The 69,240-nt window shown below is 39.9% G+C and overlaps 1 protein-coding gene and 1 long non-coding RNA gene across 3 annotated transcripts in view; both read left to right on the forward strand.

Annotated features, from left to right (window-relative positions):
* Nucleotides 1–37,960: 37,960 nt before the first annotated feature.
* Nucleotides 37,961–44,984, forward strand: TMEM200C (transmembrane protein 200C). Its single transcript, XM_051773572.1, has 2 exons — nucleotides 37,961–38,102; nucleotides 40,230–44,984. The coding sequence occupies exon 2, from the start codon at nucleotides 40,272–40,274 to the stop codon at nucleotides 41,919–41,921; it is 1,650 nt and encodes a 549-aa protein (XP_051629532.1). The 5' UTR covers nucleotides 37,961–38,102; nucleotides 40,230–40,271; the 3' UTR covers nucleotides 41,922–44,984.
* A 22,522-nt stretch (nucleotides 44,985–67,506) lies between these two features.
* The window catches only part of LOC127464048 (uncharacterized), a 19,264-nt gene continuing 17,530 nt past the window's right edge, over nucleotides 67,507–69,240 (forward strand). For both annotated transcript variants that reach the window (XR_007901121.1, XR_007901122.1), the window contains exon 1: nucleotides 67,507–67,597. This is a non-coding gene — a long non-coding RNA (uncharacterized LOC127464048). The remainder of the gene's footprint in view (nucleotides 67,598–69,240) is intronic.

Below are 69,240 nucleotides of genomic sequence, written 5' to 3' on the forward strand. Positions count from 1 at the left end.
AGACATAACAAGGAAAATAGAGTAAAGGGGAAGTGTTCTGTGCCCAGCAGTGAGATTGCCTCTCCTGCTGCTGACAAGAGGGTGAAAAATTGGGTACAAGGACTCATGTTTCTGGGATAATCACAAAACCCTGAATAACAGCCACCTCACTCTTCACACACACACACACACACACACACACACACACACATGCACACACACACACATCTTCTCTCAGCATGTACTAGTAATTCAGAATTTGCAGGGCTGCTTCAGAAGGCTTCCTCAGACTTCTAAGGAATGGTAAAAGGGCCATGGCCCTCTTACGCTGTCTGGGCTGTACTTCAGTGCTGTAGATGCCCCTCGTGGAGAGCACAGTGCAGATTTTTGGCTGAGTTCTGTAGTGACTGTGCCAGTGTGAGTGAACCTTAGGAAATACCAGATGCATCCAACGGGGTTGAAAGCTTGAGAGCCAAAGAGATCACTAAGACCCTGTGTACTCCAGCAGCTAAAATAAAGCATCAGTGTTTTAGTCTCTGACTAAATTATTTCTCACTAAATGCCTGTGATACATATCTCTCCCTCTATACAAGGAATCCAGAGGACTCTGTGCAAGTTGGTTAAAACTGCAAGGGATATTCTCACAGGCCAAAATGAAACACAGCCTGCCAAAAATCTTCCTAGCAATTGGTTGGAAACGTCCTGAGGGAAATTCAGCACAGTGTCCCCATCGTAGTCAGTATGGGGTGTCTGTGCACACTAAGTAATTTAGAGTTTCTGGATGCTATGGCCCCTGACTTTTTTAATTCCCCACCTCTACCACTCTATTAAATTATTGGGTTTTCAGTCACCTCCCCATAATACTGTTGTGAACTTTAGTGACCATGAATCACAACAGACTTCAAACCTGTAACATCAATTACAAGTACAGCTAATTGGAGCACAGCCAGGGCTGCTTGACCTGACAGACATTCCCACCATTAGTTTCACCATGTATCATGGGGATTTCAAATGACTCACTTTCACTGTTCTGAAGGGTCTTGGTGCCTGAATGCTATTAGGCCAGTGCCATGTGTTCCAGTGTTACCAGCTCATAGAAGAGTCTGTACTTGCATGAACGCTTAGTGCCTAAAAAACTACTGCAGACTTTTAGATAGGAAAAATCATCACACTCTGAGAACTGGGGAAAAGGAGGTTGAACTCTTCCCCTGCTTTCTCTTGAACTTCTCCTTCTTGACACTTTCATCACAGTGCTACTTTCTTGGTCTATCACAATTTGTACCAATCAACATAAACTGTAAAATCTAATCTTCCTAAGTTATGCTTGAATTCTTCATTTGTTCAATGAAGAATCAATGAAATCATCTGATGAGATCTTGTCCTTGATGGCAAAGGCATAATTTGAACTCAGTCTTTACCATGCAATATGCAATGTGATGCAATTATTACACTTATTTTCTGTAAATCTATGTACAGAAGGTACACTCGAAATGATGCAAATACCACCACTGTTCCCAATGCAACTCATGTGCATTCATGCACCTTGTGATGATATCCTTTCAATGCACATTAAGCTTAAGCATTTGGGATAAATCTGACTGAAGTAAGTGTCATTCCCTATAAAAGCAAATTGAGAGGAGAAATACAAAACACATGAAACCATGCCAATGAGGGAAGCAAGTACCAATTTTGGCCCAAGCATGTAATCTAATCAAAACTTAAGTAAGTATGAAAAAAGACATTTAGCAAGGTCCTTTTGCAAGAAACTCAATAACTAAATTCTGTGGCTGATCTAACTCAGAGATTTACCTTGTCACAGGAACCAGGGTATTTAACACAAACTGTGGTGACTCAAGGAAACCCATTGCGAATCACTGCTGTATTCAGAAGACAGGTTCTGTGATGGAGGACATACAGTAAGGTTTCCCTTTGATACATATAGACCTTTACAATGACAAGTATTTGATCATCTCATTTATAACTGGAATATCATGGCCTAAGCCAAGGCTGGGATGTTATGCAGGACAGCACAAACTCTACTATTACCTTCAGCAAGTGAGGTGATGTTCATGAGTTTGTCTTGAAATGAGTCTTGAGTGTGCTTACATTGACACTTTTTCAGGTTGCCAACATCTGCCACAGGTAAGCCAGGTCTACTGATACTGCTGAGGTGCAGGGACACCAAGGAACACAACAAAAATTCAGTAGATGCAGGACTGGCATGCAAACCATTTCTTAGCACCTTCTCCTCCAGACTCTGCTCCTGCAAAGACACCAGAAACAACAGCGTCACATACTACTCTTGGTTCTGTCTCCAAGGTCCTTCCACACAAGTTGCTTTTCCATGTTTGATTCCTCTCACAACTGTCAGTGGCTCATCCTACCTCTGCTAAAATGCTTTATCAACCCTGTCATGAACTAGCCATTTCTAAATCCTAAACATTAAATCAAAACTTGGCCCTAAACAAATTAACTTAAAATGTTCTAATTTAATCCAGTTTAGAGTGTCAGCGACTGGCTCCCTTCCAAACTTCTGTCTCATAACACTTACCCTTTTACTCCAATTAGACACTCCCCCTCCTAAGTAAGTTTTCTACAGGCACCAGTCTATGTCACCCACGTATGAAATATGTGATAAATTAGGGAGAGTTGAAGGTCCTCAGTTGGCTGACAATAACTGGAATGAAAGTTAAGTGTCCAGAATTGTATTTGTATTCATGAATGAACTACATACATGCCTATAACAATCTGATCAGCCGGGTCTTTTAGTACCCTTAATTTTCCCTGGACAAGGTTTAGATCCAGTGACTGTAATAGCCAAGACAAAACACAGTTATTTTTAATGACAAATCGCCTGACCGAACCTCTGCTTTAGCCATCTGTGCATATTTCACTTAATCTCTCTTCCAGAATTAAACTATTTAGAGACACTAGAAGCCATAGGAAGGTGCCCCAAAAAGCTATAGAACTCAAAACACATAAAAAGTGAGAGAACAGGCATCTTCAGCTCTTTGGCAAATGTTTAAAGAGTTTGAAAAATACTAAAGCTAAAGCTTGCAGTAGAGAAAAATTCTCATTCTTCTTGGGCTCAAGGCCAAAACAATCATGTGTATTTAATGTGAAAGTAATACATTTACCATTTTAAGTTCTATTCCCATCTTAATTCAAAACCACCTATGAGAAAATAAATTTTATCAGTGAAGGCATAAAATCCACAATAGCCCACTTAGAAGATATAATAGTTATTAGAAGAAATATTCCCTATATACTTTGGTGATTAGCTCCATTGATTCTCCTCAGCTTTTCGAATTATGAAGATGTTACTGTGAAATTTACTCTTGAAAACTGTTGAGGAACTACACAAGAGAGTTGTGTGAGTTAAAATGGTGAGGACAGCACAAACTTGTAGCAAACACTAGTTCATTCAGTGGTGAAGTGAGGTGAGCTGAAGTGAACTGTTTGGAAAGTCCTATTAGTCATACAACTATACCAAGAAATAGCTAATACCATAATTTTTTAAGGAATTGAGAATTTCTTAAAAGATCAGGTCTACTAGCCAAGCCTGTAGAGTTTGTTTTAAAATTCCTACTTTCACCAAAATGTACCTATATACCTGAATGTATATGACTTATTTGCCTGAAGCTTGACTAACTTTTCCAGATACAACAGGTGGCCTTGTCTCTCTCTCTCCTCTAGAAGTCAATGTGGAGTGACATCATCAGATCATTACAGCTACAGCCCTTCTCATTTTTAGCCAACTAAACAGTGTTTAAGTATTCTAAAAAATGGGAACACTCTATTAGTTTAGGGTATTTTTACTCTGTAGAGAGTGGTGAGGTCCCTGAGGGCTTTTGCCTACACTCACCCTTGCTCTGGGAGGTCCCAGGAGCACTATGCAGAAACCACTGCTTCCTCTGGGTCTCAACAGCATAGGTCTGAGACTGTATGGTAGCACACACAAGCCACTACACCCTGCACAACCCTAATTTGTTTAGTCTTCTCAGCCCCTTGGGAAACACTGCACATACAGATGTTTGGTAGCATGCACTAGCTGGTGTGGCATCTCAGTAGGACTCCACTGAGCAGAATTACCATTACTCTCAGCAAGGTCATGTGTCATCTACACATGTAATTCACTTGTAACCATATGCTAAAACACGCTACCATTCTATTACAGGCCAGAGTGTGTGTTCATGAAAGAGTAAGAACAGATATCCCTATAAACATAAATGAGTTTTACCCTCGATCTTCTAAAATCTGCTCCTCAAGCCTTCAATATATACCCATTCAGGAACTCTACTTACAACCCAGTACATTTTTGGGATGATTTTATTTTGCACAGCTGAAATAAAATTCACAGACCGTTTTTCATGCATGAAAAGAACACAGGTAGAGTTTTTCCACCATTAATATAAACACTATCTTTTTGTATGTTCAGCCTTAAAGTATTTTGATAGGCAGATAAATAAGGACTTTTACTACAGTCTCTTATTCCTAGGTGGGTGGTATTTTCTGTAGTGCTATTATCACCTGTATAAATAGCAGCACTACTGCTGGTGTAATTTGGACTGCTGTGGATGTATACACTCAAAGCACAACTAGATAGTTCTAGTTTTTCACCTATAAAATGATAAGTGCAGTCATCTGGCATTTGGTAAACAGATTCAGCAACTCGGTGCTGCAGAATGTCTCCTTAATTTGCCGCAAATAAAGAACACTGCACAAAGCCTGGCATCCCTTGTGAAGCATCCTGTAATTGCAAGCAGAAGGAGGAATACAGCACATTCAGATGCCAAGGGATTTCATCTGCAGATATTCACTAACAATGGAAGCTTTTAGGCTTGAATAAGAGCAATCCTATACCACCACGTTTCTCTGATGAAATCAGGGAGGAATGTGCCCTAGCATATATACCAGTCCAGGATAAAAATATGTTTACAGTGCTTTAGCATTCTTTAGATTGAATATCCACTAGGAAAGTAAAAATTAGGTTTGGCTTGGTTTGGCTGGTGCCCTTTGTTACATAATTAATGGTTTATACTCTCATGTCAATATTTGTAAGAAAAATCATTCCAGAATAACTAATGTTGTAGTCCACAGATATCAGCACTGAAGACTATAAAGGGAAACATATTCTTACCTAGAGGTATATTCTTAAAAGACTTGTGTGATGTTTCACAAAGGTCAACATATACAAAGAGGTGGGTCTTTAAACCTCTGAAAAGCAACACTGCATTCCTAATAACCTGTGATGCAGTAGCATTACAGTAGTCTTTAGCTATATAATGTTGTTAAGGAGCGGAGTTGTTGATTTTTTATTTTCCCTCACATCCGTTTACAGGCAGCAAGATCTTTCTTTCATGAAAACATTAGGAGCAGCTAAGAGCAACTCATTAAACTCATTAAAATTCAATTTAATAATTAACTCATTAAAAACAGCTAACTTTCAGTCCTTCATTTAGGGTATCCAAATGATATGTTATGGGACATATTCCCTTTATATGTCAACTCTCAACTTCTGTTTTTCCCTCCTCTTTCAAGATTATTGATTTATCACCACAGAATATGATAATTTCTTATGAGGCAGTGCCTTCCCTGATGGCTCTTTTCTTCATCAACTGTAGTCGAATACTTGAGATGCAATTCCAGTGTGCTGTTGAAAAGGGTAATTTGTTTCTGAGATTCAAATAGTATTTTCTCAGTCATCAATTTTTCTGTGTTATAACCAGTCTATAAATTCCCCCAAAAGTGAATTTCAACTGATTACAACCCTATGATCTCTACGTCATTGTGGATATTAACAGTTAAAATTAAGAAACTTGATTTCCATCTCTTCATCGTACTTACAAGTTTACTGAACTAATTAAAAATATATTAAAATTAATGTAATTTTTGAAGTGAATAAAGGGGTTTCACACCAGGAGAAAGACACTTGAAACATCAATTCTGCCTGTGTGTTTACATCTACTATGATTGAGAGTGTTTATAATTCAGCATTTTTATTAAGGAACAATAATTCTTTTTCTCCTTTTTAGAAATGCAAGTCTTAAATTTATAGTATTTTACTTTCGGTTCTAATTGCAAAGATAAATGTAGTGCAGATTTTACAAAATACAATTTATCAAAGGGCACGTATACAAACAGGAGCTTTTCCATTACCTTTAGTGAATTGAATTGCACTCTATGACCTTAGCAGGTAGGAGTAAAGAAATAAAAGGTAAAACCGATTTTTCTTCTTTTAGTTAGCCCTGGAAAAGTGACAGTATTCTAAGTATCTATTGTGACTCCTATTTTTACATTGTTTACAAATATTATAGTTGGAATAGAAAATATTTAATGCATATAAGAAGTTTGATTTAATGCTGTGCTTAAATATGGAAGTAGAAATTAATAAACAGATAATTTAAGTCAGGGAATTCCTTTTTGTCCCTACTGTCTGGTTAGACTACTCATTATGTCACATTGTTATTTTCCAATGGAACTGATTTCTAAAGTAGTTACTTGGAGAAATATTTACAATATTGCCAAGGAAGGAAGTTTACACAAATGACATGTTTTATCTGTCCTGCTCTGATTTAAAATATCTGGTTTTATTCATAGGTAGCAAATGCCCTCTTTTTATGAGAAACAAGACATTTCTGTACCAACACCAAAATTCTTCAAATGAAATTATAAATGCATTACTGTACTGCCTGTGTGTATATGTATATATATTTTAAAAGATTAAATCCTAGACAGTATTTCCTTCTGTACCTAAATGAATGCTGTTGTCACACCATATAGAAATCATAGAATCATAATAGGGTTTGGGTTGGAAGGGACTTGAAAGATTATCTAGTTCCAACACCCCTGCTGTGGGCAGGGACACCTTCCACTATGGCTCAGAGCCCTATCCAACCTGGTATGTAACAAGGAGGAATTTGATAACAGAATATTATAGGAAAATACAATTCAGATGAAGGGAGGAAAACTCCATTTTACAAAGCCAGAATAATTTTCTTAAAAGTCACAGCAAGAATCAAAGAACACGTAGATGCAGTAACTCCTGAGTGCACTTGGAGAAGTCTTGCTTAATCCAATGAGAGGATTTAGGAGGTAGAGAGGCAATTAGGGAGGAGTCAGTGAGACAAGGCATGCAGGCTTTCCTTCAGTATCATGCCCTCAGGTGATGCTTGAGAAAATGTTTGTTGGAGTTGAATTTTGACCAGTTTTTATTTTTTTCCGCTTCGTAAGAATAAATACCTTTAAAATACCTAAATACATAGAGCGGCCAGCTATTATTTATATGGACACAGGCATGGATTGGAACTATGCAGAAGAGAATTACAAAGATATTTTTTGGTCATGATCATCTACAGCAAGACCTAGCTTAACTAAAATATATATTATTCAAGAAACCCAAGGTAATGAAGGTTTCAGTTTATAATCCAGTCCATCCTAATAATTGAGTACGAACAAGCCCAACGTTATGTAATTTGAAGCTCGTTTAGCTGCGAAAGCCAGTTCTTGCACTCTGCTTTGAATTACAAGACCAGTTTCTAAAAAGTGATTGACCCATGCCGATTCTTTATAATATAAGTTTTGCAACATAATGTATCTACTAAAAGGTTCTTTGCTATTTTTCTGCCAAGTGTATTGCTACATGTATACCTTAACATGGAAATTTACGGAGAATTGTCCTTCATAGTAAATTGTTAAGATCCACTTATTTTAATAAAATTTCTTAGCTACTTAATGGGAAAATATCCTCTCTGTTGACTTAAATATATGCTAAAGGTAATATTTATTAATGTTTATTAAAGGTATTGACTCATCACACAGACAATGAGGAAAAAGCAGAGAAATGCACTCAGTAGAAGGGAAATCTCCCCAGGAAGTATATTAATATCATTATCACATATTAAAAACTGAGAATGTTGTGTTAACAAATATACAAGCTGATTCAAGAATCACAGCAGGAGGAAGAGTGCCTTCTTTCTCCTTGCAGTTTTTGAATTGGCACAGGCTGGGCAACGAAAAAAAATGGTGGATGAAAGTGTTTTAAATAACTCCACAGTCTGTTTGCATATAAAGCATCACTAGTAGCACATGCTTAAACCCTGTGATAATGGAGTCAAGCATAGTATTTACTAAATCACTTTATCTAGAGATTTGGTCATCATCAGGAAATAGAGATATGAAGAGTAGCCTTCAGAAGAACGATATTGGATAATGAAGAAACCAAGACACTAAAAAGGAAAAAGAAAAGCAGCTCATAATTATTTATTACTAATGTTTTTAAAAGATTATAATAAAACTGACAAAAGAGTTGAAAAAAAAAGAAAAAAAAAAAGAAAAATAGATATGGATTTGATCTTCAGAGTCCTATAGGAAAGATGCTTGAAATCATACAGTATTATATTCAGAAAAAATCAAACCTAAAGAAGACTTCTCATCAAATCTGAAAATCAAGGAAAAAAAAAGAAATAAAGAGGGTTTGAGTTGACAATTAGGTGGGGAAGACAAAACATCAGAAAATATTAGGAGGAATTTGTATCTGGAGCCTATAGTCATCTAAGCTTATATCTAAGCTCCCATAATCAGTGAATTGTATTCAACTTTAAATCTGACTCACCTGATGAAAAGGTCTCTGTAATTAGATTGTGTATATTACTAGGTTTGTATTGAGAGAACTCCAAAATTAGATTGTCTATGTCACAAGATTTGTATTGGAAAAACAGACACACAGGTGTATTTATTAGTCAAATCATCTACATTATTTCAGGTGAAAGATGAAATCTTTCAGAAAGAGTTTTGTAATATACTACAAGGTAGATATGCGCTGGGAATAGTTATGGCCCAGCACACAGGTCCAATGGTATGGTGAAACAAGCCATGTTCAAACTGATCCGGCATCAAAAAAAACCTAAAATTAGTTTTATATACAAGAGCATCAGGCATACAAGACCTGAATATATGTGTGTGCTTGTGTATATATTTTGGTAATCATCTGAACTTCGGGAATATGTCAGATTTTATCTTTCAAGTTGGGTCACCTATATTAACTAAGCAAAAATTTTATACTCCTAAAAGTTTCTGATCAGCATGAGCTAAAAACAATTTAGGCACACCAACATAAATGCTCGTGTTCTTTAATGAACACTTCTAAATTTTGAAGCACTGTTACGAAAAGCAGCAGATCTACCAGAAAATTATTTCAAATACTTGTGAGAAAATCCTCAGCTTGTTGACAGTAAAAAGTATTCATAAATATGTTTTAAATGTTTTTGTCAGCAAAACAGAGCAATACTCAGATGTTTTTCCATCTGGACTGTAAAGAGTTTCACTTAGACACTGTAAGAGGATAACTCAGCCCTTTAAAATAATTGAAGTGAGATTTGTCTGTGCTCAGAAAAGTGTAAAGGTTTTATTTTATTTTATATGTCATAAATAAAGTACATAATCTCATGGTTTCTTAATTCCCCTCTTTCTTTCTTCCAGTTAACCTTTTTGCCACACAAGAACAGTCCAACCTGGAAGTTAGATGGAAAGCCTGACACCTCCAAATGCAAAACCATGTAGATGTTTTTCACTGAAGACTAAGACTCAACCAGGATCATTTGCATGCAATAGGCATATTCAGATTGCATTGAACAAACTGACAGCCATAGAGAAATATATCTTCTTTGAATAATATCTTTTAATTTTTTTTATTATTTTAGTGTAGAATCTTGGAGATCAGAGGTAGATTCCCAAGAGTCATTCCCAGAGTATAAACATAATTTTAAATTACTTCCTTCTCTCTCGTTGCCCCCCCCCCAAAAAAACCCTTATCCAAATGCATCCACTACAAGATAGTGCCAAAGACTGCCTGTTGGGTCTTTCAGCTTACAACTATCCTACCTTGATAGATTTCTTACACCCCATCTCTGTCCCTCCACACAACTTACTCCTTCGAGCTACTCTGGAGTTGTCCTGAGAGCAATCCGACTGAAACAGCTAAATCAAAAGGTTTAAGTTAACACAATAGAGAACACTATCTATCTCCACACTTAGTCCAAATGGCTCTTACCTAGGGGCGCCCCTTTGGAAGGAGCTTTGTATCACATCCCTACATCCCAGCTTCCATACCTCATGCAGACCTCAACAGCTTAAGCATCCCCTGCTCCCACTTCACAACAGACCCACCCACCCCAAAGGAAGCTTCCCCCATTCACATGATAGATCTTATTTAGGTTTAGAAGAAGTGTTTGAATACCAGCACCTGTGCAGATTTTTTTTTAATTTTTTTTCTTCAGAACCCTACTTGCTCTTCTGCCAAGGTTTTGAAAGAGCCCATCTGTTTAATCACACAGAAGGATTTCTGTCAGTTATCAGGAAGGGCCACACCACACCACCACAAACATCCACTGCAAAGAAGAGTACTCAAACACTTATTACAATGATCCAGCTAGGACTTCCTTTCACTTTAGATAAGTTATGGGAAAATCAGGGCCTGCTACTACCCTCAGTCATAGCAGCAATTCTGAGAAGTTGTAAACAGTCATTTGGAAGCATTTCACCAGCATTTCAAAGAAGGCTAGGGATCGGGGTTTGTTAAAAGGCACCATCCGGCAGCTGGACTCTTTCCCACACGGAGTCTATGTCACCACCTCTCAGGTTACCAGCAGCTGGAGTTCTTCTCCTTCTAAAACAAGTCTACCACTCATTTTTGGTTTATTCTCCTCCATGCATCTACTGGTGCTGAGCAGGCACTCTGTGTTTATAGGTGCTTGAATTTTGCCTGTATGCCTTGTTTCTCTAAGGAGCGTACCCAGCCTGTGACACAGAGGTAAATATCAGCTGGTTTCTTCCACAGAGATTTAGGGGGAATCTAGGTGGTCCCTCTGAGGAAGAAGCAGCCTGCATATCAGCTCTCTGTGGTCAGTTTGTGCTTATGCCCTCACTCTGGTACATATACATGAAAATATATGGTGTATGATTAGCATTCAACATCCACAATAAGGCAGCTTATTTTATAGTTATTCTTGTTTTTCAGTCTTCTAATGGTGAAAATGATACCTCAGGATTAAACTTGGTAGATGTTTAGAAAGTGTGAGAGAGAGGAGACTATACCCCTTGAGCCAGGCAGAGGCACAGGTGATTTGTGTCTGTGTACTTCAAATAGAGAAACTCATGGTCTTTCCTGGATAATGACAGAGCCCAAACCCAGAAGTATCATGGACTGCTCTTTAGTGGAGTTAGAACAGCTTCCCGCAACAAGGTGCATGCACGCACACACACACAGACAGATGCTCACCAGGGTAAATCACCTGGACTATGCCTCACAGACCTTCACAACAAATGTATTTCTTGGTGGATTTGACATGACAGCTCCCCATGATATTGCCATGACCAGCTTCCAAGAACTGATGAATGCTCATTCTTGAGCTATTGTAGAGAACTGGAAATGAGTCTGGCTAAAACAATTGCCTGCCAAAAACGAGTCACTTAAAGAAACACAGCATCAGCCATGTTAGGAGGCAAATGGACTCATCAGAGCCATGTTATCCACAGGAGATGCCTGATTTGAGACCAGACAACAAGGCTTCCTCAAGATGCAAGAAGGAGGTCAACAGAGTATAGGTGAGGATGATCTACTTGATACACCTGGATTTCCAAGATGCTTCTTAGAAACTTTTTGATCAAAGACAAAGAAAATAAGCTTGCATAGAAAACAAAACTGCATACAAAACTCAAAACAGGAAATAGGAGTAATGGTCATTTCTCAGTGTAGTCACTAATCCAATTCTGTCTGGATTTTTTCTGAAACTTGTACTGTTAAAGAAACTCGATCACTGTAAGAAGAGTAGAGCAGAGAGATAACAAAATTTGCAGATAATTCACAGCTACCCAAGGCGCTAAGAACAAAAACTACCACGATGATTTTTTTTTTTTTACCTTAAGGGACCAAGGGGCTGGACAATAAATTGGTAGATGAAGCTCAGTGTAGATAAATGTAAAGGGATACACATGGGGAAAACCAATCTTTGCTTCACAAAAATAATTATGAGCTCTTTACTGACTATTACCACTTGGGAGCAAGACCTTCATGTTATGATAAAAAGGTCCATAAAAAAACATTAGGTTACTGTTCTATAGCAGTTGAAAAAGCAAAACAAATGTCAGGAATTATCAGGAAGAGAATAGAGAACAAAACAAAAAACCTCACACTGCAGCATAAATCTGTGTTTCACCCATGCATACAAATATTGTGCTCAGTTCTGCTCTCCTCTTCTGCAAAAGGACATATAAGGTTCATAGAAGACCCACAAAGATAAATAAAAGCAGGAAAAGCTTCAATAAGAGGAAGAGGAACTCTTCACTATGGAGAGGAGGCATCTTAGGGCTTAGCATAAATGTCCACAAAATCCTTAGCAACATGAAGACGGTAAGCAGAAACCAATCATTTACTGTCTCTTCCAATACAAGAACTAAGGGCAAACAAGCAAGACCTGGGCTTAAAACCTGCAAAAGAAGCTAGTTCTTCATGCAAGTGAGTAGTACACATGTGTAACTCTTTAATATTGTGGCTGTGAAAAAAATATACACAGGTGTAAAAAGAAGCCAGACAATTACTGCATAGATAGGCAAATGCCAGACAAATCCTACACACCCCCACAACAAACTGCAGAATCTCAGAAAGTAGCCTGCAGTGACCTGAGAAGTCTCAGCTAGAAGAGGAAGCATCTTGTTCATGGTGTGAACAATACAGCCTCTCTTTTGTTCTTATGTTCTGCCTTTAGCTCTCACAGAGAGTTGTGGCTGCCTTTCCCTGATGAAATGAGTGGTCTGTTTTTAATTATCCTGCTCTGTGGGAGAGAAGAAAGTGGTACTGATGCATGCCCAGCCCACATGACAGAGGCTGCATCCAGCTCCATCCAGGGTGCTGTGGTTCCTGAGCTGATCAGATGCTTAGCACTGCAGCATGAGCAGTTGCATCTCTACATTTTGGCCCCCTCTGAAAACAGTTTAATTTTCAAGTCTATATTTTCTGCATATACAAGTGTATGATCATTAATAAGTGAAAAAATAAGTATGGTTCATTAATAAGTTAAAGATAGCACCATTAAAAAGTCAACTGCTGCTCATACCAGTGCCATGAGATAAGGTCATCATTTCCCACTCTAAGCAAAAGGGATGACTGAAGTCCTTCAGGAATGCCAGTGCAGTAATACTTTTCTTTTCATGCAGTCACTATATTTTTTTTCTGCTCTCCTTCTTCTATTCCTTCTTTGAAGCCCTTTGCTAGTGGATATCCTTACTGGCATATGAATGAGACATGAACTTCCTTCTGTGATATTCATGTTCTCTTGACTATTTTGGACTCTTTACCTCTGCTTTCTGTATGCTAGATTTAATTGGCATTGGGCCAGAGTCAGAAAGGCATAGGCTCAGTGTGACAGATGGCAGCCCTGGATACATCTCTGCTAGAATTGGACATCATGTTGCATCCCCAGAAAGGGTTTTCTTAGTAAAGGTAAAAGATAAGATACATCTCTTCTAATTTTTAATGCATTAAACCTTGGCACTAATACCAAAGAAAGTCTGGGAATTTGGGATATCATCTAAATCTATTATCACTCTAGGAGTTGATTAAAAGGGCAGAATCACAGCAGGTGATTAATTTTTAGATCTATCTAATGCATCAAGCAATCTTAATCTAGAAACTGTCTCATGCAGGTTCTGGTCTCTGGTTACTGACAGGCTAGGTAGGAGGAAAAAAAACATGAGCAAGCACATCACCCATAATACCCAGATACTGCCCATCTAGTCTGCAATAGTAGTTCTCCCCACACCAGAAAGTGGAGCAGATCCAGACCCACTTTTCAGTCAGTGTCCTGTGCTAAGAGCCTTGTATAAGGGGCTGGCATAATTCTGTGCAGTAGATGAGCAGGAGCTCATCTCTATGTCAGCCTCCAGCTGACATAGGTTTAGTAGGATTCTTTAGACTTGGCAATCTTTGCCTGGAGATTTTGGAGCTTTAAGTTTCAAATTTAGCTCAGCAGACTTACCACCAAGAAGAGAAACAGTTTTTACCTCCTAAATTCCAATTCGGTCGAAACCAGTACCTAAAGGAGTAATTATTGCTACCAGTGCCTAGCTGTTTACATCAGAAGTACCATTTTCTTCTTCACCCCATTTCAACTGCTCTTTGAGTATAGTTAATGCCTTTGAAAAAGTGTCCAAAGGGAGTTCTTTCTCTGCTTGAACAAAAATCACCAGTTTCAGCTTGTATTTTATTTCTGTTTTGTCTGCATTTCAGACACTTTAAATAGCGATTTGGAATCAGCATTCTCTTTCAGGCAGGGCTGATGTATGTACATTTTGAAAGGATAATCCTCCTTTGTCTCTCCAGCTGAACATTAAACATTACCAGAGCAGCATAGCAGAGGGCCACTGAGAGGTGAGCAGAGACTGCCAGCTAGGCAATCTGGAGAACTCGTGATGAAATCCTCTTCTCAGCTACACTGCCTGTCTACTGACAACTAGAAAATACTTTCCTCCAAGAAGTTGTTTGTGGTATTCAGTCATATATCATGTATACCTTTCTGGAAAGCAATAGCCAAACAACACAATATTAAAGATCCTTTCAAAATTATAACAGTGCATCTCAGTCACTAAAAAATATTGCCCTTTTCTATTCTGAACCTCTTCACTATTCAGTACAAGTGCTTGACCATAATCCCATATTTTACCCACACATCAGGTATTCTTCTCCCAATCTGTGTATGCTCATACAGTGTATAAATGCAGGAAAATAGACATATATATAGTTAAAACCACAAATATCTTGTAAGGAACACAGTGTATTTTGTTATAGTATGTTTTGGAAAGACATTTTGAAGTTCTGTAGATACAAAAACCAGTAGTGCCCTTCCAGATACATGCTGTAAAGCCAAAGTTGCAGCAACCCAGTAACTGGGATCCCAGTTCAGTCTGCCTGGTTCCAGTGCAGATCCCTCTTCCCAGTGCAAGCCTATATTCCTCATCTCTTGAAAGACCAGGTGACAGGCTTTGTTTTTCCTCGATTTCTACTGCGTTATTACTGACCTGAGCTTCAACTTCTCCCATTCTCAAAAGCAGCATTTCTTACTGCTTTGCCCCTTTCCCCTTAAAGGGGTTATGATATTATTGACACTGTTCCCTCCCCACCCCCTCAGTGCTCTCACCTCCTTCCTTGTTGATCTCAGTGAGATAAAGACCTTTTCATATCCACGGCCAGGTGTTTCTCTCTCTGGAGTAGGCTTCTCCATGGATGCTTGTGGCCTGCTTGCTGCAAGTTGAATGGATTCAGGCAAGGTCTTTGAGTGGGAGCTGGTGAATCTGAGGATGCTGCAGCTGCTGTTTGAAGCATCAGCTGGTAACAGTTTTCTCTCTGAAGGCACCAACCTCTGCTGTCAGCCTTGTTCCTCCTGATGACGAAGTATCCAGTGCTGCACACACTTGGTACCAGGAGCTTTACCCACCTGCTGCTCTGTGGAGATAGGAGACTGGGTGTGAGTAGCGTGGAGCATTTTTCTTGCAGATGTAGAGCCAGAGAGCCTGCACAAGAGTTTAAGGCTGACTATTACTGCCTTTCTTCCAGCTGCAGTCTGGCCTTTGAGATATCCTTTGAGATAGGTATTAAATGAGAATAGGTTTCACAGGATCTAATTTCAGGCGTCTGATTCACTCTCCAGCCCTGCCTCCCCTCCATTCTCTTTACTGAGCTCAGGCAAAGCAGAGCGTTCGAGTCAGGGAGACCACATCTCAGGCAGCCATACCCACAGAAACCCCAAGTGTGAACAGCCTCAGAATCAGCATTTCTCAGGCGTTCACCCTCATCAGTATCTGCCACAAATACATGCTATATTTGTTTAAACAGGGGAACCCAAACAATGCCTGGATGCCCTGCCTCTGGGTCAGTGAATGAGCTGCAGCCTGTGCGAGACACGTCCCATGGTACGGCCCAAGGACGGCTCCTACCTGCAGTAATCTCTCTCTTTACCCCTGCAATAGAGGGGGCTGAGGATGGTGCCTCTGGAGTCAGTCTTCCCTAACCATGTTTCTCCAGGCAGATTTCAGCTATTGGCGAGTACTCTGACAAGATCTGCCATGGAACTGCCAACGTTTGCAGGGCTCTAGGCTCCTCATTGCCCCTCTTTGGGGTATGGTTTGTGGGCTCCAGGCCAGCCTGGGAGCCCCCTACAGGGAGCCCAGGAGTTCTGACATAATCTGCCCCCAGCCAGGGAAGATTCTGAGTATGACATTACATGGCACACCCACATATGTGCCCCTGTGCACCTCCAAGAAAAGTGCAGCCCTCAGACAAGACAGTTGCAGCCCACACATGGGCTGCAGCAGTTCAGACCCATGACAAAGAGCAGGGGTGAAGGCACAGCACAGAAGCCGAGGGGCTCCTAAGGGTACCAGCCCCAGGGCAGAGGTATGGCATGCTTGGCACACATTGCATGGGGGCAACCAACTTAGCTGCTGCAGCCTTTGTGCTTCCTGGTCATGCTTCTTTGCCTGCTGTTTGCTGCTCTGTCTCAATTTGTCACATTTACAACATGAAGGACAAGTACATTCAAATAGGAGCCATGTCATGCTGTGTTTTCTCTCAGGAGTGCAGTAAGGATTTTTCTTTTCAAGTAGTTGTCAATAATCTACTGTACTACCACTCAACTACTCAACTACTATTCTAGTTGGGTCAAGCAGACCCAAAAGAGAGCCCTGCCATTTTTTCTCTAAGTATAAATGAGGAACTGACTAATATTTCTGAAGACCTGATGTAAAAAACAAACCCAAACCTGTATCTATTTACATCTCCTGATTAGAAAAAGACAGATTTTTACCAATATTTAAATTTCTTTTCCCACTTAACGATACTATATGTCAAAAGGGCAGACTACTAACCACAAAGTACAAATTCTAATACAAAGTATAATTAAATGCAGCATGCGCACAAAATCCAAAGTCAAAATCCAAAAGGAAGTACCCACAGGTTCTTCAGGTGCCAAGTGTTGAGATCTAAAGCTATGAGTTTCTCCTCAGAGCACACACAGGCCATAAAGGTAGGGAAGTGACACTGCACACACTACATTTCCTTATGTCCAGTTTTAACACAATCTAATGATCATATGAAGCAACAACAGTGGTTTATTATTACTTGACAAGAGGCAAGAACAATTGGATTTAAATGACAGCATAAACTGTTGCCAAATACATTCCATGCAATCTCCTTTATATATGCATAATTATATACATACACACGTACACATGTGCATGACTTAATGGCATCAAACAATAATTAAGCAAGAGGATATCAAATATCCTTCTTATGTAACTTTATTAAAGGATCCTTAGGGATATAACACAGTCATGTTTGTTCTTAATAGTTTTCAGGCTTACTTATTTTATGTTACTGACTCAGTGATATCTATAATTATGATTCAGACTTCAGATATTTTCCACACCAGGTTGTGCAAACTGTGGGCTGACTTAGATATTCCTTCTGCATCCTTCGTTTCTGTTGCTAAAATATAGATGTTCCCCTACACTTGAGTTCATTCTTGGCAGCAACATAAATTAGGTACAAATATTTCTTTGAATCTCCTCCTCTAAAGTTTGTTGAACCTCCATCTCTTCAGGATGGCCACATGCTGTTCAGAATTGATCCCTACATCAGAAGCATCTTTCTGCTCAAACACTTTCATGTTAATTTCCAGCTGACTTTCTTCAAACATTTTGGCCTTGAAGGAGCTGTATTTTCCACATTTCTGGTTTGCTTCCACTTTCTGCCAAATGATGCTATTATAAAAGCCATTGCTTTTTTATTTCATATAGACTGACTATCAAACATTAGAGAGTAAGTGTAAAATACAGGACATCCTCTGAGAAAGCAAATGCTGGTAAAGGAGAGGAACAGGAAGAAAGAGCCATATAGAGACTCTTCCCAGGGGATGAGGCAGAGAAAATGTCCTTTCTGTTTCCCTTAATTTGTGCAGTATTTTATATTTCTCTGTGACAGAGCCATATAAAAACCTAAGTCTGAAGTATCTTAGCTGCAGGCAGTGTTTAGCTCATTAAAAATCTTTCTCCCAAGAAGCTTATGACAAATAGAGGTTCCAAACTATGTCTAATCCAAATTCTTTTAAACTCAACAAAATCATAGACTGGTACAAAACCAGGGCAGGCTAATCCTACATATACTACACCTTCGGTTCCTCAGTTTCTTCTTGAAGAAATTTACTCCTTAATGTTTCACTATACACATAGGAGCTAATTAAACATGTTCTTCTAGGTCACTTAAATAAAGCTAAGGACTGTTAAAGAAAGAAGCACTCGTATAGCTGGATATTTCATGTTACCGTACTCTGCCACCCCAGCCATACTTACTCATTCACTTCCCTAAGATTCCAAAATGATTTTTCCCTCTAATATTATTGTAATTCTGTTTTCCACAAGATGTCTTTAAATACTTAAATAGTACTGTTTTTCACTTCCCATAGCAAATTTCTCTGGCTATAAGTTCCACTTCTAAGTTCCTAACACATTGACATCAGATAATACTTAATTCTCTTCTAGATACTGTTCTTGATGAAACAGTGCACTGTCCAATAATGTTTCAGCTATAGCAATGCTAGCCAGTGATCCACCTCTACTTAAGTGAAACTATTTATTGGTCATGTTGCATCCCATTGCACATGCTCATTAAAAAAAAAAAGTGATGAAATATTGGCTGTTTCCCAATGAACTAGCAGACAAGTTTTGAAACTAGATTGTGTCCCTCTTTCTGAAGACAACTAACATGTAGCAAATATTGAAAAAAAACCCAACTTTTTTTTTTTTTCAGAGGAATTAAACCGGATGGATAACAAGACATGCATTGGATTTCAGTGTTTAGGGTGGAACTGCAATTTCTGAGAAGAAGAGTATATGGCAATTCCCAGAATCTGCTTTTCTTCACACAATGGCCTGCTAATATGAGCCTATCCATGACATAAAAAACCAACTTCTGCAGTTGCCTTCCATCAGTGTGAAGCACAGTGAGTCTGTGTTCCCAGTTCATGATATTCCTTAATTTTCTGCTTACAAAAATACATGAATAAAGATCCTTTGGTATGAAAGCTCAAATTTTGCTGTGATAGAATCAGATTTTCATTGTTTTGTGATTGTTGAAAAAAAGAGAAGCAAAGCCAAGGTTAAACAACTCAGGGAACAGACCTTAAATTCTAGTTGTTTTCTAATCTACTAGGGATTTTTTCTGTGTTTACTTGCACATAACCTTCAGGAATAATAATACTTCCTGCTGCTGTAGATCTTTCCATCTCAGGAACTCAGAAGATCTTTTCAAACATGAATATCCTGTATATCACCCAGCCCCTGTTCTCAGAAGTCTAGGTATCCCTTAGCACGTATGCATCAGGTAAACAATATGACATTCTCAAGACTACACAAAGAGTTTAGATGAACCTATGCCTTAGTCACAGCTAATTTTTCTGCTATTCTCAAGTATCTTAAGGATTAATCCTGACAAGTCTGTGTAACAGTAGTTGTACAGACTTTATGCTTTTATTAAAAAGATTTTTTAATAAAGAAAAAAATGCCATTTTTTTAAGGCATACAAAATTAAATAATCAGTTTTCATGTTCTTCCCCTGCCCTATTTAGAGACAAAATGGAAATACGAGAGAAATGGGAGGAAAAGAGAAAGGGAATTTACAGCACACAATCATGAAGAGAAAACCCAAAGAACTCATGCAGTTTTTACCACAGCTTTTAAAGCATTTAATAATGTTACATTAAAATTTTTAGTTATTTAATAAAAATTTTTGATCAACTAATTTGTTTAACTCAAGGGCCTTATCAATAGTACATGATTTTAATCCTGTGCCAGATTTAGGTGTCTTTGCAGAATCAGATCTATCAAAGCAAGCTGAAATCCTCATGATTATTAAGATGATATTTAAAGCCTTTATTGCATGTTGCATTTATACTGGAAAGGTTAAACTGATCATACTTTCTGAACATCTCCACAATTTTGCTTGTTTTTGCAAAAAGCAAATATTCTAGGTTAGTTAAAATTATAACAACTTGGGAATGGGGGAAGATAAAAATCAAAAGGTAAAACTCTTGTTTCTGTGACACATTTTTAAGAGGCTTTCTCTTACTCATATGATGGGAAGAATACAGAATGTGCAGAAGCCAGAGGGAAAACTTCTTAGCAGTTATTGTGAGGACAGCTCAGAAATATTGTTCAAATAATTCTGGTGAAACTATTTGTGTACAAGACTCATAAAGAAAACAAGTGAAAAAGGTGAGTAGTTTCTCAATTCTGTTCTATTCTTCACTCAAAAGGGAGAATACCAAGACCATGATTTTATTTATTTTGATTCACATGGTGTCTATCACTGGGATAGCTTGATCCTGCAGAAGAAGGACAAAATAAAGAGTAGAGAAAGAAACACACTTGCTGAAGAGCCAGATGAAAAGGCAAAAGCTTGTCTGCCTCATTTATTTATTAAGAGCTATAAAAACTTTCAGAAGCACCTCTCTGCTCTGAATCTCATCTCATGAATTAAAATAGCCAGTAATATGCAATATAGGAAGGACAGCTCATCACAATTCAGCACATAAATATGCAACAGTTATGAGGAAAAAATAAGCTGAAGGCTGTTCATCTCTCAATTCAGTCTTCCTTAAGAACCTGGGAAAAAGACAAATTTTGAAGGTTAAAAAGACAGACTAAAAAATATCCTGAAAATAGTGGTAACAGCATCAAAGTCATGAATACCATATAGAGTGAAGCATTCAAAAGGCCTTGCTCAGCATGGCACTTGCACATCAGCTTAGCGGCGAATGAGAGGATGATCATATGGAATATTCGGAGCTATTCATCCATTTAAGTGCCTAAGGGGTTGCTCCTGAAGGTGTGTTTGGTCATAGTAAGGAACTTTGATTTACAGTATGCTGCTCTTCTCTTTGTCAATTCTCAGTGCAATGGAGAAAATAATCCCTAAAGAGGATGAGACATAGATTTTCATCCTGTGTGTTCCACACAGTCTCTTTGATATAGCAGAAGGTGCCTAAAAATTTAATTGTCAAACAGTTCCTACTCTGGAAGCAAGCATAGTTATCTTCTGATCTCAAGTCAGTATTGCTAAGAGAAAATCCCAACTTATAATTGTGTTGATTCTTTCTGCAATGCATTTTAGTGATAGTTCTCACTAAACAAAATGGGACTTATTCGAGTTTATCAGTATAAATGTAACAGTGACGAGTTCTGATGATCCCAGATGATCAATTTTCTCCACAAATGCTTGCTTCTGGTGGATAAACAGGAGATCTATACATTGGAAAGCAGTACTGAGTCAGCCAAATGCCTTATTGAGCAGCCATCTCTGAGATAACTATCTGAGACTGGTACAGCAGTCATCAGCATGGCTGATAATTTTTGCTTTTGCCCACATAGTTCTTGATTTCAGTGCACAGTTAGTTGGCTTCTCAATCAACTGAAGTCCAAGTAATTATTTCATGTTGCTATTTTTCTAAATGTCTTGAAAATTCACAGGTTTCTTTTCCGTACCAGGCAATGCAAACAGATCAGGACAGTAGCATGAAGGTACTTTGTACCTACTTTAACAAGATCTGTTACCTTCCACTGACTTTTTGATGAATATTATAATATCAGTGGAGAGGCATTTGGTTTAGAATTAGCAAAAGCTAGGAGAATACCGTGCTCTGTGGCATCACATCTGCCAAAGCTACTTTCTCTACTGCTAAAGTCTGAGCCGTGTAAACTTTGTCCTCATGGAGGAAAGGCAATGGTATCAACATTGTTTCATAGTTTATCCTTGAAGACAAATAGCTTTCTATCAACATCAGAATTTACTGCATCCATGGCTTAAGGCTAAAGTTCCTGAAGGAGTGTAACAAAGCTGTGCTTACAAGGCCTGTGCCACTACTAAATCATTAACTTCTCAAATTCCTTCTGCTCCTTGCAGCACTGCCCAAGCCTTGGTGTTTGAAAGAGTATATCAGCTTTTTACTAATACAAATTTAACTGTTTAGTTTCTGCTATAAGAAAACTACAGTAAGTTCTATACTACCCCTGGCTGGCATAATACAAATGGTGAGTTTGTCCCTGTCTCTTTAAGATTGTACTCCCTCCATTTAATTTCACTTGCACTCAGATATCTGTAGAAATTATTTCATCAATACACTTTTATCTCTCATGATATTCAAGAAAATAAAGTAGGTCAATGGTCAGATAAATTTGAGAGAAAAATGAGAAATATGATCTTTTTCTCCCCTCCTTTCCTTTTCAGGTTCATTTTGGAACTGAATGTTAGCAGCCCTTGGAAGGATGCCAAAATTCAATATTGTGCTGATGGGAACATGAATAATGCATAAAGAGACACTTCAAACAGTGTATAAAATCTGAGGCACAAAATGTCTAACAAGGCTAAACCAAAGGCTTTGTAAAAGTTACGGCAGAACCAATTGTTCAAGTACTCTTAAGACTGTTCCATCCCATTCGAGTACAGATGCCAATAACTGACAGATTTCTTTGCAAGAAAATTGCTATGACCCTAGTAAATCATAACGTGGCATTAAGTATTCTGAATTTAGGCACACACACAAAAAGGTAGCCATTAATAAAGATCATACATACAAAGACATTCTAAAGTTTTGGGGTTGTTGCTGGTTTTTTGTTTTGGTTGGTTGGTTGGGGGGTTTTTTGGGGCAGGGGAGAAAGGAGAGGTGTCCCTCAAAAGTAAATGCATGTTGTGTTGGGAATCCCAAAACCAAAAGGACATAAAATGATAGGTAAAACTACTGGGTAAAGCTAGTTATTTTCTCCAAAACTCCCCCCCACCCCCGCTTTTTATTTCATATGATGAATACCAGATCTACACTTAACACTTTTGGAGCTCCTTACTTCCTTCCACAGACAAATATGACTAAATGTTACACACCCAGAGTTATGGATGAATAGGTCTATTTTTTATATGAAGTCTTTTAAAATTATATAAATGCTTCTTTCGTCTTTTCTTTTTCTGTTTTCTTTTGCTGGGTGATTTGTTGGTTTGGTTTGGTTTTTTGTGGTTTTTTTTTCCTTGTTTGGTTGGGGTTTTTTTGGTTTGGTTTTGGGTTTGTTGGAGTTTGGTGGTTTTTGTGGAGTTGGTTGGTTGGTTGGTTGGTTTTTGTTTGTTTGTTTGTTTGTTTTAAGTGGAAGATTGAAACCTTCCAAATACTAAAAATTTTGTTATTGGTGGGCTTCGGGAAAAAGTACAGACTATGTAATCCATGAAACACTATGGTGACATTCACACTTTGCCCTTTGGACTAACATGACAGGACTAGAGCTTTTCATCAGACTTCCTGAGACAAAATTGCGCATTGCTCCCTGTAAACTAGAGGCATGGTGTGAGATATTCAGAGAGACACATGGTGACTGGGAATGTGAACTTGAACCTGCCTTCTCCAGAACTCAGACTTACTTCCACGTGAGTAAATGAGAACACATAGAACAGGAGAGTGATTAAGAAATAGAGAAAATTTTTAAAAAATGGGGAGGAAGGGGTGACACACACATCCAGAACCCCAGTAATGCATCTATGGTAAGGCACTGATGCTTGTACCAAACACACTCTCAATGTGTACATACACACATGGACTCACCACAGGTGATTTGATTTAAGGACTGGCCAAACTCCTTGCTACATGGTCTGATAGCAATTTCCTAGCTAGATAAAGGGAAAAAGAGGAAAAATGTGCTTTGTTGGAATGTCTGAATCACGTAATTTCCTGTGGCTACCCTTGCTGTGGCACAACATATTGCAGCATCTCTGTTTGAAGCCTGTACCCAAAGGCAGAATGTAGCCATATGAAAACAGATGCAAGTGATATTATAAATATTGTGGCCCTTCACAAGCTATCACTCAGAGGAAACAGACAGAAATAAAATTCAGCACTCTAAAAATGTGAGTTGCAGAACATGTTCTGATGATGGAGGATGGCGACAAATTAGGAACCTACGTAGTAATAACTGTGAACAAGACTGAACATCCTCAGATGATTGTATCATCATATCCACAGAGCTGTCATTGAGGGTCAGGAGTTGTTTCCTTTATAAAAAGTGTCACTCACTATTTCACTATTCAGCTGTTTTCAGTCATTGTAGGCTGAAACTTGGCATTCACATAATCAGCTCAAATGCAAATCTGTCTCTAAAAATTACTTAAATGGGTTAGGCCAAATTTAGTACTGAAGCAGTAAAAATAATAATTTAGGTATGGTTACATATCAGCTTACAATAGAAATGTTACTTCTAACCAAATGAAAATTCAAAAGTTTTAAAATATAGCAGCCAAAAAAGTGAAGGTGGATAAAACCTTCCACATCTCAATACATGCTAATAATACAAAAAAAAAAAAAAAAAAAAAAAAAGACAAGCATAAGCTTTTTCTTTACCTCATGCAGTAAAAATAAACCTATGAATTACATCACAACTGGCATCAAACTCTGACCCTTTCCTTCTGTAAAGCAATGGCCAAAATTTACAGGATTATAGTGTAACTGAAGTTGTAAGGGACCTCTGGCAGGCACCTGGTCCAGTCTCACTTGCAGCAGGGCCCAGGCTAAGTGCAGGCAAGGACCCCACATTAGAGAGTACATTGCTTACAAATTCAGGTATTATTCAGCATGACAAAACTGAGCCTAAGTCAAGAGAACAAGTATAGACCAGCCTTTGAGCCTTTCTGCTTTTTGACAAAGAGGTCAGCTCAAACAAAATAGGCTCTATGCTTCCAGTGTTTCAGCATCTGTTTTTTATAGCAACTTAATCTGCTGCTGGGTTACAAAACATCCAAGCTTTGAGTCTAAGCCTTCTCTCATTTACACCAAGGTTAATTTATATTTGATACAGTGCAGTTTTGGGTGCAACTAAAGTATATGAGAGCTGAATCAAACACTGTTGTTTCATTTTCTTTCCATCTGAATACCGGTTAAGTCTTTATTCTCTAAACTGAAGTTTACCCCCAAGGTGCTTTTCAAAAGCATTTGAGCAGGATGACAAAAGAAAGCTATTGTCCAGATTTCTTGTAAGATGCACACCTCATTTTTTCTCCCGTGTTTTCAATTTCTTTCTGGCTGAAAATAACAAGCTCCCAGAAAATATTTACCAAATTCGGAATAGCTTGATTCAGATCTTCAAAGAGAGCTTAATGTTGGAACAATTATTTATAGTAAATCAAAAGCTTCTTTTACCTGCAAGTGGACACTTCCATGGCTCTTTCTCACCACGTTTTCAATCACTTTGTAACACCATGGAGAGAAAAAAAAAAGGGTTGGGTTTGTCTTTTTTTCATTATTACAGTAAGTTCTGAAAGCACAGAGTTCATGACTCACCTCACCTCACAGCCATTGGATTCCCAGTGCTCTTTACCATACAAAAAAAGAGAAAAAATGACGTCAACATTGTCAAAAATTAAGTGGAAACAGCTAATATGTATATATGTATGAGTAAACTCCAGGCATCTCTGAATATGAAGATTTGTTTCTCCAAAGTTACAGATCCTGGGACAAATGACCACTATGATTAATTGCTCATTTTCAGCCAAGGAAAAAATTTGAGTTACAATTTGTTATAAAGGAATAGTCTCCTAGAATACTTGCTCAGCTCCGAAAAGTTCCATTTTGTCATCACTTGAGACAACAGCCAAACAGAATAATATAAATATATTGAAGGGTAAACAGATTTTGAGACTGGCGTACTGTCCTTGCACCCAGTCCCCCACATACATCAGCTGGTGTCATATTTAATATATTGATATCAGGGTCACTGTTGCCACATGTTTATTAGTTTCCATGAGTAAGAGTCTGTCTTATTAAAATCCGGTGTCAGTAAGAGTTGTTCGGATTTAAAAAGTCTTGCCTTGGGAGATAACCTTTTATTCAAGCTCTGAGCTTGAATGTTCATGTCATGACTGGTTTTTCAAAAATTAAATGATATTTACCTCAGTTGCAGGCGACGTAATTTTGACTCACCCATGATTTTAAGAAGTGGGTCCAGAAATTTTTTGCAATAATATAATGTACTAAGTTCTCTGTTGTGTTCAGGACAAATAGCCATAGCAAGGCAAAAGTTGGAAGGATAATTTCAGAGCTGAGGCAGTAATTAACTTCCGGTCACCTTCTGAAGATGAATGAATTTTGCCAGTTCTGCTGATACAAAGAACTACAGAAGATAGATAAGGTAAATATCAAGCTCGTAATTGTGAATGGTCTACATTCAGTAATAAAATCCCACATCATTACAGCACCTTCAGGACTGTGTGTTAGCTTAAATGCTCCATATCACTTCCTGAGTTTTTCTTTCCTCAAAACAAGAAGTCCTCTCTTTGAATAAACAAACAGACACCTCTTTGACCACAAGCTATTATACTGGAAAGCATGAAGCAAGTATTTGAAAGAAGCATTTTGGCCTTCTTTCCAGACTATTTTCCAGCTGACATTATTCCTAAGGCTGTGCTGTAGGCCTGCATTCATTTCAGGGTCACACTCTCAAGTGTTGATTCAGGCTGGGTCCCTTGGATTTAATTGTTCATTTTATGCTACTCTGTGGCACATTCTATTTCTTCTGCTTGTCCCACATAAACAAACATGTACAAACCCACTGAACAATAAATACCCAGATAAATCCCCTTGATTAAGTGGTTATAGGTGCCTATATTTAAGTTGGAGGCTGCAAAAAAGTGTTTTGCTTCATGTATTCAAAAGAAGTTTGACCCTCTTATGTTTATCAGCAATGTAGGGAGCAGTTACATTTTCTTCAAAGGAGGCTAGCTAAACTGGTAAGTGTTTTGGAGATACAAATTAAGCTTTTAGAATATGTAAACATTTACCCAATAGAAGCTTTAGCCACTTTCCAAACTGATCACTTTAATCCATTTCTAAATCTCAGATTTAAAAAAGAAAAGTATTATTATTGAGAAAAGTATTAGAAAAAATATGGCCATGCTCTCTGTTTTTCGAGACGGTGTTTTAAGAAAGCACTTTGATACTTCTCTTGAAACCTTAAACTAGTTTCTCCTAGTTGGTTTACAAGACAAATCCCAGTTATGTCTTACAAAGGGATACAGAAAATCTTCACAGCAGCTTTCTATTGGCTTCATATATCTGTTTATTAGTAGCATTTTTGTAGTTTGACAGATTGAAAAATTGCTGCAAATTAGGTTACAAGCCCAGTCAGGCTTCTGCTTCATGCCTGTAGTTCTTTTCATATGAAATACATATGAAACGCTAGACATTTTTCTATGAGTGAGGGCTAACAGCTACAGCTTCAGACAAATGTGAGAGTGGGATTAGAAATTGCCAGTTCCATGATACCCTCGTTATATCTTCATGCTGATGCATTGAAATGAGTAGATTACCATTGGAAGAACAAGGCAGAAACCGGTCACTTCCCATGTCATGAACTCTCTGCAGCTTCACTGACAACACTTCAACAGAGCAGCACAGCCAATGTTAAAATAAACTTTGCTGCCATACTACAGTGGCAGAAGATTTAGGATGACCGTAATATATCACGATCATGCGACACTGTGGGTCTCATAACAGGGTGGGTCTCCCTGGGCTTTCTTGCAGATGAATGTGGCCTGTCAGTGCCAGGGGGTAGAAAGGCTTTATTCGATCCACAGGTTTGGTTAGAGAGGAACCATACATTCATCTTCTAATCTCTTCTAGAAATTTGGCCTCAAACGTTCAACATTTTTGGGTGGTTATAGCCCACACAGAGGTTTATTTCATCTATTATTCATCAATATGTCAATGTCCACTTAAAATAACCTCAGTTCATTTGGTTTCGTATTTAAATTTGTTTCATCCTAGGCAGGACTTTAGAGTGGTGTGTAGATCCACATACAACATTTTAAGCTATCCTTTAGGTAAAATAAATTACAAAAGATGTTACAAGAAGTAAACTAACAGCATACAGGTTTTGAGATTCACTTGTCTGAAATGCAAAGACCACCTTTGGTTACATCAATTTCATCATTATTGAGGTAGTACTGAAGATTTACACAGGTATGAATAGGAACAAAATCCATTCCCTGATTTTTTCACATCAATTAATGAAGAGTTGATAAAAGAAATTTTTTATCTCTTCCACTGGTTCCCCAGACTACCCTACTATAAATGCTAAGTATCCCACTATTTTATCACTAACTATAAAATATCTGCACAAAGCCCTGGAGGATAGAAATCCATCACAGTATCTTGTCACCACAGAGTTTAATATTGTCTGATGAGTTTTCCTTGCTCAAATAGTCTTTTTGCATCCCTTTATTCTCAAATAATGCAAAGACATTTGTCTTTACTTCCATCGATAAAGAACCCATATCAGCTTAATTTTCTTGCAACGCAGCTGTTTAATGAACTAGTACATTCCCATTTCCAGAATCCATCAGAAAGTGTATCCAAACCAGCCTTGCTCCATTATTCTGTATTTCAATTAAATAAATTGAAAAACCAACTGTTTATGAGCTGTTAGGTGTAACTTCACCTAGACTTCAAATGATAGTATCAATTCCTCAACATCTTTGCCTTAGTCACTCACAGGCTGATGTGCGAGACAGGGTAAATCTGCGTCCAGATGAGCTCCATGAGCATTTTTAGGATGGGGGAGGGACAGTTATTCAGTTGATGTAATAAACTACCCAAATCAAAAACAATTAACCAATAGTTGATTTTAAAAAGTCTTTTTATTTAACAGGTTTAGAGGAAATTGCCAATTTGGCAATTTCAAACATTCATTAGTTCACTTGTTGTCAGATTGTTGACTCTACCATTTTAGTACTTGCAGGGGAAGGGAAAACAATACAACACAGTTTTACCCTTTAGGTTAAAACAATAGGTTAGGTTCAGACAATACTGAACTCAATGGATCAATTTTGTACTTGATGTCATTTGACATGTCTCATGTGCTTAATAAGAACTTTTCCTACCATTAGTAGCGAGAAACTTTTTAAAAAGTGGAAGTGGAAAAAAAAACCCAAAGCAAAACACCAAAAACCAACCACAAACCCAAACTAAAAACTCAGCCTCTCTTCTATGTTATATCTGAGACAAAGAAGCATTAACCACAGAGGGACAAAAAAGGGAGCCAGGGTTTTATCTCTATATCCAGACTGAGGAAGAGCATGTTTTCTTGATATACGGAGAACAAATACTCATACTAACTGCAAGCCAGCATTACCCTCTGTGTTACGGGGTACCTCTAGGAAAGGTGCAGTAATGGGAGCCTTGGGAACCAGCCTGTCTTTGGGAGACAGGTAATGATGCTCAGATGGAGATCTTGTCACCAGGAAGTCCCAAGAGATGAGTTCTCCTTTAAGCAAAGCAATAGATTCTTTTCAAGATGCAGTTAACTGAGTTGATATTGTCTACCTTCCTGCTGAGAAAGGGCATACATAGTCATGTAAATACCAAAATCTAAAGTTAAGACAGTTAAGATTTAAGCTTTCATTCACCAGTCTTTGAATTTAGAGCCATTACTTGAAGTTTAGTAAGTACTAAATTAAGTACTAAACTAAGTACTAAACTAATCCATAAGTAAATAAAAAGAGATGCATGAAGTCGTTGAAGGGTATAAATAGCTAGATATTGTGATGTAGAAAGCATTATGAGATGCAGAATAGAAATATATCAAACAAGACCTTGAGATATAGTACTTTGCTGAACTCTCATGATATTAAAGTAAAAATGCTCTAGAGGAAATCATGTCAACAGTACAAGTAAGCAGAGGGAAAAGTCTGCAGTATGAAAATCTGCAACATGAAAACCCAGACTTCAAGTTCTTCTATAATCACTAGGAGGAAACAGGTAATTGCAGAAAACTGCTCCCTTCAAACTGCTGCTCCAACAGAAGACCAGATCTGTCATTAGTCTAGAAGTGATGTAGGCTTGTCATAGCCTTCTGAAGTTAGGTGAGATAAATTCCACCCACTTGAGATGGAATATGTTATATTTGAGACAGGAGCTGACACGGCCTTTTGTGCTGAGAACACTTAAGAACAGCTAAAGTAACAAAGAATGTAAGCGCTCTCACTGTGGCTGAGACCTCGTCAGAAGCTCTGATACAGGCAGTAACTTGTTTTGCCATGTACTGATTTATACCTACAGATATTACTTGGAAATACCTGTATAATATTTTCTTCAGCTCTGATTGGTTAGTTAAAAGTTAAATAAACAGTTCCTAATGCATCTGTGATCCTCATACTCCTGGCTATGCATGAGTAATAAGCATTCACCAAAAAAAGAATGCATAATAAATGGAGACATTGAGGCTTTTTAACCAGCATGCATGACAAGCTTCATTTCACATCCAAAATATTCAAACAAGCAAGGAGGAAAAAGAATATGAAAAGGCCCTTCCCATCCTTCTGTTCAACAGCCAAATGTAATCCCAAATAAATTTCAGGAAAGCCAAATATTATTTCAGGTTCTGTCTCTTCGAGTGCTTTAGGGCACAATTACCTTATCTGCACTATAAATATCTATAAACAAAACTCAACCAAATAACCCTCTAAAAATAACTAAGGTTAGAGAACAGACTGAAAATCAGCTATGTTCTGCATCACAAGATGAGGCATGCATTTTCTCCTGCCTGGAATATCTGTGGTTTTCAGGAACATTCAAGCCTATAGAAGCTCCCAAAGCTCCTACCTCACTACATAAACAATACAGTTAGTGCTCGACATTTGGGGTTGAAGCCTTGTTGCTTTATTCACATGCATAATCTCCCAGTACCCACAGGTCAGATTTTCCTTTTGGTATCTCTGGTGAAACTTTATAGCAAGTCAATTGTTTTTTCTTCAGATATATAGATTAACTAGGTCATAACCTACCCCAGAGGGAGTGTTGAAAAGACCAGTGCAAGCAACATCATTATATCCTGCACAATTAAAAGGCACCCTTGCCTTTTCTCTTTAAATTTAAAGAAAGGGAGTTGTGCAGTAATGAAAGCAAAAGAACAGTTAGCAGACGTGATGTTACTAATTCTCTTTCATTTATTCTTCTTCACTCTTTCATGGTAACCTTTCTGATAGTAAAGAAAATAAGATTTCTATTGGCTTTCTGCTGCGAATATTCCCTGGTTTTGGCAAAAACATGCTTCCTGTAGATCTACTTTATTCTGTAAATTTAGCTCACTTGTATCAATGCAAAAAAGCAATTTAGCAACTTGTACTTTATTTACCTTTAAAGTTACAAATCTGGTTGAGAACGATTACTGTAATACCAGGTATTTGATTAAAATAACTGAATGTTGCAACAGTAACATTTAAAATCAAAGCAGATGTACAAAGTGTGTCATGTATACCAAAAGAATAACAATCAAGTCCTCTATGCAAAGTGCTATGAATTATATTTAATAATCAATGGCCTACAATCTGAGTCCCTAAGTGTAGTATAATTAAAGAGTTCAAGTTCTGGTCCTGAAAACGAGCTGTTTTTACTGTCTACTTTTAGGACTTAACACCTACTGATCACTGTTAAATCACCCTTCTACAACTTTAGGGCAAAACTCACTGTTGTTTATGAAAATATCCTGTGCTACTTTTGACAATTAGAATAATTCAAAACACAATTCAAGTGTGACTGAAGAGAAAATATACTAGCATGCTGACCCAGGCCCTTGGGTCCAGAGCATGTTGAAGCTCAAAGAGCTCTACAATTCACTTTTGCGCTACCCTAAGCCTAGAAAGGGTTTAGGTGCTATTGCACACAAGAAACCCACAGGCTGTTCACACCTATGCTGGTTAGTAACAGTACCTAGCACATTTAAGATGTGCTCTAAGATGTGCTATTGACTTTACATTAAACACCCTTCTCTATAGAGAAGCTGTAAAAGACTTGGCAGAAACAAGTGACAAGGTGGCAATGCAGGGGTTCCTCCAACAGAGGAAGAGAGTTCCTTTATGTTCTCAAGATGTACCATTAAATCTTGGGTAAATTTGACCATGAGTTTTGAGCAGATCTTGTATCACCCTCATATTGATAGCAGTGAAGCATAGAGCTTTAAGGGTATTCACAACTCATCAAGGCAAAATGTGTTAATAGTCTGCAAAAACTATTTCTATTGGATGAGTACTCTACACTAGTTTGTGGTCTTTCCAAAGTAATGATCAGGTGTCTAATATAGAGCGAAAACTGATTGCAGGTTTCAAGGAAAATGACAAAATAAAAAACAGGTAAAAAATTTCTCTCTTGACAGCATATAAAAAAGATACTGTGATAGTTTCAATTTATTAAATGCCAAGTTAATCCTTTAATAATGTAGGGCAAAACACCTACCAAACTGCACGAGTATGTAAGTATGTGGTGAGTGCTGGTCTGAGAAGAATCTTCTCTTCAAAGGGAAGGATGCAATCACTGTTTTATTCTCCTGACTGATAGACTGTTTTCATGCAGATTGCTGCAAGTCATATTATTATTAATTCTAAGTATGATTATGCTTGCTTGCTTTGTTCCAATGTCTCACAAGACCAGTCAGGGATTTCCTCAACTGATGCTGACAATGTGCATTTTGTGTAATGAAAAGACAGCTCTGCTCCCCAGCAGCCTGAGGATATGCTGGGAAACAGCAGGTACGTCTGCAAGAAAGAGGGGGAAAAACTGATATAATTAAAGTTGTAGAAGATCTGTAATATAGTCAGGCTCTCTGTAACGGTGGCTGCTTGTGGTTGACTAACCCAGTGCATGGACTGGGTGGACTAACTCCACTTCTTAGATGTCCTGTCCCCACGTGGAGGAGGCAAACTGCTCACCATTCCTCCCTGACTACTTCTTAGTTGAGCTGTTTTCATATCGCCAGAACTCTCTGGTGTCTGGACTTGCAATGAGCAATGCATGAGCATCTTTCTCCTTGATGAAAAAAACCTTTGCACAGAGTTGTAAACATGCTGGTATCAAGTTTATTTTTGAACATTTACAATTTTAAATTACCAAGGCTAAAAATCTCTCTGGCACTTACTGCCCTAGATGAAAAAAAAAAGACAGCAGGAGCCATGTGTTATTGGTGCATTCTAATGTTCCCCTGCTACCACAAGTGTTTTGGCATGCACGTAGTGTACTTTCAATATAGTTTATAATAAAATATATTTTCAACCCTCTGTCCAACCTACTTCATCATTATTTCTCATAGACTAGTGCCATTCCAGTGACTCCACATACTATTTCTGAGGCTTGAAGATAAAATAAGCTATTTTGTGAACTTGTCTTACAAAATACATGCTCACGTAATTTTCTGTGGACCTTCAAATAGACAACAAAAATGTTAAAAAAATATGAAGGTTCTAATCATGAAACAGTTGTACTGATATAGCTTACAGATATCTCATTGTTTCTTTGGGATGGCCCCCATCTAAAAGAGCTTATATCATACAGCAATGAGGAAACTGGAAGGAGAACAACATGAAAAAATAAATTTAAAAAAGAAGTAATTCCAATTTTTTGAGGGAAGTACTGCACTGGTCTTCCCTTCCAGGTGAACAGTTTGGCAAGTGTTCTTGATTGGCCTTTATGCAGTTTTGTGTCCATGAATACAGAACACAGAATTTTTTGCAGTTATTTGTAGTTGCCTTGTATCAACAAATCAAAAGTGAAGGCAAATAACATGGCTGAATGGTTCCTGTTTCTTTTTAAACCATCTGAGAAGTCATGAACAAAACATCTAAAAGAAACTGATTGACATATGCCCCTGAGCATGATTCATAACCTGCAGGTGTGACCAGCACAGACTTCCTGCAATATGTCACAACTGACCCAGGAGCACTTCACATTCAGTCTCCTCTGGTTTCAAGCCTTTTGCAAAATGTCAATTAAAAATACATATATTTATAAAGTGGTTAGTGTCACTAATGCCTCAAAAATAAAAAAAAATCTATTAATGGAGAATGAGTAAAAACTGAAGCGGCAGTTCCATGCTTTTTTTTTTCTTCTTTTTATGAAATAGCTTGTTCATATGAAAGCATTCATTCCCTTTACCTTTCAATCACCAGATTTCATGGCTGTGTATTGCCTTCACCCAGGCAAATGTTCCCAGCAATGTGTATGTCTGCTATAACTAATTCTGAAAGAAGACCGGACATGCAAATTGCCATTCACTTTCAGTGGATTATCTAGACTCAGGCTTGCTACATAACAAAAAGAAAAGTTGCCTCTGATTCTACCACATATCAAATAAGATTGAGAATCTAATACACAATGCAGATTCACTGTGTTTGATGTGGGTCTGTGTGGAATTCTAACATATATTTTCTCAGTGAAGGTGATTTCTCTTAGTTCGTTCACAATGCTCCTCTTTTCCTCTGCACTGGTTATCAAATGACCATTAATTGTACCACAGTCTCCAGTATTAATCATACCAGAGTCTCCAAAATTAATCATATTGGAATTTATGCTGGCATGGGTAACAAACAAATAAGCAGACAAAGTATATGAAGTGATCACTTGGAGTAATGCTCTTATAACTTTCCTAGCTATTGAATAAGATGAAGCTACGAATTCCAGCAATAAAGACTCAGGAAACCTTGGCATTTAGCACACTATACTGTGAAGTATATGTACAAAATGTACATCAGCTTTTATTTTTATTAATGTAATATATTAGCCATATAAAAATAGCTAAATAAGCTATAAATAAAACGGGCTTTCAGGCTAGAGCTACTGCTATGACTGGAACTCATTCTGCTAGCAGGGTGTAAATTAGGATGTCAATGGCCATTCCATACTTTTGTTACTCTGTGTCTGGGAAATTGTAAAGAAAAATCACTGGGTGGAACCTGAAAACTATGTAAAATCTCTCTCATGCTTTTAATACTACTCTAAAAATCCTTTTCATATTTATGCTTTTAATCTGGTGCTCAGATTTGAGAAAGGGCCTTCTCTCTGTTTTGTAGGGTCTCTACACTGGGAACTGCATGTCCATGCCTGGAACCCATAGATCTTACAGTATTTCATAGAAGTACACCAAGTACTTTGGGTTGTCTTTTGAATTGTTTCTGGACCTTGGGCCTGTTGAGGGCTGAGATATATTTACCTGGCTACATATCTCCTGGATAAGGCCTGACATACCCAGCCAGTCTGGAGTAGAACAGATTCAAGTGCATATACTAAAAATCATGGCGTTGTTTTGAAGCACATCCCCAGAAGGACCCAGATGAAGGTTACCATCTTATGCTCAAACAACATAACAAAAGCAAGCATATGCTTAAAAATTAGTGATTTTTATATAGATATATGGAGAGGAGAGGTTCGGAGAGGAGAGGTTCGGAGAGGAGAGGTTCGGAGAGGAGAGGAGAGGTTCGGAGAGGAGAGGTTCGGAGAGGAGAGGAGAGGTTCGGAGAGGAGAGGTTCGGAGAGGAGAGGAGAGGTTCGGAGAGGAGAGGTTCGGAGAGGAGAGGAGAGGTTCGGAGAGGAGAGGTTCGGAGAGGAGAGGTTCGGAGAGGAGAGGAGAGGAGAGGTTCGGAGAGGAGAGGAGAGGTTCGGAGAGGAGAGGAGAGGTTCGGAGAGGAGAGGAGAGGAGAGGTTCGGAGAGGAGAGGAGAGGTTCGGAGAGGTTCGGAGAGGTTCGGAGAGGAGAGGAGAGGAGAGGAGAGGAGAGGAGAGGAGAGGAGAGGAGAGGAGAGGAGAGGAGAGGAGAGGAGAGGAGAGGAGAGGAGAGGAGAGGAGAGGAGAGGAGAGGAGAGGAGAACATGAAAAAGGGAAAGAGAAAGGAAAAAAAAGAAAAGGGAATGGGAAAGAAGAAAGAAAACTCAGCTCCAATAACCTCTTTGCAATTCCAAACATTTATATTCACCCCAGTTTAATGATAAATGCACAGCATAATGTAGAAAGTAATGCAAGTAAGGCAGGAGCTGAGCCTGTCATCAGTGCTCAGTAGTTGATGCAAACACAGGTACAAATTCACTCTGGCAACCGGTAAATCAGACCATTAGGAAAGCTACCTTTTGCAACCACTCCACTTCTGGGAACACAAAAATCCATATCAACTGAAAATAAAAAAAAAGTTTCATTAGAGCTCCCAATGCTTTATTTTAAACAAGAAGAAGAATCTGCAGGATAGGTAGGGATATGCAACTTTGCAAAATAACTTGCTCTAACGGATTCAGCCTGCCATTGTACAACTGGTCCTTACCATGCAGAGCAAATTAAGATTACGTTGATAGCTGCCGTGGAACAACACCTTTGGCAGCTTTTCATCCAAGAACGTATTTCTTGTTTTCCAGGATTTGCCCTCACCTACAACACATTTAGCAATGAAAATATGGGAAAAAAGGTTGTTGTATAAAGAAGATAGCTAAATAGAATGGTTTAGTTTGACAGAAATAGAAAATATGACTCAGACAGGGAAAAGAGCTCTTTGCCCTTTAAAAAAATTACTCTTGTTCTTCCTCTTTCTCTAGCAGAAGAGCCTTTCAGGGAGAGTCTGGTGATGCTGCATTATTGATGCGATACAGGTCTCCAGTGGAAACAGATGTGATATGTTTGGTTTTCTCTGATAGTCTGGGCTGAACACAAAGCAAATTACTGAATGTCAGAAGACTCAGGTTCATTGAGACTGTTCAAAGCACATGTTTAAAAGAAGTTCTTAAATAATAAATCTTAAATTTCAAGCCTGTTGCATAACTAAAAATTATATATGTACTAAAATAAATGTGTCCCAAATATTTTGCTGAGACAAACTGCAAATGACATTAAAATGCGTATGTACAGCTTTAGGATTTGTTTGTTCTCAAACCAGGCACTGATGGTTGCAGTGAAAGACACAAAATAGCATGGTCTGGGTGAACATAGAAAGGCAGAATTGTTGAGGTTGGAATATATACAATTTAACTGAATGTGCATAATCTCTCATGATTTTTCCCAATCTGTGTTGGATCCTTTAGTTTTAAAAACACCATTTGACACCATAACAATTTTCTTTATTGCCCTTCAGTTTCTGTCAGACTATTTTACCCACAGACTTTCCACACAAGAGGTCACGTAGAGGTTTTGCACAGACTAGGTCACAGTCCAGCTTCAAAAGAATTCTAAGACTACTGTTCAAAACAGCAGTTTTTCAGTCTATCCACCCCAGCAAAGCCTGCTAGGTACATTAGGGAGCAAACCCAAGCCACAGGATGAGTTTTCTGTACTTACTGATATAGCTGCCAGAGATTTGCCTTTCCAGATCATGGTGGACCTGTAACAAGACTTGACTAAAGCAATCAGCAGCAATCTCCTCCTCAGAATAAGTGTGGCAGTGTGACGGGACGTGTTAGATTATGTCTCACTTAGGTGATAGCTTCAATTTAATCGGTTTTCACGAAGTAACTCAAAAGAGAACACTGTTTCCCCCGTCTCTGCTGCAACCTAGAGGGTCTGGGTGACACCACTGATGGATCTCAGCTGCCACTTTGTTCCTCGTCCTCTTGCTTTACCTTTCCACCCGCCTCTTGACTTTGTCCCTAGGCATTAAGGCAAACCTGGGTAGGGGGGGGAAACACCAAAGGTGAGGTAGCCGAGCCTGAGGCTGCCAAGACATTACTTGGAGGTGGAGAGGATCCCGAGGGTTGTCGTGGCGATCGGGGCGGGGCCGGCGCGGGCGGGGCCGCCGGGGCGTGGCGGCGGCGGCGGCCGCAGGTGCGAAGGTGGCGGGGGTGGCGGGCACGGCCGCCCTGCCGCAATTTCCCTGTGTCACGGCTCCCGTCGCTTGGCAACGGTGCCGGGTCCGGCCGGCAGCCGCGGAGCCGCGCACCGCCCGCAGCGGCGGCACCGGCACCGGCACGGGCGGCGGCGGCGGTGGCTCCGCCGGGAGGGCGGGCGCGCTGCCGCGGGGGGTGGCCCCGCGGCGGGGAGGATGCGGCACGGTGAGGGGGCTGCGCTCCCGCCGAGCTCTCTGAGGCGGCCGGCCGCGGCGGGGCCGAGGGAGCGCCCGGCGCTCGGCCCAGCCCCGCCGCCCGCCCGCCCGGGGCCGTGAGCGGCGGCGGGGCGGGGATGCCCGCTCGGGCAGGAAAGTTTCTTCCCCGCGGCGGCTCGTCCGCTCCCCGCGCGGACTTCTCCCCGGCCCTCCCCGGTAAGTGACCGCGGCCGCCCGGGTACTCCGTCCGCCGCCGACCCCCCGACCGACGTCCCCGGGGCGGCCGCCCGGCGGGGCTCGGCGCCCTGCCGAGACGGCGGGAGCTGCGGGGCCGGACGGGCCGGAGCCAGCGGCGGCCAGCGAGCCCCGGGGGCTGGTGCCGGCGCTGGCGGCAGCAGGAGCCCGGCGAGCCCTGTGTCTGAACCCCCAGGGGGAAGGGGTTAGCTCGGGTCCTGTTAGCACTGTCAGAGCTGTATTTGGGCTTTACCGGGCAAGGTCGTGGTGGTGCTTGCGGGCTCTTCCCAGGAGCAGGCAGCGGCGGCGGGATGGGAGTGGATGGGGGGGGGGGGGTCGCGGTCCATTCGTGCGGGATGTGGCTCCAGCCCCCGCGGGTCCCGGCTGGATGGTTTCATGGCACTGCGGCCGCTTGACCGTGCCCTCCTTCTCCTGCCGAACGCTGCTCTCGCCGTCGCCGAAACTAAGTGCCAGGAGATGCCGGACTGGGAGCGTTCCTCGGAGCTGATGACCATCTGTTATCGCCGTGGAGAGGAGACGGGCAGCTGGCTAGTGGGGAGCAGAAAATGAGATCAAGGAATCGTCAATTAAAACAAAGCATGCCCCGATAATTACACTTTTGCATCAACACAATGCTTTCTCTTTTTTTCTTTTTTTTCTTTTTTTTTTTTTTGATAAACAGTTCAGCGATAGGAAAGAGAAATCTGCTCTTTGTTTTGAGCGTGCAGCACCTCGGAGAGTAATTTAACGACGTCCTTGCTGACAACACCCATCTTTTTTTCTGGGGAAAATACAAACAGAGTAAATGGGACACAATATTACTGCATATGTGGTAAATCTGGCATTTGAACAGAAAAGAGATGAGATTTAAAGGCTGAACAGGGGAAAAGGAGCAAGGTTTTAAGGTTTATTTTTTTTTTAGGTGCTTACTTAATCGCCTTTCAGTGCAATTAATTGAACTTTGTGAGTCGTATTCAGTGCTGTCATCTTTTGCCTCTCAAAACAAAAATAATAGGACGCTCAGAAAGAGAAAGGAGGGAGGGGATCCTGCTCCTCGGTAGCATGAAGAAATAGGTTCCAAAAGAATTGCAACGGTGCAGGAATTTCTCCTACATGCTGTCGTTTATAGCTCAGATCACTGGAACATAGAGATGACTTCTGATGTTCCAGTAAGACAAAAAACCGCAAATGCTCAATTTTTAGTCCCCCACCAGTTTCCCTGCAAGCACTCCTTATGGTTTCCCCGGGTGACTTGCAAGGGTTCACTCCTCTTTTTAATAGTATTTGACCTGGCATCTCTTACCTGCCAGCCACCATCTCTCTTTTCTGAGGGCAGGAGGGGGTGAGGGATGAATTCATCGGCGTTACATAACAGTTACCTGGAGCATTGCACATATTCCCAAACTAGGGATACCTCTGGACCACAGGCGGGAGATGAATTTCTGTAATATTGCAGATCAAGTGCAAATGGCTAGGAAAAAACTTTCACAGGGCACCACTTTCCGGTGAATGTGTTTCCCTTGTGCATTTTACAGTAATTCCTTTCCCACTCATTTAAGCAAGACAAGTAATATGTTTAACCCTCCCTCCAGTTGTGTGTAAGTAGCGTAATGAAACAAATGGTATCTATAGATCAAGTATACTGCCTTCCTGCTTTTCTTTCCCCCATCCCACTCAAACCTGCATGATGTCACTAACTACAGTCAGTGTGCATGTAACCCCAGAGCGTATTAGAGAGTGGGGCTCGACATCCTCTGAGCTCTGGTGCTTTGCAAACTCCCTCTGAGACCAGAGAGATAATTTTTTTGTTTGTTTACACTAGCTGATACCACTGTCTCTGTCATTTACCTGGAGTCTAAAGAAATTAATTAGCTGTTTGGCAAGAGCAGAGTGGGGCCCGTGGCTGCTTTGATGCTGTCAGTCTGCCTGTCTCTTTCTCACTCACAGGAGCTGTGTGGGCAAGGGAGATCTGCCTGTTGATGTCAACTCCTGTCCCACTTTTTCAGGGTTTTAATTAGCAGGATTTTTTAAGGAGGAAGAGTAGACAGAGGTATCTCTTGTGCTGTGGGTCTGTCCTTGGTCCTCATCCTCTTCTCCCTTTCATTGCAGGAGCTGGAGTGGCCGTAGGGGGCAGTGCGCTGGTAGCCAGCCATGATCGCCACTGGAGGCCTCCTGAGGATCTCGGCTAGGAAACAGGACCCCTTGCGGCCCCAAAGCCAAGTCCCCAAACGCAAACGCAAGGCCAAAAAGAAGCGCAAGAACGACGTGGTTGTGGTGAAAGGCAAGCTCAAGCTGTGCTCCCTTTCAGGGCTCATTGCCCTCTGTGGCATCCTGGTACTGCTGGTGGGCATCGCCTTGGCTGTGGTGGGCTACTGGCCAAAGCCCAGCCAGGTGTACAGAGAAGGCAGTGTCAGTGTGGGCAGACACCTAGCACCACAAGGTGTCACTCCCAAGAACCACTCCCAGAGCCAGGAAGGGGCACAAGCAGGGATCCATCCAGAGTCACCCCCCAGAGCCAATACCTCCACCACTACGACTACCAGTGGGTCTTTGCAGTCCCCCCCGACTTCCTCGTCCCCCCAGGCCTCAGTGGGTTTCCTTTTCCGTCTTTTCTCAAGCTACTTGCATTCAGACAAGCTGAAGGTGCTGGGCCCTCTCATCATGGGCATTGGCATCTTCCTCTTCATCTGCGCCAATGCGGTGTTGCACGAGAACCGCGACAAGAAGACCAAGATCATCAACCTGCGTGACCTCTATTCCACCGTCATCGATGCCCACAGCCTGCGGGCCAAGGATGGAGGCACCCCGCCCTCGGCCCCTCTCAACGGCTTTGTCAACTACATGCAGTCGCGTGGCCTGGAGCTAAAGCCTGGTGGTGAAGGCCTGGGTGCTGCAGCCATGCTGGCCAAGAGTTCCTGGCCACCGGGACTGGGTGTCTCCCTTTCCCCGCCAGATCTGGCATCCTCACCACGACGTTCCTCCTTCTGCCCCCCACCACAGCCACCCAGCCTGGCTGAGGCCGTGTACAGCATCTGCCAGGAGCGTGCTGCCCTTGCTGGCCACACTGTCACCAGCCCTCCCTGCAGCCCACCAGAGAGCTGCGACCAGTGCAGCACAGCCAGCTCCATCATTGGCTCCTCACTGAGCGCTTTTGCCCTCCTGCCCTTGGGGTCAGGCAGCAGAGTGGGAGACTGGCGGAGACCACCTGGTGAGCGGGGAGCCCAGGAGATCCCTCGGGGAGAGTTTGAACTGAGCCTAACCAACCTCAGCAGCAGCCACATCGAGGGAGGCTGTGGGACAAGGAGGCACAAGCTGGTTCTCAGGCGGCAGAGCATCAGCTGCTTGCCTGATGCCAGGCGTCCCCTTTTCCCTGAGCCACCTCGGTCACCAGCTGACAGTGGGGTCCTGGACTCCAGCCTCTTGGTAAAGGCATCTTCTAGCTACTCCAAATCTCTGGATCTGGGGGAATCACCCCCCTCAGCCCCTTCTGCCATTACCAGGACGGACTCCCAGAGCTCCCAGTATGAGCCTTCCAGCAGCAATAAGGGCTACAGCCACCTGGAGGAGGCAGGCACCTCCTTGGAGTCAGTTGCCAACACCACAGCCAGTAAAATTCAGGATTATGAGGAGGAACCGGTTGAGAAGACGGACCCCCTCAAGGCTACCAGCAGAGAGCAAACAGGAGAGCAATCTCAGCAAACTCAAAGACAGTACACAAATAAGGAGAAACTCTTTATGATTTCTAGGTCACATGCTGCATTAGGGCTGGAGGATGGGGAGCTGGAGAGTACTGGCATCTAAATAAAACAGAGAAGGCACGAGGACACCTTGCATTCCTCCTCACCTTTCTCCCTTCTTCATCTCCTTGTGGACTTAGGAAACCAATCAATATCCAAAGAGCTGCACTATGTTACCCTTGAAAATTGAATTCCCTAAATCCTGTAGATGATTTCAGGAAGAAAAAAGAAAATCCTCTCTGTCTAATCGTGATTGTATGTTTCATGCAAGCCAAATTGTATTAAATATCCACAGTCCAGGAAGTTCTTTGGATCAGATTAATACAATTTCAGGCGGTATAGCTGTGCACTTTACTGTTTTGATTTCCAAGTGCCCCTTCTTCTCCTCTGATTTCTTTCTTGCTGATTTGACACTAGCTGCTTGAACACTGCAGGCATCTTTTTAAGCTCAAAAGCAATGTGGTCTTCAAAAAGCAAGCTGAGCTCTATCTTTGTTTTGGTTCAATCACTAAAAAGTTTGCAAGGCCTTAAGGATGATGTACCTTGACAAAGAATGAGTTTGTTTAAGTTCTGGAAGAAAATAACAGTTTGAAAGAGACTGGAGCAGAACAGAGCTCTGGTGATTTAGTTAAAACCATTACATTCCTGAATCCAAAATGCATACTACTACATGATACTTTATTGAAGTATTATTACACGTGTATTGACTAATAGCATTAAAAGATTTTTTTTAATAAAACATTTACAAACAAAACTTCCATAAAAAATAAGTCCTTTATTTTGGTAAGTAATTACAGGTATCAGAAACTGTTTAGTTTTATACTGTGAAAGATTATAGAGATGCTATGAGGCCAAAGGTTTGCTTATACTTTTAAGTAGGTAATTAATAATGTAGATGTAATTTCAAAATAATTACTGGTTCAGTCTCTGAGAAACCACACTGTAATTCAGTCAGCAGATTCCATCTCCATTTCTGACAGTGCTCTGTGACAGACAGCTGAAGAAATGTGAGATTTTGACAGGCTAAGGAAAAAAATTTTTTAAAGGTTTGATCTTCTATTCAGATTAGGTTTTTTTGTGAGTAACAGATTAATCTTCTTTCTCAATTTTTCACTTCCCTTATAACTGTTGCATCAAGTGTTTCTGCCATTACAATTCCTATTCGTGAATGCGTGTGCATAAGATTAATTTTGAAACATAATGATAGCCCTGTCAGTCTCCTAGCAGTTGACCCTATTGAAGTCAGCAGAGGTTTTTCACTGAGTTTAGCATGGTGAGAATTTCTTCCTGCATGAGACAAGCATCAGGTTTCCTGAAGAATGCCTCGTCTGTAGGCAGATTTTTGGTAAATTGATGAGCTGTTTCATTTTCATAGCTGCAGCACGGCAGGCACTCGTATTTTGCCAAAACAGCTTTATGTGCTCAGAATATTTTGTCAATACTTCAGATTTTAAATATGAACATGGCATTTCTCCACTATGGGAAGAGAAATCCACATTGAACAAACACAGTGTGTAAACAGACAGAAGTCTTTCTGCTGCAATTAAATTTTTTCTTGTGGTTTCATGTTTTAAAATACTTAGTTGCATATTTACTTACATTACAGTAAATTGTGACAGATAATATACCTATTACTAAACACTATTGCTTTTAGTAATCCTGCAGAATTCTGTAATAAATAGGGCTAATTTAAAAGACAAGAAGAAAAAAAAAGAAAAAGAATAATTTGTCATGTCAGAGTCTTGAAACTGGAGAAGCAGAAAGTGCTTGTGCTTGTTCTCTTGAGCAAGAGAGACATCCAGGTGGCAATGTCTTTCCTCCTATCAGTGGCAACCAGTGCACTGACAATATGAACATCACTGTGGCATTTTTTGCTATCAAACTGCTAGCACACAGCTGGCAAAAATCTGTTGTAAAACTGCCTGGGTTGGCATGGGCTGGATTAGGCACTAGAGGAAGTTGGTATCTCAGCTGGTGCTGGCATTTGCATGGGGCTTTCCTTTCAGTTCTCCATGGACATGTGTTTCTGCTCCTTCTCCTCTGACTTCCAGAAAGATGTATGAGATGTATCTGAATAGCGTTTCCTGGTGCTGATGGAGATGCTAGTTATTGACAGAACTGCAAACATCCTGTTTGTTATTTTCCACACTAAAACTGTCTATGGAGGTGCAAGGGAAGAGGTGAGCTGTGTGTTACTCCCTGGGGCATGGAGTCCTTGGGAAGATGTGACAGGGATTTGTTTTATTCTGAGAGGGGGGTAAAATATGCTTTTTAAAATATTCTTTGTAAATATTTCTTCAGTCATCTGAATCTACAATGTGCTCTGAAAAAAAAAAAAAAAAAAAGGCAACTTTAAAAAACCTTTGGTTACTCCTTAGATTGATTTGAAACAGGCCAGTAATTATTCTGGTGATTAATTTACTGCAAAGCTTTCTGAATGGCAAAATTATAACAGAGTTCAGCTTTAATAAGTAAAATTATAGCTTGTTCCTGTGTTGCCAGAAAAGACGTGAAACATGAACTTTTATCAGTCGAGATGTATTTTTTAATAACAGCAGCTAGAAGTGATTTGTAACATATAGATTAATAAGCAGAGAAAGCTACCTCTCTGTCTTTGTAAGTCATTATTTTTGCGAATTTATTAATTAAAACTATTTGTTGAGCAGTTTATGCAGAGATGTGGTTGTAGTCAGAAACTTATGTTTAAAATTCAAGGCAGGCAAGTTAATCTAACACCCCAGTGTTGGAAAAAGACTGAGAGATTCAACCCCTGTGCACTAGTCATGACTGCTGTTAGTACCATTAACCTTGGAGAGAAACAGCCAGTAAGGAGCTGAGCCTTTCCTGGTGATGCCCACAGGTGATGTGGGTGCTGGGGTTTGTGCTTTGACTGATTATTGAGTCTCTGAGCTGGCCCTGACTGCTTCTCCAGACTGTCAGGCTGCCTCTTGGCCATTGTTTGTACTTTCTGTCACATGCTTATGCATTTTCCTCCAATCCAGTCTCTTCCTTTTAACCTTCCATCTCCAGCGTCCTGCCACCTAGTGCTTCCTCCACAGTCCTTGTCAAGAGAAGAGAAGCTGCCTCTACATACCAGTATCCACCTGCCTGCATGTTGCAGAAAGAGATGGGCTGTCACACATGTTTATTAAGAAGAAATGTATTCTTTTAAATTAATTAATTTTAAAAAGTGCATTTGTGTTTATGAAGAAGGAATCATTAGTCCCTGTATTTAAGAAGTGATATCCCTGAAGGTATTTTGAGCTGGAATACCAGCCATAAATTTTTGCTATGGAAAAATTAGATTTTGGTTTAGAAACGTGTGTTTTGGTTTGGTTTGCTTTTTTAGCATAGAAGTGCTATGATATTTATATAAAATTTCCAGAGGAAAGTTAATTTCTGCCTGAATCTTCAGAATACTCCCATCACTAGATAGAAGGCTGCATCTGTTCATTATGAGTATAGATGCTGTTTGGACCAGTCTGAGGACAGGCAAATGCCCTAATTGTGCTTCAGTCATGCTGCTGTTTGTTACAAAATCCTCAGGACTCTGGAGAAGCTGCTGACGTGATCGTACTGTAACCCAGTTCTGGCTCAGTTTTCACTGGCTAGCAAAGTATTTAAAATCCTTGCATTAACCTGGCTTGCTTGACTGAACTGATTTACCAGACTCCCCAACTGTTGACATATCAGCTGATCTACAAAGGACCAGATTTGTTACCCTGTATTGTTTAGATACATTTTTAACAGCTTTTTCAGGGACTGATGATGTCCAACAGTGAGCAACAGTGCATGTACAAACATTGAATTGGGTAACTGTTAACATAGTTTTACATCTGCAGTCTGAAATGCAGATTTTATGGATTGTTACAGATTTTCATAACAACTAAAACAGTTCACACAGAAGTAGCAATATGACTTCAATTAAACATTTTTTATTAAAAGTAATGGAGGTGGCAGAATGATAAATCTTATTTGATTTCAGTAGGAGGAATAACCTTTGATAATGTTTAACAGTTTTTCTTTCTACACAAAACCCACACAAAATACAAGTGCTCGGTGGTAGCTGATTAGTAAAATCTTAATAGTCAATAAAAGTATAGATTTTGGGGGCATTTTTTTTTCTTCTAGAGGAAAAAAAAAAAGGTTTATCTATCACTTCTCCAAGACTGTCAGTAGCAATAACATAATGCTTTAGCCAGGTCACTTTAATTACTGTTTTTCAGTTTAGGCCTAGAAACAGTGAACAGGGTGCACAGCATGTGCAGGCACAATCTGAGAGGATAAATACAGTATCACAGCCACAGGAAAAAAGTCTTCTATGGAGGTGTATTCTGTTATTATTTCATTTTAGAACCCAGACTTTATATTTACGGCTTCCAAAAGCTCCAAAACAGAAAAGTCAAAGTAAGCACACTAGAATTTATGTTCTGCCATTTAGCTTTCACTGTAAACATGGAGACTCTGGAGGAATCTCCAAAGAGGGAGACCCTGGAGATCCGACAGAGCTGCGCACGATCAGGTGAAATGGCATTGAAGTTTGGGTGGGGGAACTAGGCTACTAAAAAGGATCTAGTTGGATCGCAGGATAATTCAGGAACTAGAGGAGCATGGCTTGTGTTTATCCACTGGCTAGTCTTTTATCTATGTTTTAATTAGACAGACACAGTCAAGCCACAGTACTACTTTTAAAGGGGTTTTTTTATCTATTGTTATTCTTTTAAAATCACATTGCAATGAGAAGAAAGCTTGTTTGGTGAAAGTACGAAAAGAGATTCAAACTAAACAAACATCAAAAATCACTATTAAAAACTCAATCTCTGAGTTTTCCTTCATTGTCCTCTGCACCAAAATCTTTCAGTCTGAGATTTTTGAGTATTACTTTTTCTTTTTTCCTTTCTTCTTTCTCCCCATGACAAGTTTGGTTCTAGTGAGCACACGTAGCTGATACTCTCAGACTGGAAGGTAGAAATGGGGAGAAATTGTTGGGCTTTAGAGAAGCACCTTGTTCCACGCTAAGCTTCACAGTTGAAGTAAAAAAATGGCAAGTAAAAGGTGAATATTCAGTGTCCAAGTGATTAATACATTATTTTCATAAAGTTTTAAATGAACTCCAACTTTGAAGAAAACATAATCCACAAGATCAGAGTATAGTTATTGTCAAACAAGGGAAGAACCATCACAGTATTTACTGAAATCTCTAAATATACTGAGACGAATCATGGTTTGTTTTGTTGGGTTTTTATTTTGTTTTCTGTGATCTCCAAGAGATAAAACATTGCAATATTCACCATCGCTTAAGATAAGATGATGTAACACCATCACACAACCTTGGATTACATTTTGTTCATCACTCATAAGATTTGGCATGATACTCCCTGACCTCCCTGGGAGCAGGCTGAGACCATGCCATACAATTCCTGTTTTGTTGCCAAAAGCTTAATCAGCCATTTCTAAAGGAGCAGGACTTAAGAACATGACCATCAGTTCTGGCAAGAGTTGGAGCTGCTAAAGACTGCAGAGGTGGCTTGGTACAGCTTGCAGTGCAGCTCTCTTCACACCTTGGAGCAGCACAGAAACCTGTGGCAGGGTCTCTCAAAAAACTTCCTGCAAAGGCACCTAAGAGTCACTGGAGCCAGCTCCATAAGGATAAATCCCCAATGAGCTAATATGATACTACTGCAACACCATAAACTAGCCTTCCTCCCTCATTCCTGGAGTGTACTTTAGGTCTCTCTGAGGGTTGTAGCAAGTTTTTGCTTCACTGACTTTATAGTAAAAACTCATTTTTAAGAAATGCAGTTTGGTTTCAGAGTCTAATAGAAATATTTAAAATACTTGTGGAGTCTCTATTAAATTAGCATCAAATGACCTCACAGTCCTTAATGTACTTCTCTCTAATATGCCTGAGTACCGAGGATGACTGTCTTCCTCTGTAAAAACAAGGCACAGAGATACAGCCACAAAGTGTGCGAAGACCAGATTTTTTTTTTAAAGGGAGAAAGGTATAGGCAATCAGAATGCAGTGATGATAGCATCTGGTATCATGCTTTTAAGTGGTGTTTCCAAACCACATGAGTAGCCTGCTGTGGAATATAGCCTTGAACGCTTGTCCTCCAACACGAGATCCTTCAGGTTTAAGAGCCTCGTTCTACGCCTGAGGTACTGAAGTGCTAATCTATTTCACTGTTTTTCAGACTCATCAAACACAATATTTCATGAAATAACTTAGCAAGACCTCTCTGCAAAATATTTAAGGACGCAAGTGATACTAGACAGCTGATGACATTCTGTTTCAAATGAGGAACCTAAAAAAGGTAAAGTCTGACACTGCTTATTATTTTACTGTGGTAACACAGCATAAGGTGATGATAGTAGCAGCTCTGGGTTTCAAAAACTTAAAATTATCTTCCGGCACTGCTAATGTGATTAACACTACAGACTGCCTTGAGACTTGAAAATGCAAACAGAACAGTTCTTGCCCTTGTGTTTGTCTTTGCAACGTGTACAGTGTCTAGAGCAGCAGAACTGAAGAAAGAACGGGTGCTGAGGCTACATCTTTCACCATCTCTCACCACAAGCAAGCTGTGGAAGGAAGTTGTTTCTTTTAGACCATTAAACTAGAGTTGGTGCCTCTCACCCAAATGAAGGAATTGCACTCTTTAGAGTACTGTTTGGGTCTAACATGCAAAGGAAAGGCAAGAAGGCCTTCCTAGCAAAGTTCTGGCACACAGAAGGGAAACCTAAATAGAAGCTGTAGCATGGTTCTGCGATGAGCAAGCTCCTGGTGCTGCATCAGTGTTATGTCTTGGTAGCCATTCGGCTAGTACTAGCTTGTCACTGATGATCTGGGAAAAGAGGAAAAGGTCAAATGATGAGCTATGGAAGGTCAACAGCTTGTAGCCATCACCAGTTCGTAGTCAGCTGCCAGCATAGTGTCTGATAAGCCCCAGGAGTTACCCAAAGAGCAAAAGAAGCCAATAGGAGTGCAGGTTGCACCATCACTGATGTCACCAAGAAGGCACTAATGAAGATAAGCAAAGCAACAAGTCACTGAGTTTCTGTTGCACTTATCCTTGCAGTTTTGGGTTGTCCAGTGTGGACAAAAGGAGGAACCACAAAATGTTGCAGTTGTACCAGCACTGGTCAGTAGCTCTTCCACCTATAGCTGGCTTTGTCTTCACTCATCACAACCGCTATAAGAGCTCTCTGCATTTCACGGTCAAATTGTTCCAGTCCTCTACCCAAATAAACATTTTATGCTGCCTAATGATTGAACAACAGGTTGAATTCTCATATAAGCAACAGATTTCTCAACACCAATGTTTTCTGGCAAACTATATTATGTACATTCAACCCCATGGCAGAAACTAAGTACCACACAAAATGTTCAGTAGAATGTCTTGTTTTAGTTTACAACTGTAAATGAATCTCACTGGCAATTTAGGCAGATATACTCAGGGAACTCTGCTGTCCTAAAAATAATAGAACTATGTGTTTCAGCAAACCTTATAAAGAAAGTTAACACAAGTGTTTTGTTTGATCCCAGCCTAGAGAAATCGTGGGAGACAGGAAACAGATTTGTATCAACAACAGATACTTTACTTAGAACTGTCATTTTAAAATTCAGTTTCTTGTTAGACATGAAATTTCCACCACATCAGTGTTCAGACATTCAAATACTTTAGTAGATTCAAGATCTCCAAATGTTACGAAATGAAGGCATAAGTTATTAGAATGATTTTAAAATGAGTTGTGGATTTTTCTGAGCAGTTGCAATACTCAGAAGGTGCAGGGGAAATAAAGACTACCTGCTAAGTATCTTTAGATGTTCCTAAAACTTTTCTTCTTTGGCACAAAAATGGAATACACATAGCAATGTGGGAGATGGGGAAGTTTTTTGTCAGCAGGAGCTTCAAGTGGCCTTGGTGAGTAGTTTATCCACTTCAAGCACATGCTGGTAAGTGTTCCATACTATGATGCTGGATTGCCTCATCTTTTTTGCTTTCCTTCTTACCACATGAGATGATAGATTATTTGCATCACTCATCGTAAATGGAAGCAATATGCAGAGTGCAGCTTTCTCTTGAAAAATCTGTGTTTGATCAACATAGGGAGTGTAGTTTCCATGACTCCAAAATAGCAATTAATGCACTGTTTTTACCATCGTAAAATATAGAAGCATTAGCAAGTCTCATTCTATCCAGGAGAGTCCTGAGAATTGCTCTATTTCTCCTCTGTAAAGGGCTACAACTTAATCAGCTTCTGTTTAATTGAATAATTCTGTTACAGCGGAAACAATTGTTACATGTGCTTGAATCTGCATGCTGCAGCAACACGACATAAATAAATCATCACAGTTATGCACATCAAAAAGATATTATTTCTACATAGCCCAAAGAACAGAGCCAAATGCTAAAAACTGAAATTCTGCTGCAACACATGGAGTAACATATGTATTCAGAGTAGAACAGGTGTCATAGACGGAGATGGCAATGAGGAAGTAGCTGATCTCATCGCAGCAGTGATTTAAAGGCATAGGCACAGTAATCAGAGCTGTTTGAAATGGGAGGTTAGATTGAACCTACCACAAGTTGTCCAGAAAAAAAAAAAAAAAAAAAAAAAAGAAGAAAACCCAAGTAGTAACTGAAGGCAACACCAAGGAGCCCACCTGCAGCCCAAAAGGAGAGAGGAGCTCTCCCCACCAGTATGACATCATAAGTCAGGCACAAGGGAAAGGGTCCAACTTAAGGCAGGAGTGTTTCCCGTAGCAGGAGATCCTTAGTGCTAAGTTGCTGCTATCAGCCCCCAGCACTGTGGCTGGTGCGTCCTTGTGTCCCACATGGATGTTGCCCCCCCCAGAGACTGGTGCAGTATTTCCTAAAATTGCAGGCTGCAGCACAGAGACTGTCCCTTAGTAAGTGAGGAATAGGGACATGGTAGCAGCAGCAGCCTCAGCATGACTCAGCTCACCCTGCAGAGGAGCCCAACACCCTCAGGAACAGGAGCATGAAAGTACGATTTCATAGAACAGTTTGAGTTAAAGGGTTAAATGGTTTAAGTTTAAGGAAGAGACTTTCAGGGTCATCTGGTTTCATTCCCCTGCCACAGGCAGGGTCACCTTCCACTAGACCATGTTGCCCCAAGCCTCATCCATCATGGCATTGGACATTTCCAGGGATGGGGATTGGCAGCTTCTCCGGGGAACCTGTTCCAGTGTTGCACCACCTCACAGTAAAGAATTTCTTCCTAATAGCTAATCTAAACCTGCTCTCTTTCAGTTTAAAGCCATTCCCCCTTGTCTTATCACTACATGCTCTTGTAAAACATCTCCCCCCCACCTCCACTCTCTCCTCATTCTCCACACCCATTACACACATCAGTTCTGGCTGATATGTTTACATTTGCTCCAAGGTTGGAGCCAGCCTGAGACAGGACAGCCCCTGACACCAAATCCCGCAATTTGCTGCTGCTTCCCTGCATCATCTGAGTGAAATGAAGACTACAGGGACAACCTGTGCCCCTTCTGTCTGATCTTACACCTTCCTATGTGGATGCTGCTTGTTTAAGTGCTGCTCTGCAAGGCCCTGACATATGCTTGCCAGTACATTTGCTGCAATCCCATTTTGTGCTGACCCCACTTTCCAGTTGCAGTAAGTCAGTGGTACACTTGCTCAGTTATTCTGAGTAGGATTACAGCAGCCCAGGGACTTTGTGATGGCTCAGTGCCCCCATTGCAACAGGGACTCTGCAAACCAGAGCAAAATGGCCTTACAAGCAGCAGACTAACAGGCTGCTGAAGCCAGCTAGCCCAGAGCCTTTACCAGCTCAAAGGGGTGATGCTGGACATCCTGCCCTACAGCAACAGGCTGGTCAAAAGTTTCCAGCTAGGAAATGCAATCAGAAAAATCAAAGGAAGAGGTAGAAGTGTAGGATCCCATGCCAAACTGAATAATTGGATTGGAGAAAGAATAAGAGTAGCACAGAAAATAAACAGCAGTGGGGAAAGCATTGTCAAAAGAAGGTCTAGTAATGGGACAATGAATCAACTTTGCAGATTTCTCGAAGGTGTGCTCCTAACACTTGGAAATGTTCTTTAATTTTTGAGAGGCAGATTTAACAGTTTCTCCAGGTTATGAAGGAGTTAGGGAGACCTGATTTTAAGCACCATCTTCACCTGGTTTCAATGCACAAAAGTATTTGTCAGTTCTCCCTTTCTAGTCTTTAAAACCAGAATGGTGTCACTGCAAGTCCTGCAGCCACCAAGAGGGATGGCAGCACAGGAGTGGGGGTGGTGAATAAGGCAAGTCAAGAGATAAGATGTGCAGATATATCAAGGAATAGATACTTGGCTCTTACCCTCAGCGAATACCAAGACATGGAGAAGGAAGTGAAAAAATAAAACACATACTGCCATGAGGGTGTCCATCTCTTAGGAGATGAAACTTTTTTTGTCAAAGCTTAAGATTCTGGAATTGTGCATTTAAAGTTTTTCTGGTGCCAACAAAAGCTAGAATGCCCCGAAACACATCTTAAAAATATACAGTTAAGCCAAGTTCAAGATGTGATTGAGTTTTGATTGATAATATTTCCAAAACTGAAAAATAAAAAAATGTATTTGTTTATAACTCAAATCTACTTTGCAAAGTGTTTTGTAACAGTACCTAAAGACTTTCAATTATTCAGGCTGAAATTATACTGCTTCAATATCAGTTTATTTCAATTATATTTAATTGTTTCAAAATAACTTGATTATTTGTAGAAATAATCATTGCTGAGCAGTTTATGTGTGAAATCAGTAGGTAGGGTCATTTCAATATCAGACTCAGAAGCTGTTTAGGGGGTTTTAATGAAGTCAGTCAAGAGTGAAAATGTCTTTTTCACAAATTTAAAGCTGAGAGAAGAAAACCTTGTTGCCAGCAGAGCTGCAGAGTCTCCTGAAGCCACCTCATGCTCCCTGTTTTCTGGCAAAGGTCCCTGCTCAGACTACATTTCCCACAGATCACCAAACACAAGGAGATAGCACCCCCTGGGATAAGACTCAGGAATCAAGTCCATAGATTTTATACAGATAAAAGAATTAATTACTCTGTGAAGTAGCACACTCAGATCAAGATACTGTATTTAAAGGCAAAGCATTAAAAAATATCTGATTGTGCAAAAGAATATCTACATTTCTCAATTAAATTTATTTCATTAAACAGAATTCCCAGGCATTGTCAATAACAGCCTTAAACATGCAGAAATTGGGGTTTTGATTTGGTCTCAATAACATCAGCTAAGACCTTGGAGTCACCAATGGCGCTGCCTCAGCTGGAGTCTGAGCAGGACTTAACCTCAAATCAATTTAATTCTAAAAAATACTTATGAGCCACAGAGCATCCTAATTTAGCCCTCTAACTAAACAGAATTCATTGCAAACCGCACCCCCCCCCCAAATCCTCAACAGGTCTTTGACTCTTATGAGGTGTTTAGGAAGAGATGGGACATGACACTCAGTGCCATGGTCTAGTTGACAAGGTGGTGTTTGGTCATAGGTTGGGCTCAATCTCAGAGGTCTTTTCCAGCCTAATTGATTCTGTAGTTCTGTGGCTCCAGTTCACTACTCACAAGCAGAGTTCAGCAATTTCTTTGGCTCAGAAAGAGACAAGTCAAACTTCCCATAAACTTTACAAGTTAGAAACTCAGTATAATCGCCCCTCCCTGACACATTTACTTGATAAATGTGTCACTATTTAGTGCTTATTCAACACTACTTTTTTCTTATTCAACTGTATAAAAGCTGAATCAGGCACCTACCAGCAGATAAGAAATGCTGGATTTTCAAAGAAACTACTATCACATACAGATGCTCATTTCTCTTTACATTAAGAAACTGAAGGTTCAAAGGCTAGCAAACAGCCAGGCAGCAATTTGCTGGGTTTTTTCTTCATTTTGAAAACAAAATTACAGAAGTGGTATGTCTGGTTTAAAAATAAGATTTGTTGTCCCACCTCTCATCCAAACACTGACATCTCACACCTTGCAACTCAAATAAAAATAATTTTAAATAACATTTCTGAAACAGTTGTCAATCTTTTCAGCTGATCTTAAAAAGTAGTTTCCTAATTTTAAGATTAGAAGTCAATCTACACAACGGAAAAGAAAAAGCCCTGGCTGGACATTCAATGCCTAAATTCTTTTTCTTTTAATAAAATAATTAATCTCTCTCTCATGTGCTTGAAAAGTATGCGCTGATTTAACATAAAGGCTTTTTAGACTCTCTTTATGAGACTTGCTTCACATTTCTGTTTCACAGGTCAGTAACCAAAATCCATGGTTAGAAGCCAGCTTCAGAGGTGTTAAGCCTACACAGTGCCTGGATTTAAGCCCACCTTGGAGTCCCTTTTGAGAAGGAAACTGTACAATACAGTTACATTGCTTAGGATTCATGGGCCCCCATATGTGTCCTAACTCTGAATAGCTGCTTCCACAAAGAGAATATTTACCAACTTTGAAGACATGTTTTTTTTCAACAGGAATACTTGTCAAACTTGTCCTCGATTCCTGCATCTGCTTTTACTTTCAATACAATATGATGAGAAAGAAACAGAAGATTTCCTAACAGAGAAAAAAATCCACAGTTTTTGTCTGATCCACCCCACCAGCACTCCAGAGTGCCATAAGCAGGCCTCACTCCTGGCAAAGCAGTTGCAGCCCTTCTGATGGGGGTCACGGTGACAATACGAGAGTGTGGACCTGTGCATTAATCTGCTTCAAGTTTTTTTGCCAAGTAAAGGATTTGGGATTTTTTTTTTTTTGACAAGTGTTTCAGACTGACAGATTATTCCCATCTACCTGCATGTAGACACTGTAGGACTTCTGCCTTGGTAATACACCATACCATAGAAGCTGGGGCCAATGCCACACAGAATTACGCAGAAAACACTCATGGAAATAAAAGGTTTCAAGAAGATCAAACTGGTATTCATCTCTAAAATTTTCTTCTCCTAATTGAAGGATCAAGGATTTAATATACCCAAAACAGGATGATTATAGGGCTCCAACATGAAGCTACCAGCTTTTTGATGGCTCTGCTGTGCCAACAGAAGAGGCTGGCATCTTCCTGACATGAAGTATAGGTAAAGAAGGAGATGTCTATGCTTTCTTCTGTATATGTACAAGACTACAGGAATGGAAAGGCAGCTGGGCTAACCACTGTGATCTTTATTTACTTTAACCTCAGATATAAAGCTGTTGCTTAGTTGCATCTAACCTGCAAAATATATAATGCACAGAGAAAAAAAAACAACCCTGGCCCATCTGGTCTTTAGTGCCTAATAGCAACCAGTAACAGTATTCAGGATGAGGTATTTACAGAACACTTTTTCCTCTGGCTTTTGCATCCTGTTTATTAGAATAGCTAGTTTAACAAATATCCAATTACAACTAACCAAGACATAGGGAGATGCTCTTGTCAAAGCCTCCTCTCAACTTACTTGGAAAATGCTCATCATTGCACTGCAATTCATCATTTAGTACTTTCCCAAAGAGAAAAAGTGGGTAATATTTATTGCAAGTTCTCTCCAGTTCCAGTGTTGTACCATCGCTTCAGTAACTCAAGTTACATTCAGCTAAACTCAATTAGAAAAAAATTAGGAAATTGTATTTATCTTCTACATAAACTCTTAGTGCTTATAAAGAAAATTACTAAAAGGAAAAAATAGACAAATTAGAGACCATAAAGAGAAAAAAAAAATCATAGAAAGAGAACAGTAAATGCAGGGATCATACAGAGTGAATCAAACTCCCTTCTGGACCTAAATTTCACAGTGTAATTTCCCTCCAGCAGTCATAAAGAAAGATAATTAATCTGCTTCAGCACTATAAAGACATATTCATTTCAGCAATTGTCTCCCACCTGCCTTACATCATAAGTGTCTAATAATGAAATATATTTCAATTAATTTAATAAAAAATACCAGGGAACAAAAACATGGATCCCCTTGGCTGAAGCAGAGCACCAACAAAATCTAGGACTTACATAAGACTTATTTTATATTCTCCATCACAAAGCTGAAAACATACTGTTATGATTTGAACAGCAATATAGAAGCTTATTTTGACCTGTCATTAGAAGCTAAAGAGGCAAACTTGGTATATATATGGTTTTAAGTGCTATTCTAAATTGTCAAGATTAATCACAATGATATAACTTAAGTATTTATTCTAACTTAATGTACCAAAACAAGTAAACTATATTCCCAAGCTAAGTGAAATTAATTACACTACTATTATAACAATAACTCCAAACTGGAGTAAACTTAATTAGAACCTGTACACATTAAAACCCCAAATGTTTCTGAGCTCAGGTTTACCACGCATTTGCTACACTCCAGTGCCATCTGTCTATAAAAAGATAATTAACATTTTCAGTCAGAAGAAATATAGCATGTTGTAAAGTGTGTGTTTGGTCCTAGGCCATTGAATCCACTTTAGTTCCTATGATGAATGACACTGCTTTTCTGAATTTAAAAATAAAAATTATTGAGAAACACTCTTTCCTCAGTGTATATTTAAAGTAAACTTTCCCCCCAAAAAAAAAAAATCCAGAATGCACTAATACAGAGATGCTCTATGAGGTCTCACTTTTAACTACTCCCCAAAATTAACCTTGCAGTCTTCCTCTAACACTGAGCAATGTAGCTGCATTTTGAAGACCCCAGAGAAGCTGGGAATAGCTACGCTGGAATTTGCATTTAGAAGACCGTTTGGGGACAGCCTTTTGAAAGTCCGCAGCCTTCAGTGCAGGGACACAAAAATAAATGCTCTGCCAAGCTCTGCAGCACAAGGGATCTGACACAGACCCCAGGGGGAGTACAAAGCAGGTTCATTAAATGCAAGACCTTCTCTTTCCTCCTATACAGTGACTGGTGGTTCACCCACCCCCACCCCCCGACCCCCACCGCACCCCCCGTGAAAAAGGCACAAATACCGTGCTCTGGTTTTTTCCGAGTCCAGTAACAAGTTTTAGAACAGCCTGATGTTAACTTAGCAGAGTGCCGTTCTGCTTACATGTGTATTCTCACACACCTTGAAGGGAAGCAAAACGCTGTATGCTTGATGTTACTACTGTTTTTGTGCATGTGGAGGGAGAGCTACTTCTTGATCACCTTTTTTTTTTTTTATCTGCACACATTTTTAATAGGGGAAAAAAAAAAGGAGCTTTTAAGATACTAAACATCCCTTCTCAATGTGCAATTAGAGTAGAAAAGGGAAGAAAGACATTTTCCAAGTGCCCGGCTGGCTCCCTTCTGCCCTCTCTGAGGATGCCCGAGGCTGCTGCGAGCGCAGGACCGGGAGTCGGCTGGTCCCTTCCCACCGCAGCTGGCTCTCCAGCGGTGCCATCTACTGGTGTTGCTGCAGCGAGGCTCCGCCACGAACATCACCCCCGTGGGAGGAGGGAAGCGGGGCCGGGGGGGGGGGCACAGCTCGGCTTGGGCCTCAGCCAAAGGGCAAAGCCAGGAAGCCTCAGCCCCAGCCAAAACTTCAGTTTAGAAAAAAAAGCTCTTTGTCCTTTGTGTCCTCCTCAAGGCGTTTTACAAAAACAAAACATTAGATAAAGTAAAGGAGAGGAAGAAAAAATCCATAAAGAGAAGTATTCAGTGTTATACATTATTTCCTTCCAAAAATACTCTTCCCATAAGTCTGGCAAAATAATTTTCTCTTTAAGTAGCTACTAAGTTAAAGGAAAACATGTACTTGACAAAGGTGTGTTAACAACTAAAATCATCTACCAGTTACAGACATGCAGTGAAGGATGGTGTTGTAATCATGGTTTGGAGACACAAGTCAGAACAACTGTAGGGATTAAGCAAGAAAAGGTGTCTTTAGGCAGTACTCAGAGAGGAGATGGCAGGCAAAGGAAGGAGCAAAATTGAAGTTGCAGGCTCAGGGCAAGTGGTGAAGCAGCACAGATAGAAATTCAGCCAAGGTAGCAGTGTGCATTTAGGCATCAGAGGTGTCTGGCAGCAACTTTCAGGTCAATGCATGACTACTGAAGGATTGGATCCTGTAAAACCAGGGCTCACTTGCCTTTATAGTACATATGCTCACACATACTAGCGGTGTAGGTTTAGAGCTAGGCATTTCACCATTACAATATTCAGTGATGTTCCCCTCAGATTTTGCTCTATTTTGTTCTGTCAGTCTCCTAAAAAGGCTGTTTCCTGCCAAAAATTAATTCACCATGCCCATCCCCCTAACCTCAAGCCCAGTGTGGCTCAGCCCCACTGTGGTTGCCTGCCTTCTCCACCATCACCAAGCATGGGTTCATTTCACCAAGGACTGCAACAGCTTTATCCCAAACTTGTTGGTTGATCAGGTGCATATTCCATTGCTTCACTTTTATGCAAGCTACCATCTGTTATCTTTGCTTTTTCTTGTTCCATTTCCATGCTTTTCAACACATCTGAACTTGCTGGCAATAGACCAAGTGCCGACTTTGAGCGGATCTCTCCAGCTGTAAGAAAAGTTCCATCTGTAGCTTCAGGCTCTCCCTTTGCCTCATTGATTTCTTTTTCTTTAATTGCAATTGAGGCCTCAGCAATATTTTCAGATGGTTTATCATCAGCTACTACTGTTGAGGCAAGCTTACAGCTTGTAGCAGTTGCTCCTATTTCAGCCTTTGCTACACCATTTGGAAGGTCTTCACTGGTTGTTTCTCCCACATCTTCTGTCAATATTTCTTGTTCTTTACTCTCTTCTGTACCACTGGAGGTCACATTAATTGAACATTCACAATAGTAGTAACCAGATTTCTGCTTCTTCTTATGCATGGCACAGAGATCAATTTGACTGAAGACCTCTGTGCCAAAGTAACTGTCTTCATATTCTTTATACAGATCCAAGCAAATTTTTCTGAAGCCCTGAATATTGAAAGAGTAGTGAGACATGCATATTATATGTACACAAATACACATGTGCTGTAGAAAAGTGTGTCAAGTATTATCTTAACAAAACTTAGTAAAGAAAATACCACCCCTGCACCCCACTGCTGATTAGGATAACAATATCAACTCCATGTGTAGTATTAAATTAATACTGAGAAAAATCAATCATTCAAGTTATAGGAAATTTGGTTTTTGTTGAATCCTTCACCTATCCCACCCTACACAAGAAAAAAATAATCTTCAGATACAAAACCAACTTAACCCACTGTTATTTAAATGCATGCATCTAATTTTAGATATTTCAAGCAATCTCATAGTCACCACATCCACATCCCATTCTCCTGAATTGCCTTTAGCTTCCCCTAGAGTTTACTTTGCTCAGTTTCATCCCACTGATATCTTTACAGACTGAAAAATTTAACCTTCTTGGTGTACACACTCCACAACAGCAATTAGTGTGCTAGAGACAGGTTAGAAATAGAGCTCATGCACCTTCTTCCTTGTGAGCAAAGTAGTATTCAAAAGAAATTTAACTCAACAACTTACTGTGAAAGCAAGGTCACATCAAGCCAGAAAAGAAAGAGAAAACTGCAGCAGCTCTTAGATAGCTACCAACCACTGTCAATATCCCAATGGCCAATTGCTAGAACAGTCATGACATATAAATCAAAGTGTATACTCCTATGGGTGTGTTTTGAGATGTTATTTTCAGACTAAGAAAAGTAACTTCTATTGCCATAATCAAAGCACGTGTTCAGAAATCATTGTAGTGTATGTCTGTCTAAAAACCAACAGCCCCTCATCACAGTAATTACTTTGCAGTTCTCCTTCTCGACAAGTCTGAGCACAGCAGCACTAGTTCCCTTGTACAAGTGTCACCAGGGATGGGCAAGCATCCAATTTTGTGGTTCCTGTAGCTTTAATTCAGGCAGCAACAGGCCGCCAGTTTACATAAGGAGCTCCCACAAAGCATTTAGTCTGTGGCAAACCACATGCACCAGGGGCACACATGGAGATGAAGTGAAGGACAGATGAATCATTAAGCAACAGGGAACAGTCTCCACCTTCTCTTAACCTAATGAGAGCTAACAAGGCTCCAAGGAGCTCCTGGCAGCACAATGCCTCAAAGAAGTCTCAATCAGTTTGTTCAGCCCTACTCCTAAAAGCAAAAAAAACCAACAACAACAAAGTCTCTTTACAAGCTTTCTTCCTCATAATGACAGCATTCATAGCAGGTGAATATGTATGGTTCACAGTATGAGGAGTACGGGAGGGTAGCCAGAACAGCCAGTGTCACCTGGACAGAAACAGACGTAAATAGCTTCACAGTCAAACACATCAAGCCATTAGGCACTGCTGCCCCAGGTGACTAAAACACTTGAAAGTTTAATTAAACAAACAGCACACCTTTTTCTGTGCCCCAGAGATACCCATGTGTCACTCAGAGCCAGGCTGTTCAAGAGCCAGGAGATGTGTGTCACCTTAATGCCACCAGATTCAAGTTCTGCTGAAATGCAGAGATACAGTGCGCATGGGCTGTTTTCTGGGTAATTCGGGACAATAATGGAAACTTGAGTAAGGTCATGTCATTAAAGATAACTTATCAAGTAGCCAGAAGAGGGCAGGATTAGGACTGCCCTTCCATTAAAAATCTTCAAGTATTTTAATATAAGTGCGTGACTCTGCAGGATTGCTGCTCTCTCACCACTCAGGGTAGACCACAGCTATTTGCAGACCTACACCAAGTGAATCTACTTGAAGCAGCATAAAAGAAAAGGAACAAATATTTTCAACTTTAGCAGAGCAGCACTTGATCCACAGCTTTGCTCTGGCATAGGTGAACACAGGCAGTGCCCAGCACTAGAAGCTAACAACCCACACTGGAAAAGGCTCTTACTACAGACACTGAAGTGGATTCTCTTAAGAGGTGAACTGTTCCCTTTTGGTTCATTGGAAAGAGAGGTCAAAAAACCTGAAGAGCCCATATTTTATATTTGTGCTAGGGGCAAGCTACACATTTTGAACCTGATCTTCAAACAGCACATAGTGCTCCTTTGGTAGCTATTCACTATAAAAAGCACACAAACCAAGCTCTCTCCAGCCTCTTGGGATATTTAGACACACAGCTAAAGTCAAAGATGCACAATTTCCCAAGATGAAAGTTAGCAGTGGTAGTAGTTGTTTTAAAGAGAACTGGTTCCTCCTTCCACACAAATGAGAACAAGGTCTGCAGCTACACCACCAGTATCATCACATACCTGTCTCACTTATGAAGTATTTTTGAGATGTAAATTACAAATTGTTTTAGTAATTCTCTCGAGGTTCATATATAAAACACTTAAGTTGCATGAAATATTTGATCAACACCCTTACAAGGAAAGGGTTATTTATGGTACAAAAAAAAGTAATTACAGCCAGTAGATGGCATCATAATAACTAAAGTGATATTTTGTCTTATTCATACTTTGGCATCTTCTGGTGTTTAGGAAGGCTGATTTCTCTCCTGCAGCATTTAGGAATAGGATACTATAGAAGTAGTCAGTTTTCCTCCTTTTTATCCCCATTATATTTTGATTTTGAAAGAAGTAAGTTGACAGTGTCAACTTTCACATCAACATATGTGCCATATCTCAGAATACATACACACTAATCTTCCAGTTTGATCTTTGAAGTTATATACTATGTCTAACATTGAGCCTTATTACCCTCAAGGAGATTTCTGCATGGACAAACGGAGTCCACATGCCCCTAATAACTAACTTAACATACAGCCCCACTCCAGTTTCACAGCCCTGGTGCATTGAATAGTATTTTAGGAGCAAAGGTTTTAAGGTGAAAACAAATTTGGACAAAATGAGTAATGTTTGGTAGACAAGGGAAGAGCAGTGAATATGGTCTACCTGAATTTCAGGAGGGTTTTTGACTCTGTTTCCTGGGAGATCTTCATAGAGAAGGCTGATGGGTTATTGGCTGGCTGAACAGTGAGATGGATTGAAACTGAACAGCCAGGTCCACATGGTAGTGATTGGTGGCATGAAGTCTAATTGGAGGCTGGTAACTAGAGGTGTACCCAAGGGGGCAATACTATGTCCAGTACTGTTTAGCATCTTCATTAATGGTCTAGATATTGGGGCAGAACACACCCTCAGCAACTTTACTGAGAACAAAACTGGGAGGAGTGGCTGATTCACCAGAGGTCATGCTGCCATCTTGAGATATCTCAACAGGCTGGAGAAACAGATTGACAAGAACCTCGTGGAGTTGAATAAGTAGCGCTAAGTTCAGCCATTAGGGAGGAACAAACCAAGGCACCAGTAGAGGCTGAGGGCTGACTGTGAAGCAGTTTAGCAGAAAGAGACCCAGAAGTCCTAGTGGACCAGGTTGACCATGAGCCAGAAGCATGAGCAAAGGCAGCCAGCGGTATCCCGGGCTGCATTAGGAAGAGTGTTGCCACCAGAGTGGGGGAAAAGATACTTCCCCTCTGCTCAGTTCTGGTGAGGCCACACCAGGAGTACTGCATCCACTTCTGGACTCACCACTCAATTGATACTTCAACAGTCAAAGATCTATACACTTGCATATTTATATATAAATATATATGTGTGCAAGGAGATGGCATACGTGAATAATGCTGTGGAGGAATAAGCTGTATTTAGTGCTACAGGCCAGCGTGCAAGAAATTTTATTAAAAAACTTGATAGTAAAAAGTGCAAAAATACCCCAGACAAAGTCAACAGTAATTCCTACATGCCTACTGTATAGTTTCGTTTACATTAGACATTGCCAATGCCTGTGTTCAGTATAAAAGAAAAAGCCTTCTGCAGAGAACTATCAGTCCTATGCAACTTTGATTGTATCATGTATAAAAAAGGCAAATATCAAGTCAACATAAAGTACTTGAAGTGGACAAATATAAGGTCATTTTCTTCAGCTATTAGAGCATTCTCTTGTTTTCTTTCTGCATGCTCCTCTAGTGTTTTGGGTTTGTAATATATTGACCTCATAAATATAAGTACTATTCCTGGAAACAAGCAGGACAGTATGCCACTGGGAAATGAGCAATCTAATCAAAGTTGTTTTTTACTTTAATTGTTTGTGATAAATCCCATACAATGCTGCAGTAAATGTTAGAAAAGCACATCACACATTTCTAGCATAAATCAAGGCATGAGCCTGACTTCCAACAGGACATAAATCTTGTGTGAAGATAAATATTACTTAGAAGTCATCCTGCCCTTATAAAATGGGTTTTGTGTAAATTTGACTAGCCATAGCAGAAGGAAAGCACTCTGTACTCTACAAAAGAGCCATACACAATATGAGCAAGAGACGTCATTTCTCCCAGTTGGATATGAGCAAATACAACTTTGTTGACCAGTCTATATATAACCTTTACCAAATAATAGAAGTTATATGGTTCTCTGGTTACAATGATTATTGCCTAAATATAGAGGTCCCAAGAACATCATTAGAAGGAAAATAATCACTATAACAGATCCCAGAAATAGTATTTTTCAACCCAGTTACTTACCCTTCTTCTCAACCTTGATACTTTGGAGAGTTTCAGGAAAGTAAGATGTGGTTTGAAGTCCTTATTCCCCAAAATGTAGAGATTCATTTCAGTAAAGCATTCTTGCACGGCCTCTATTAAAAAGATAAGAAACGAATAACATTTAGGAGGTAGGGAAAAAAAATATTTACAGGGAGGTTAGACAAAAAGCCACTATGCCCTTCTTGAGCAAGACACAGTTAAAATGTACAGCAGGCAACAGACAAAGAAAAAATACACAAAACCGAAGTTGTGTATGACATACAGACATATGTTGCAAAGCTGATACTAGATCCAAACTTCTATGTTTGCAACACAACTCCTTCCAAATTCGTAGATCTTCTATCACAATGCTGAGTTCAGGAAAGCATATGCATATGACAGCCCTGCCAGCAACAAGACGCAACCACCGGTGGACACAGCTGGGGCCTGTGATAGAACAGATTCTACCCAATTATTGCGAAGAGCAATGTGAGAAGCAGAGTGCTTCCAGCAAAAGAGTGGCTAGATTCCCAAAACTACTACAACTCCACAGCACTTACAGCAATTTAGAAGGGAACATCACACAAGCATAATACTCCTTCAGATAATGCGATAAAAAATGTTTATGATGGTATTGGCTTAAAAACTTCAGTCATGTAATTATAAAACAGAAAGGTATTATTCCGCATGAATAAAACAGAAGTGTCTGAGTAACTCCAGGATTTATATTCTTCAAGGCCTTTCAACTAAGGACTGTAATGACAAGTCAAGCCAAGTCGAACTAGCCCTGGTTTTCACAAACTTGGAATTGGGGGATGCAGAGTCAAGAATAGCAAGGCAAAGCTTGCATGAGGGAGACCTCTGTAAGTCTGGTAAATGTAGAAGGTGATGTCTTGTTCAACAGTTGTGCTTAAGCAGTAAGAAATAATTCCAAAGTTACACTGAAAGCCTTGTCTAAGGCTGGAGTACCCTCCAACAATTTTTCTTGTTGCCAAAAGTCTTTATTCCTTGGTTGTACATAAAGGAGATAAAACAGTGGAGGAAGAAAAAAAAAAAATCAACATTTTAAAATGGAAACCTGTGACATTTGTGGCTTTTCTTGCCAGACTCCCCACCTTGACACCTATCTTTTTTACTCTTAATTTCTTAGGCACTGAGAGAAACAGGTTCATTGTTGAAATTGTGTAAAAAATAGCATATTGCATATGTGACAAGTGCCTTGTTTGAAATCAGCCTATTCACATTTGGTTTTTCCACCTATCAGGAAGTTTAGCTACTTGTATGTTTGCGAGTTTGTCATAAGCATTTCTATCAAGGCCAAGTCTCTGGCTTAGAGTCTAGCTAATTAGTACTTTGAAATGTTTCTTCTCAGAGTATTCTTAAAGGAACAGTAGCTGGGACCGTATGGTCACTTTGCCAAGGCAACTGCTTTATATATTTTCCATCTGGAAAACACAAAACCCAGAATCCAGTTGTCTGACCAAGCATCTAATACCCTTTTAGATGCCCTACAGGATGCCTACTTGACCTCCAGCTGCTGCTGCAGAACGGTATACTCTGGCTATAGGTCCAGTGTGAATGCTGCAGATACTTTAGGGCATCTAAAAGTGATCCTATATGATCATGGTTAGGTATCAAACAACCCCTGAAGTGCCTCTGGTACTTCATCAAATACAGCACATTAACTTGAATAATTTCTGCATATCATTAAGTCTTGTACCCATGCCAGTAGGTCAAAGCACAGCAAACCCCAGGGAATAAAACACAGCAGCAAAGTGTCTAGGTTCCTTGCAGAAAAAAAAAAAAAAAAAAAGCCCTTCCACACACATCACCGGGGCAAATATCTTCTAGTTGCATAAAAAGAAGCAAGCTAGAGCTTAACCTAACAAAGAAAACCTGGAAGTAGCATTTCCTCTTGCTTACCACCCAGCGTCAATCCCACCAAACACCAGGAAAAGCTTATTACTGGAAGGTGAAGGTCTTACTGTCACAAGCAGATTTTCCTCAGAAAGGCTGATGATGGAAGAAAGGTCAAGGCTAGCAATAATCTTCAAGAAGTCAGTTTAGGAACAAGGTTCACAGGTGGTGTCCTGCCCATACCAGGATGGCACTCAATTTTCCAGACACTGTCTTCTCTGGCTCATTTGATAAATATGATAAGAAAATTCCAAGACATCTTAAGCAGTATCTCTTCAAAGCAGGTGAGGTCACTAGCAGCTAGAAAAACACACTAGTGCTCAGTATTTACCAACTAATTGTAGTTAACTGTTCAAGAGACAGGTTAACTCTCCACTTCGAAACTGAAGTTTATGGTGTAGCAACAAAAACAAACAAAGTGGTAGTCACCTATTTTTATATTTTATGATGTCAGGAACACTTCAGAGGTTCAAAGACTTGGTTAGAGCAGGCAGAACTCTTAATCTTGTTGACAAATCATTGATAAGGGCACGAAGACAGAGATAGCTGGCAGGTGTAGCCTCATCTTTGCCAGTCAAGTCATTGGCCCACCATGCCGCTTGAAAAGGCAGCATTTGAAATCCACACCTACCCCATGAGCAACCAAAAATATTGACTAAAAGGTAAGAAAAAAAATCCCTATTCATTGTATAATAATTAATTCAATTGCTATGCTGAGGGAAAGGAGAGGAGACAAAAACACCCAAAACAAAAAAAGCTATTTCTTTGGAGATATTGTAAGGATAGACTTTGATACATATTTGCATAATCCCCAGATTCATTAAGTTCCAGAAACAGAAGTTATGCAGAATAGAAAAACACTGGAAATTATATCTCTCTGAATAGCAAAATCATTGGTAACAGAGTTAACAGCTTGAAAACTGGCAGCTTGTCTCCCAGTCAAGGAATTATTTCAGGCAGTGAACAATCATATTGCACTGAAAACACAAATACTTACAGAATATTCCTGGGGTTTTCAATCAAAATTTTTCTCCACTATCTGATTAGGAAAGGGGTTCAGATCAGAAGCTAGGCATCAGGTTTCCAGAACCCTGAAGATACATATTATCCAGGCAGAGAATATGGAGGATCTGCCACCAACTATTGTAATGGTTTTTAATGTATATGCAGCTCCAATATATTTTAAAAGAACATTATAGCACACATTCTGCAGAACCAAAATTAAACATTTCTGCTGGTGATAAAAAAGCATGATAGAGATTGACCTTGTATGCTATGATTCATTGGGAACAAAATTTTCATTTAAGCAAAACAATGAGTAGAGGAAAAATCAGCAGTATTCAGACAAGAGAAATGAGGTGTTCACTTCTGCATCTTTCAGGAGTAAAGAGAAAGCCAAGGTAGGGCTCTCAAAACAGGCAGATCAGGCCCTTCTTTCAATGGCACCAAATTATATATATGTTATGGAGAGGCATATAACAAACATGATCTTATAGGAAATTGCATGATCTGACTTCTACTTTGTTATCTTCCAGTCCAGATTACTTCCTGTTAAAGACTTTAGAAGAAACAATTTGTGCATAGGCAAGTTTGTTGAGGTTGTAGCTCTAATAAGTAGGGACAACATTAGAGTACTTTCAAAAAAAGCACATCTGTCTTGAGTCAAAATTATCTTTGGAATGGGTGGAACAATAAAAGAAGTGAAAGCCAGAATCAGGCAAGAGGTAATGGATAGTGAAGTGGCTAATTTTATTTAGCTGAGCAAAAGAAGCTGTTCATAAGAGGCATCCTCTGTCTAGTTGCAACACTGACTACCTAAAAGGGAAAATAAATAGGAGGATAAGAGAGCAGAATTATTATATCAAAGCTGAGAACTGGAGGAGGTAGGAAGCAGCATCAACAGAAAGAAAACAGACTGTTCTGAGAAGTCATTTGAAGATTACATAGCGTCTTTTTGTTGCATGCCTTTTTGAGAAGCATTAGTTGAACTATGCTTCCTTTTTGCTTAGTAGGAAAACAGCAGGGAAAAATAATGTATATTGATTATTTCTCTTCTGTTGGAGTGGAAGCCCAGGACACACATTAGGTTCTGGATTGCAGGCTAAAGCAGCATCTAAAAGCAGAATAGAGTGGAGAGGAAGAGAGTACCAAGCCCTTCTGAAACTGTACTCAGATGCAGGTAAGCAGGCCGAAGACCTGGAACATCTCCACAAACCCATCAGTGCTTTGAGAAGTCAGAGCAGAGGACAAGCGACTCTTACACTTCTGTTTCACATTCTACAGTGGAAGCAAAAGACATTTGCTGGTGCTACACATGCATATGCAGACAAGTACTGCTTTTTGTCATCTTCAGTCTCAGAGGTACTCATGATTTCACACATATTCCAATTTAAATGAAGTCCTTGTATTTTCAGAAGTGGCCAACACTTAATAGGCTTTCAGTTTATTAGAATGAACAGAGCCCCAGCTTTGAGGTGTCACTTCAAAGACTATGTACACCACAGGCCTGTGAGATCCTGACTGAGGGCAGACTAGGACAGCCTTGCTGTGTGATCTTGACACATTGAATGACTTTGTGTCTGATCTGTCTCAAATACATACAGAAAACCTATTTTAGCCCTAATGCAGGGCTAATCGGGTTGCTGGCTTCATATTTAACAATTAGGAAAAAGAAGAGACGAGAGGAAAGGCAGAACATGACAATCGTGAACAACAGCTTGGGCCAGTGCTTACAAGAACTAACAGACTCTACAAACTGGTTACCCACAAGTGGTAGAGCCAGATTTGGTACTTACCTGCAATTCTGTTCAGCATTTTCTGATCTTCCTCCAACATTTTCACATAGAGCACTTGGTTATTAAACTGTCCAATCCCATGAAATGTCATATTAAAGTCTTTACCCTGCAAGATGTCTTCCACTTTAGTCTTGCTCTGCTTCAGTGCCAGAACAGCCCTTAAAAAATAATATATAAATGCTCAAAGTTAATAGCTTTTTTGCATATGAAAATACTGTTATATTTTTAATACCAGCCAATATACCCGATTTTGACCACTCTGCAGCACTATGCATAGTGTAACGGGTAGGCTATAATTAATTGCTAATGATTTTGTAACAGTTGGACTTTAAATACATTGCGTCTTTCACTTCAACCTTAGATTATATATTAGAAGTGAGTTTTGCTAGTGAACACTCAAAACATGAACATGCCAGAAAAGCTACTTGAATATATGCTGCTGAAGAGTCAAAAGGGGTAAACTGAACTTAGATTTGTGTCATGTAGTTTTAATTATCACCATTTTCAACTGGTTCACTAGTTTTATTCTTAAACTAAAACAAATTCATTCTCCCACCTATCATTTGTCTCCATTCTATTCTCCTATTCCAGGCCAGCTAACAAAATATCAAATTGATGTTTCTGTTGTCAGCTCTATGTCACATTTCAATAAAGTTCAGGTATGCACCTTGCTGTGCACAGAAATTTCAAAAAAGTGAATTACCCAAAGAATTAAAGCTTCAAATTAAACCATTTTTCTTAAAGACACAGAAAAAGCATGACTTTTAAATTTCTAGATATAGGCACCAAGTCTTTCAGTAATATAGAACCTGCTAAAGTTTTACAGGTACCTTTCTTTACCCTGGTCTCTCAGGAAGGGGGATCCTATCAGTCTTCAAACAGAGTTTGAGCAGAAACATTCTACTAAGGCTTCATACTTCTAACAAATACTGCGCGTTTAATGCATACAAAGGCCACTTAAGCCAACAACAGTCAACATTATGAACAGTCCTCACTACTACATTGGAGTTATAACAGCTACAATCACGTAAGAGCTGCTTCTTTCTAAGGCTCCTGGGGATTCAGCAGATGAAGATTTAGTAAGGACAGGATTCAAGGTGGAAAGGGAATTAATTCTTTGTAAAGGATCTTGTTTTTCTGCCTTAATAACAAGCAGTGCTATTCTAGCTCTTTATCTAAGTCCATAATGTCTAAGCAACCATTAAATAT

Source organism: Manacus candei, unplaced genomic scaffold (genome assembly GCF_025592945.1).
Source record: "Manacus candei isolate 608988 ecotype Guabito, Panama unplaced genomic scaffold, ASM2559294v1 h1tg000008l, whole genome shotgun sequence".
Lineage (NCBI taxonomy): Eukaryota > Metazoa > Chordata > Aves > Passeriformes > Pipridae > Manacus > Manacus candei.

What these genes read in the sequence shown, in the direction of transcription:
- TMEM200C (XM_051773572.1), top strand. Translation starts at nt 40,272, where the DNA reads ATGATCGCCACTGGAGGCCTCCTGAGGATCTCGGCTAGGAAACAGGAC.